The sequence below is a fragment of the Neoarius graeffei genome, chromosome 1 (genome assembly GCF_027579695.1).
Source record: "Neoarius graeffei isolate fNeoGra1 chromosome 1, fNeoGra1.pri, whole genome shotgun sequence".
Lineage (NCBI taxonomy): Eukaryota > Metazoa > Chordata > Actinopteri > Siluriformes > Ariidae > Neoarius > Neoarius graeffei.
The window spans coordinates 20,851,741-20,907,894 of record NC_083569.1 but is presented as its reverse complement, the minus strand read 5'-3'; the positions used below and the strand labels follow the sequence as shown (position 1 = coordinate 20,907,894).

The 56,154-nt window shown below is 42.9% G+C and overlaps 12 non-coding genes across 12 annotated transcripts; 7 read left to right on the top strand and 5 right to left on the bottom strand.

Annotated features, from left to right (window-relative positions):
• Positions 1–7,450: 7,450 nt before the first annotated feature.
• On the top strand, positions 7,451–7,523 carry trnat-agu (transfer RNA threonine (anticodon AGU)). The gene has a single exon. It is a non-coding gene; the product is annotated as a tRNA-Thr (tRNA).
• A 6,192-nt stretch (positions 7,524–13,715) lies between these two features.
• On the bottom strand, positions 13,716–13,879 carry LOC132896651 (U1 spliceosomal RNA). Its single transcript, XR_009656122.1, has one exon. It is a non-coding gene; the product is annotated as a U1 spliceosomal RNA (small nuclear RNA).
• A 1,536-nt stretch (positions 13,880–15,415) lies between these two features.
• Positions 15,416–15,487, bottom strand: trnad-guc (transfer RNA aspartic acid (anticodon GUC)). Its single transcript has one exon. It is a non-coding gene; the product is annotated as a tRNA-Asp (tRNA).
• Positions 15,488–15,869: 382 nt separating this feature from the next.
• LOC132895647 (U5 spliceosomal RNA) lies at positions 15,870–15,984 on the top strand. Its single transcript, XR_009655797.1, has one exon. It is a non-coding gene; the product is annotated as a U5 spliceosomal RNA (small nuclear RNA).
• A 188-nt stretch (positions 15,985–16,172) lies between these two features.
• Positions 16,173–16,360, top strand: LOC132898677 (U2 spliceosomal RNA). Its single transcript, XR_009656572.1, has one exon. It is a non-coding gene; the product is annotated as a U2 spliceosomal RNA (small nuclear RNA).
• Positions 16,361–26,335: 9,975 nt separating this feature from the next.
• Positions 26,336–26,408, bottom strand: trnar-ccu (transfer RNA arginine (anticodon CCU)). The gene has a single exon. It is a non-coding gene; the product is annotated as a tRNA-Arg (tRNA).
• Positions 26,409–27,727: 1,319 nt separating this feature from the next.
• trnar-ucu (transfer RNA arginine (anticodon UCU)) lies at positions 27,728–27,800 on the bottom strand. The gene has a single exon. It is a non-coding gene; the product is annotated as a tRNA-Arg (tRNA).
• A 2,004-nt stretch (positions 27,801–29,804) lies between these two features.
• trnaq-uug (transfer RNA glutamine (anticodon UUG)) lies at positions 29,805–29,876 on the top strand. The gene has a single exon. It is a non-coding gene; the product is annotated as a tRNA-Gln (tRNA).
• Positions 29,877–32,013: 2,137 nt separating this feature from the next.
• trnat-ugu (transfer RNA threonine (anticodon UGU)) lies at positions 32,014–32,086 on the top strand. Its single transcript has one exon. It is a non-coding gene; the product is annotated as a tRNA-Thr (tRNA).
• Positions 32,087–35,581: 3,495 nt separating this feature from the next.
• Positions 35,582–35,745, bottom strand: LOC132896863 (U1 spliceosomal RNA). The gene has a single exon (XR_009656189.1). It is a non-coding gene; the product is annotated as a U1 spliceosomal RNA (small nuclear RNA).
• A 1,998-nt stretch (positions 35,746–37,743) lies between these two features.
• LOC132895783 (U5 spliceosomal RNA) lies at positions 37,744–37,858 on the top strand. The gene has a single exon (XR_009655833.1). It is a non-coding gene; the product is annotated as a U5 spliceosomal RNA (small nuclear RNA).
• A 188-nt stretch (positions 37,859–38,046) lies between these two features.
• Positions 38,047–38,231, top strand: LOC132898400 (U2 spliceosomal RNA). The gene has a single exon (XR_009656508.1). It is a non-coding gene; the product is annotated as a U2 spliceosomal RNA (small nuclear RNA).
• Positions 38,232–56,154: the final 17,923 nt, after the last annotated feature.

The following is a 56,154-nucleotide window of genomic DNA, read 5'->3' as shown; positions in this document are numbered from 1 at the left end:
CCTAAAAAGTTTACATAATGGGCTTAAGTGGGTTCTTTGATCTGTGTGTCAGACAAGGACTGTCAGGTGTCAGAAATCTGAATTGTACCTCTGAGTGTGTCATGTCTACATCCATTGACAGAGTTCTTTTGCCGAGACCTGCCTGCATATGCTGTAGATCTTGTGCTGCTGAGGGGGTCATATCAGAGTTTTTGCTCAAAAGAAAAACTGAGAAAGTGAAAGGCTTCCAGACTTTGGCCACCTTTGGTGACTTGAAACCTATGGCAGCTCGGTTAGGCCTCTGTTTATAATATCCTGGGAAAGACCTGCAACATATAATCAAAAAAATGTCAGTTCAATGTCAGAATAAATGAATAACATTGTTTTTTATTACCTCTGCCAATAATAATAACAATTCATTACATTTATATAGCTATTTACAAGGCACCAAAAGCACTTTACAGTGGAAGGGGACCTGACTAACTAACACCAATGCCTAGCACCCGTCTGAGTGATGCACCGCAAATATTATGCAGTATTTTGCTCACCACACACCAGCTTGGGGTGGAGAATGGTGAATGAGCCAATGGCAGCAGCCATTTTTCCAAGAAGTCGCAGGGTAAGCACAGGTGTTATTAATGACAGCCAATAAGATTCCAATTCAGTGTAGCAGAATCAGATCCTTATTGGATGTCATAAATAACACCTGTGCTTACCCTGTGACTTCTTGAAAAATGTCTGCTGTGAAATAGGCCTATTTCAGTCAAGTTTTCAAGTGTCACACCTCCTCATCTCATGATCCATGCTTGGCCCCGGTCCCTGGCCTGACCTCTGACTATCTGTGGGTTGTTTTCCCAGATTTTTCTGCAAAATTGAGAGAATATTCTGCACCGCTGCTGTGGCAGCCTTGTCAGCAGGGGTAGACTCCTGCAAGAGTGTGAAATTAGCCATGCTGGTATTACAGCTGTGACAAGTTTTTTTATAGTATTTAATTACAAAGCGACTTCACTGTAAAAAATATAAATGACAGTTGTTGTTCAAGCTCACAATTTTATTGTAAACTGACTCAGAAAAACAATTTTGACATCTAACAAACAAACTCACGTTTGTACAACTCATTTTTCTTAGAAAATAACTAACAAAGATACTTGATTAAGCAAAACAAGTTTTTCTTAGTTTCCCTCAAATTTCTAAAGACTGTCCTACTCTCTAACAAGAAGTTTTAAGTTTTCTTACTTTATGTTCATTGACACGCCTACTACGGGGTTTCCTTTCTCCACAAGCCCAACGTTTTCTCCTTTCACTTCGAGGTCGCAAAGGAGGTTGACACGATTGGCTGTCTCCAGAGTTTCATAGGTAATTATCGTAATTTCTTGACCGTAAAACTTTATAGAAGACATATGTGCCCTGTTCATAGGGCACGAGTCTGTGAATTCACAATTGTAATGTGAAATTTTCAAAATGGTGAATAAAAGGTTTTTTTTTAACTACACTTTGTGTTGTGTTGAATGATGGGGTGTGGTGAAAATTGTTAGAACTCAAAAAACAAAATTGGTAGAAGTTAGATTTTACATATGAAACTGAAAGTCTTTGTTGATCAAACTTAGTATAATGAGTTTGTATTATTAAAAACAAAAGGTTGGCAGAATTCACAAATCTGTGTTGTGTCAACCTTTGACTTATTTAAGTGAAGAGGTTGGCAGAATTCGCAAATTTGTGTTGTGTCAACCTTTGGCTTATTTAGGTAAAGAGAACTCAAAAAAACAAATGCATCACGTTGCCTAGATAATTTCAGTTCTGTCAACCATTTTTTTTTTTACAGTGTTGTTTGCAAAACATTGTAAAACATTACAGTAAGGCCTGCAGTTTCACTGGGACATCAATACATTTCCTTCCATTTTGATTAAATTAACAGAGTCATAAGCAGTCCATGCCCTGCCTTAACGTTACCTCGGATTGCATCCTGAGGGGTACTGGCTTGTGAGGTCCTCTCTGAAAAATACGTCATATCACGTTAGAATAACTATCGATAGATGATTGAAATGTCTCTATCAGAACTTGAACTATGGGTACCATGTATATGTATGTTCGTTAACTTCTAGGGCAAACTATCTTTTAAAAGAAAACGGAACATGTACAAGTTAAGGAGAAGTGTGCTGCGTTCACGTTCATGCACAAGTACTTGGGCTACTAGCATAGCCTAGCAATGAGATACCCGCTAATGAAATGCTAACGAAAAAAAAGTCCATGCTCACTGACAAACACTGCAATCTATCATATTGACAAACAACTCTCTCACTCTTACACACAAATACACACCCACAAATAAAACCATCCACAGCTCTGCCAGTTAGACCACCAAAATAAGATTTATGTCAAAGACCCTCTGCTTCAACCCTCTCTCGGTCAACGTGTTTAACGTTAGCAAGACAGCTATTATATTGGGTAGCGGAGCTAAGTCTAACATTTGACTTGCCATGAAACACCTGCATAATGTGTACTACTGCAACACATACAACACATTTGTCCCGTACTTACACTTTGTTGAATTAATTCAATATCATAGTAGCCACTGAAGTCCACGCGATCCTTGTTTACCATCAATGGATTGGTCACTCGTCAAACAGTCCGCCAGAATCCGAGTAGGAAATGGCCGCAACAGCTTCCGGGGGAATGGCTGAGTGTAGCTGTCAGTCAAACACAAGTTAGCTAATGGGAATGCATTCCTGGACAGCCCACCCACACGTGAAGTTTGTGCCAAAACTGCAAGCAAAAAGTCAGGGAGCGCAAACGAGAAAGCTGGAATCGCAACCAAAATAAATTACGTCAAACAAAACTGAGAAAGACGTGGAACAAAAATAAAAGGTTTCTGAAGAGTAATAGACTGATATTTTGCACGATTACACGAATAATTTGTTTGCCAGTCAATTTACTTTTTTTTTTTACTTTTTTTTTTTTTTTGAATTTTGATTTATCATTTTTGTTGATATTTCAAAAGTATTGTATGAACATTTTGGCACAAAATCGATTCCATACGAGCCAAAGATGCATGTGCCACTGGAGGTACAGTCCCTCAGGCCCTCAGCCTGCACCTCTGGTTCTCGGGCCCTAATAGTAGTCCTTACGGTTGCAATGTGAATTCAATCGGGTCCTTGCACCGCAACAATGAACTGCTATAATTCCTAAATGGTTAAAAGAATATTTTTGTTAAATGCCTTGAATTAAAGCCAAACAAAACCCAAAAAGTAAACTCCTTTATACTGACAGATAATATCCATACAAGACATGTTTGAGTGTTCACTTGTTCATATTTGTACCTGTATACTGTGTACAGATTTTATTTTAAAAGGAAAACAGTGTTCCTGTGCACCGCCATCTTCCTCTCTCCAAGGTTCAAATGTCACATTCTGAGGACAAATCGTGACGTCACCAACTCCAAACCACTGAGCTCTCCGTAAAAATCTGGAGCGTTCATAGCCTATTGAGGTATTTCACCTGATGTCACAGGGTCACGTGACGCCCCGGTGTCTGCCATTTTGAACGTCAAGCTACATACTAACGCTGCAGACAGAGAGGGAGAACCGGCTTGAAAAAAAACGTGTTACAGACACCTAGAATAGATTAATTTGTCAGTAAGCACTCTATAAATAACCATGGTGTTTGCTTGTTGTGCTGTGGGCTGCCACAACAGACAGGGACAGCGTGCAGGATGCTCCTTTTACCGGTTTCTAGTGATGGGAATTTCGGCTCTTTTTCGGGAGCCGGCTCTTTTGGCTCTTCTTACTATAAGGAGCCGGCTCTTTCGGCTCCCAAATGGCTCCTGAGATTTTATTTTTGATTTAATTGCTGCAATTAACTAGTTCATTAATTACATTATTATTTATATTTTATCAATAGGATGTTTTCCATTTTATTTTTTAGTTTTTGTAGCCATTGTAAGGCTTTGTAAAGTATAGCAGTGTAACAATGTTCTAGCTATAGAAATAAAACTTACTTGCCAATTAATAAATTATTTTCTCACAAACATAATGCAAAACTGTGTTATATTACCAATATAAAATACACAGCTGATTTTCCCCTCCTCAGGTGCCTCGCAGACTCCTCTCCCCTGCGCTCCACAGCTTTAAGCATTACACCAATTTTCGTATTTTCGCAGCTGTGAATGACATCAACCCCCCCCACCAAAAAAAGTAGGCGTACACCATGCTACATTTTTTCCTTTGAATGGTAATAGACAACACAAAGACGCAATCGGACAGCAACTTTTTTTGTGAAAGTCTCTCTCTCTGAGGCACCTAAGGACAAAAAACTAATTCGGCTCCCGTCGTTCACTTCAAAGAGCCAGCTCTTTGAACCGGATCGTTCGCGACCGACACATCACTACTGGTTTCCTACTGACCCAGACAAGAGGGCCAAATGGATTGCAGCTGCGAAGAGACAGGATTGGGAGCCAACAGAGTACTCCAGACTTTGCAGTGATCATTTCATTTCAGGTTAGTTTATCAGTTAACGCAATTTTGATAAAATATATAGCAAAAAGTAAATGGGTCATTGTTAACCCATCTGAGCAGTGAAACAAGGCAGTGTTAATTTGTCTAGGGTTGCATGTAGCAGACATCAGACATAAAACGCAATAACAGAGGCTAGAAAGAAACGGGACACAGAAATAAATAAACAGGGCTCCATACCAAGGCTGGGTACAGTGTTTGTGATAAAAGACAGATCCAATTTAACACGAATCACAGCTTACTTTCTTGTTAAAATGTGCAAAGGTCTCCACCATCTCATACCGCCTTGCACTGAAGGACTTAAGCATGTCGTCCAAAATGGCTGCGTCACATGACTTGGTCACGTGGGTGAAATACCTCAATTCCCTGCTGTTGAGACGAGTGAAGCCATCTGACTGCCATCTTACCACTCACATCGATAGTGTGTGATCATTTGGCTTCTGTGTTAAACTGTCATGTCTGATCAAATTTGCCCCAAGTAAAGTATCTCCTGACTTTTTTCCTTTCATTACCTCTTCTTATTTTCTCAGCTTTACCCACATTCCTTACATATCTTTATAGCACTCCCCTTCACTGTTATTGTTCGGAGTTTTTTTTTCCTTTTCCAGTTCAGTCTCTGATCATTATTTTGAGCAGCTCTTTTACTACTATAATTATTTTTACAGAGATTATTTCAGTTTTTCTTTGTACAGGAAATCATATATTGGACGCCATCCGGGAAATAAGCCATTGGCCGGGAAATATGACCAACCCTGATTTAAGAGTACTTATCAATATACTTGGACTCAATTTAAACTAAAATCATGTTAAAACAGACAATCATGCCCATTTTGTCAATTTGTGCAAGTGGGTGTGACGTGTGTAGATGATCGACATTGTCATTTGTGCTTCGCCTGAGGTAAATGAAAATAACTGCTGACCAAACTAGAACAACAACATCTCTTTTTATTTGCATCCCTCACTGCCATTTCTGCCAAAGGCTATGGTCCTTCTTTCATTTAGGCTACTGAGGCTAATTTACTCAGTTCATTTTTCTTTTTGAGTTTGAGCCGTTGAGCTTGAGTTCTCACATTCAATATCAAACATGTCTAGACTTTGGCTTTGATCTAGTCTGGGACATTTCCATCAAAAATCTGACACAGTCACAGTGTTCATCCCAGATATCACTGTCAGATTTTCAACAAAACCAGACAAAACAATAAGACAGATTTTCTGTTTTTTTGCTCTTGCAAACCATCATAAAATGCTGTAGGTGGGTCCACGCAAATGGCACTGCACACGCACGTGTAAAAATGATCACACACTATCAATACTCACAGGTGAAATGTCCATCCACCACCTTTGACTTGACAGTTTGTACAGTTCACTGCTGCACATGCAGGCATTTTTCTTGTAATTTTTCTCACCAACTACATCAATAACTTGACCAGTTTTGTTTAGCTTCCAGTAGCCTAAATGACCATTCTCCTCAACGATGTGAGTGGTAAGATGGCGGTCAGATGGTTTCACTCTGACGAGCCTCTGAGCTTTCCAGATTTTTACATAGAGATCAGTGCTCCAGACATGATTTACCGAGGCCAGTGGAGCTCTTGGACACATTGCTTCTAAATTGTTGTTAACAACCCTAAAGATGCCAAGTGTCAAGCATTTGGGTGTAAAATAAACCTGATCACTGATAATTTTATGTGACATGCTTTTGTTTTTATTCATGGAGAAAAGAGATCTTTTTAGATGGCAAGAATCACACTGCTATGGCAACAGGATTGTTTACTAGTATCTGTGTCAGTACTGAACATGCGTTATCTAGCCAAGTAGATTTAAGAAGAAGAAGCCTTTATTTGTTTCACATACACTCAAGCACCGACTGAATCACACAGTGAAATTTCTCCTCTGCATTTAACCCAACTGAAGCAGTGAACACACACATACCCACAGCAGGGGTCAGCTATGCTACAGCGCCCAGGGGCTAAGGTGCCTTGCTGAGGGGCACCTCAGCCCAACCTCAGGCCATGGCTCCTATATACCTAACCACGTCTTTGAACTGTGGGGGAAACTAGAGCACCCGGAGGAAACCCACACAGACACAGGGAGATCATGCAAACTCCACATAGAAAGGCCCCTGTCAGCCGCTGGGCTCTAACCCAGGACCTTCTTGCTGTGAGGAGACAGTGATAACCATTGTGCCACCCTAAACGTTGAAATGTCAAAAAAAAAAAATAGGAACCCGTAACATCATCTTGTTAACATGCATACCAAGTTTCAAATCTGGATCATGAATAGTTTTGGATATATGGTCCGGAAACGAGCATTGCTCTGAGAAACTAAGTCAAAATATATTTATGTAAAATTTTGAAAAATACTTTTTTCAAAAATCCAAAATAGCAAAAGGCACCAGTTCACATGTTGCTTGATATGTATACAAAGTTTCATGAAGATATCTTCAGTAGTTTTAAAGATATGGCCCAGAAACAAAAATGTGACCGGACGGACAGCCGGCTGGACAGAACCCATTTCTATATCCCCCGCCAAAATTCATTTGGGCAGGCGATCAAAAAAGAATCAAAAATACTGGTTGAATTTTTTTGGGTTGCAGTTCTCATCACCTGAAAACCACTGGTTGCTGCTGAGGATGGCCCCACATGAAGAGCCTGGAGGTCAGTGAGGTCACTCATGGTGCTTATGGTTTGTCTCTTGAGGTCTTGGCCTGTCCAGTGTTTTTGTTAACTCAGATGAGAAAGTAGCCAGAATGCACAGCCCACAGCCCACTCTACGACTGACACACTGCATTATTTAAAATGCGTGTCCATTGTTTGCGAGGCAAATAGTAAACAGAAGCTAACTGCAGCTAGGAACTAAAGCTGTAAGTGACTTGACAGCAGTTTCTGGGGGCTGTTTTGGGGATCAGCGCAGGGGCTTCAAGGTTCTGCTGTGGCCCCAATCTTCAGCAATTGTAAAAGAGTTAAGGCTCCATAGCTCAGTGGTGAGAGCACTGGTTTAGTAAACCAGGGGTCATGAGTTCAATTCTCACTGGAGCCTATAAAGAGTTAGTGCAACTGTCTCTGAGTCTTACTTTTGCTGGACGCTACCAGTTTTAGTATCGGGTGTAAACAAACCACAGCTAATGGATTCTCAATCCTCCCTGCCCTTCTCTTTCAGTAAACAATGTTTTTTCTCATCTCATTATCTCCGCTTTATCCTTCTGGGTCGCAGGCAAGCTGGAGCCTATCCCAGCTGACTATGGGCGAAAGGCGGGGTACACCCTGGACAAGTCGCCACGTCATCACAGGGCTGACACATAGACACAGACAACCATTCACACCTATGGTCAATTTAGAGTCACCAGTTAACCTAACCTGCATGTCTTTGGACTGTGGGGGAAACCGGAGCACCCGGAGGAAACCCACGCGGACACGGGGAGAACATGCAAACTCCACACAGAAAGGCCCTCGCCGGCCCCGAACCCAGGACCTTCTTGCTGTGAGGCGACAGCGCTAACCACTACACCACCGTGCCACCCCACAATGTTTTTTTTTAAAAATGATTAAAACAGAGAAAATGCAGTGAGAAGGTACATTCCAATATCCATGTACGTAAACCTAGGCCAAAAATGGACATCATCACTCCAATCATTTCGAGCAATTTTGCACACATCATAAATAAGCTAACTTCTGTCTGTATCTATCCTTTGCTTCTCTCTGACTTAGATTATCCAAGCAATCTGGTAGTAAAGCTTTTCTAGTGGTAGCTTTCTTCGAACTGCAGACATCTGACATCTTCAATATTGCTTGCCTTCAGTATGTAAACAAAGTTCGCTTGTCCCTCAGGATAATGGCAGTAACGGTTGCTAATGTAAGTGTGAGATCAGTGCAAGGGGTCTGTTGCAAATTTTGACAATGTGGCACAAAGTTATAGAAGGGAACTTCTTTATAATCTCACTATCTGGTGTGACCCAGATGAGGATGGGTTCTCTTTTGAGTCTGCTTGCTCGGCTATCGTCTCCAAATCATCCTCAAACAAAAAAACAAAGATTGAGGACGAATTTGAAGCGCTTTCGTGTCTTTTTCAAAAGAATCGGTATCAAGAATTCATGTCACTGAGGAGAATATTATAGAGTCCGTGTGGAAACAAAAGAAGGTACTGGTGCAAATAACATCAAGCGTGTAGCGCCGCCAAGCTGTAAATCGCTGCGATCTAATAATGGCGGGCAAGCTTTTAGTGATTTTTGGAACAGGATTCAGATGCAAAAAAGCATTTTTTGAACCAATTTTTTCTTTATTCGCAAACTTTACAGTGTATTTGAGCACATCACACACAGAAAACCAGGTACAGTATTTTCTGATGTACCTTTCATGAAACAAGCACTTTCAGAACGATGCAGCCAAGAGAAATCCATGTTGCCAGCAGTTCAGGTCGACCATTGAAGGTATCCATTAAATTAGCTAACTCAATTTTCTGATATTTACCTAAAAGCTAAAAACACAGAAAACAGCTACAACTTAGTATGAAGATAAAATATGACAGAACTACAGACAAAAAGATCTGAACTTCAGCAAATGGATGCATGAATTTTTCGACTAGCATCCTGTCTGTCAGTGTTAGCTAACGCTACTTATGTCATCTGCTGCACTAGTATATTTTGCCTGAGAAAGTTTCTCAACTAAAGACAAAATAAACAAAAGAACCACGACTTACCTCTGTCTACTTTGCTAAGGCATCGTGTTTAGCACATAGTTACAACTTCATACGACACAAATCCTCATAAAATATAAAGTATGACGGACTGATAGAAAACAGTGGCGCCAATTTCTCGAGCTGAAGTCCATTAACATTAACATTAAACGTATGATGATGCTGTGTGACGTCACGCATTCTCGCAGCGCATGCGCATTCAATGATAATTCCAATGAAAATGTTTTTTTTTTTTTTAATTGATGGGTGTAATTCACTTTAGCTTATTTTTTGTTGTCTAAATCATTATTGATGAACTCTCATATTGATGGTGTTTTTAGAATAGATGAAAGTGAATAAAAGTATTATATTATAATAAACACTGAAGCAGAGGGAGCTCAGCTCCTGCTGGCTGTACTGCCGAGGCGAGGAGGCAGAACTGAGCTCCGGAGGGCTCCGCCCAATTTAATCTCTGGGTTCAGAACCTGAAAAGTCGGTCCCCTTCCGGATAGAAGTTTTGTTTTTTGTTTTTTTCCTGGTGCGAACCGTGACGACATCAGAGGGCGTGTTTTTAGTTTAGGATAAGTTTCTACATCTTCTTATGATTACTAGTTGGTCTGTGCTCGTATTTTGGAAGTAAGCAAATATCTGCTATGTCTGCAAGTCTTATGAAGACAAGGAGGCTCAGGCACCAAAGCGCAGCGTGTGGAGAAAATGTACCTGGCTCCGCATGTTGCTGGTGTTTTCGTTCTGCTCGCACGGCTTTCTGACCACCAGGGAAGAAATAACAGAACAAAGCTTGCGGGCAAGCAATGCGATCCACCATCTCCGGACTACTGTTTACTTCTGCTGTGCACTGTGCAATGCCTTCTGTCGATGACGCATTCTTGATGACAAATTTCTGTTGAAAACTCATGGAGACCAGGGGTGTCACTAGGCCTTTTTTTTTTTTACTGGGGCACGTGCCCCAGTCACGGTGGTGTAGTGGTTAGCGCTGTCGCCTCACAGCAAGAAGGTCCTGGGTTCGAGCCCCGGGGCCGGCAAGGGCCTTTCTGTGCGGAGTTTGCATGTTCTCCCCGTGTCCGTGTGGGGGTGCTCCGGTTTCCCCCACAGTCCAAAGACATGCAGGTTAGGTTAAATGGTGACTCTAAATTGACCGTAGGTGTGAATGGTTGTCTGTGTCTATGTATCAGCCCTGTGATGACCTGGCGACTTGTCCAGGGTGTACCCCACCTTTCGCCCATAGTCAGCTGGGATAGGCTCCAGCTTGCCTGTGACCCTGTAGAGGGATAAAGCGGCTAGAGATAATGAGATGAGATGAGATGTGCCCCAGTAAGAAAATGTTGAAAGATTTTTGTAACAAACTAGTTTCTTTGGCGGATCATTTATCTACTGTAAGTTGTAGGACAGAGTGTGTTTCAAACTTCTATCGCCTCTTCTTTCTAACTAATTTTCTGATTGGTCTGGGAGATTCTCACTGTAAACATAGCGTGCGTCTGGCGTGCCATGAGTCCATTTAGCCTACTGGAGAGATGAGTCTACTCTTTGGATGAGTCAGAGAACGGGCTCTGGATGAGTTAAGGTAGCGCGAAGTTTTTGCAACAAAACTAAGCAAACCATATTCTAACAAACCCATTAAACTACATCGAATTAAACGATATTAAATTACTTTTCCAGATGGATATCAGACAATTCTTCTCACGAAGCAGAGACGGGGCAGGGAAACAGTGACAGATGAGGAGGAGGGTGAGAGAGGTAAGATTAAGGTTGTAGGCTATGTGCTCCCCGATAGCAGAGGGTCGTTGAAATGACGTAGAGTTTTGGTCAGAATGGTCGGTTTCCGTCGTACGTCAGAAAATCAACGTTGAAACGGCGCCGTGAAACGTCGATTTCTCCGCCGTCTGAGAGGGTCAATTTATCACCGTTGAATCAACGTGGGTAAAGGTTGATCTGTCGACCGTCAGAGAAGGTTGAATATACGACGTTGAACCATCGTCACTTTTGCCGGCCAGTTTTCAACATTGGTAGGATGAGCAACTAATTCTGGCCCGTAGCCAGGGGGGATCGGAGGGTTCGTTCGATCCCCCCCCGCGACACCGCGCCCCAGACACACACGCCCCTCAAGATTACTCCAGATTTATTCATTTGTTCATGTCAGATGAATATACATTGATTCACATTTAAATTTACAATATCAAATCCAGACTAATCAAAAAAGAAAAGTAGACTAAGTGAGGACGAGTTAGAAAAACGGGTTCATTTCTCCTATGTTTATGTTTACACGTTTTGTTCAGACTGCTTTACACCCCAATCCAGTGGGTGGCGGTAATGCCCCCATTAGACCCCTTTCACTGACGTCACCCGAAACCGGAAGTAAACAAACCCTGCGCCACATTGGAAGACCAACAAACTCGTGATTTGGGGGAAATAACGGCAGCGCGCGGTATGTGAACCCACGAGGCACTTGGTTCATAAACCTACAATGGTAAACTTTTGTGCTGTGTTAGGGTTCCAACAAAGCTGATGGGAAAGGTGAAAAGAAGTCTTTCTACAGAATACCAGCTGTGATTGAGACACAAGGGGAGCAAACCAAGGAGCTTTCTGCCAGGAGACAGAGAGAGGATTTAGCTGCTTTATGCAGAGCGGATCTGAATACTTCAAGTCTATTTTGTTACTGGTAAGTCACTAGGCTAGAGTGTTGTAGAACATTTTTTTAAATGTTTACTGAATAAAAACATCCTTAATTTTATCAAATATTCTCTACTCTATATTTCATTTCTTTCTTTTGTTTTAATTTTCCTCCCTCCATCCCTCTTTGGATTTTAAATATAGTTTTTCCCCATGTCCAAATAATGAGGTAGGGTGGCATTTAGAAACCCATAGCCTACTGCTGACTTTCTTTATCAATGCTGCATCAGATTAATTTTGGTTATGTTTTTCTGTTTCCATGTACAGGTCTGCGCCGCAGGAGGAATAGCCCACAATTATAAATAAATCATAAAATGTTTCTAAGAACTTGTTCAAGTGTGTTCTGTTCCTTATAAATGTTAAAAGTTATGCCTCATTAGATAGCTCGACAAACATTAGGAGAGGTGCATTGTTGCATGCATTTTTATATCCTGTTGTACATTAAACAGGACGTAGCCTACGCACATTGATATAAATTTTCACTTTCATGGTTGAAGTATGCATGTGTGTGTTCATCCTAGGCAAGAGCCCCGATGCTTTATTGTTAGCTAGTTTAATTTAGCCTGTTTTGCTTAATTTGTAGCCTTCCTGTTGTACATAAAACAGGAAGTAAAGTTGGATGAATCATCGCCGAAAATTCAACTATAAATCGACCGAAATACGTAGTTGAATAAAGGGTGAAAGGGGGTCTATTCTCTGTCGACCACCAGCCACTTTTCAACGTCGTTTCAACGGAAACTCGTATGAGCAAAGTGGTGTTGAATCAACGTCGGTGATCGATGGTGATTCGACGGCGTATAGGTCGAAGAACATGCCGATGATTCCACGTCGAATCAACGACCCTCTGCTATCTGGGGCTAGTCAGTCATAACTAACCAGCTAAGTTCGTGAATCGTAAGAGTTGAGGTGACACGTTTAGCATCAGCATGCATTAAAAGCCCAAATGCCAACAATAATTTTTTTGGGGACTGGAATGTGTTTTCCGTCGAGTTGACCTATTCCTCGCATAACTTCATCCACGAGAGCATGAGAATTATCCACTTTGCATAGGTTGGGGACAGGAACGTTAAGGTGCATTGTGCGGGGGGGGCATTTTGTGTGTGTGTTGGGGAGGGGGGGGTGCAGTGCCCCAGTAAAGCTTAATTCCTAGTGACGCCCCTGATCGAGACCCTTGCTCGTGCCAAGGTTCCCAGAAGCCTGACCTAAACCCGTTCAAGAACACGTTCCCTGGTGGTCAGAAAGCCGTGCGAGCAGAGCGAAAATAACAGCAACATGCGGAGCCAGCTACATTTTCTCCACATGTTGCACTTTGGTCCCTGAGCCCACTTGTCTTCATAAGACTTCAAACACATCGTGCAACTTGCACTCCAGCGCACAACGTCAGGGGAGGGCAAAGAAGGAAGGAAGGAAGGAAATAGATAGATAGATAGATAGAAAAGCCACCAGCTCTATTTTTGACTCTGTCAGGGTTATGGGAAAGAGGAGAGAGCAGGAACGCATTCCCCCACTTTCAGAAATTATGCAGTCGATATTCCCGCATTTGAGGAATTCGCAAAGGTCTGCACGACCCTGGTGAAATTCCCTCCGTCAACGGTGCATCCTCAACAACCATTTTCTGCTCAAAACTCATGGAAACCCTAGCTGGGTGCTAAGGATAAAAGAAGCCTGAACAAAACCTGTTTTCTCGCACTCAGAAACACAGCAATACACAGAACCAGAGAGATTTTTTCCATATTACCCTTAAGAGCATCACCCTTCTACCTCCGCAAAGATTTAAAGCAGCTAGTAGCTCTTGATATAAAACATCTGAATACAAAGAAAAACTTCAGAAAGGCAAACAGCTCTATCTTTGACTCCTACAGAATTAGCCAAAAGGAGAGAGCGCGAACGCAGTCCCCCACTACCAGAAATTATGCAGTTGAGATTCCTGTATTTGAGGAATTCACAAAAGTCAGCACAACCTGAGTGCAATGGCTAGGTCTCACTTTGGACAAACCACCTTCTTGATCATGGTATTGCCCCTGCCAAGTAAGTATGAGCTTCTTTACCTGGCTGAGATGTAACCCTGCAAGGGTGTAGGCCGCTCCATGAGGGCAGGCAAAGCGTCCGAGCAGGGTTTTGCTTAATTTTTGGCCCCTCCTCTTCCAAGTCAGCACAAGACACTGGTGGTGATTTCATGTGCGCTCCCTCTACTGGTCAGACAAGATATGGACCCGACAAGACTTTGCACCGACCGACACGTAGCCCTTTTCCACCAACAGGGAACGGGTTCCGTTCTGGTTCGCGCACCAAAGTTTGATCCGTTCAGAGCATTTTGGTCAAAAATCCATTGGGTCGGACAGTGGTTAAATTGGCTTTTGTAAGGAGGGGGAGCTCTTCTTCACTCACAGTGGTCAATATCTCTCAAAACATTTTTATTTATCGCACCATCAGTTTAATACATATTTTATCAGCTTATGGTGTAGTTATTTATATCTCACATCAATGCACATATTGGTAACTTATTACGCCTACGTTTCACCATCAATCTACACTGTAATTTGTAAAACCTATTCACAATATACACCACCAATTCACATATTAGCAATAGTATTTACATCTCATCAATCTACACTATTATTTGCATTACTTGCTTACATCTCACACCATCAATTCACATATTAACAATAGTTTTTTACATTTCACACCATAAATCTACATCAATCAAATCAATTGTTTGCTAAACTTACTTACATGTCACAACATCAAACCACATATCAGCAATAGCCAGTCATTACAATTTAATTTACAACTTTCCAAATAAGACTTAGATCAAGTTTCTCCTGCCTTTCCTGTCTCTGTCTACATGCTCCTGGGGAGACTCCCAGAGCGTCCGGGAGACTAGGGATGTCTGAATCATTTAATTTTGTTATTTAGTCTAGTCTTAGTACCCCACAGCAACCTCATAACTTTGACCGACCAAAGCAGCATTGGATTGGGGGTCGAGCGCGCGAGCCAATGGAAAAATCCAGGCTGCCAGTTCTCACTATCACGAGGGAGGTTTGCTAAGGCTCCATGCGCAAAGATATGTTAGCGGGCATCCATTAAATTAGCTAACTCAATTTTCTGATATTTACCTAAAAGCTAAAAACACAGAGAACTTTTTTTGTCTGACTTTTACTCAACTTAGAAATAGAATATTAGAAGAACATCATCAGAGGGTCTACCATTGCCAATTCATAATAGTCATAATTGACATTGACTTTAGGCATATTAAAGTATGGTCTATAGTTACTGGATTTATCTAGATCTGTTACTATTAATAAGATTTAATTGACACAAAATGTGGTCATTCATATATATACACAAACATTTTATATATGCATACACTCAAGGGCACTTCAGCCCAACACCACCCCATGTTAACCGAACTACATGTCTTTGAACTGTGGGGTTAACCAGAGCTGACACAGGGAGAACACGCAAACTCACCACAGAAAGCCCCCCCCCCAGCCGCTGGGCTCAAACCCAGAACCTTCTTGCAGTGCGAACCACTCCATCCCCCTGCTGCGCAAGTTAATAAATTTTAAAGCCTCCCTGTCGGGGAATCGAACCCCGGTCTTCCGCGTGACAGGCGGAAATACTGTCCACTATACTAACGAGGATGACACAATCACTCTCATTTATCAATAAAAAATGTGGTATGGAAAGCACTTACTGCTGGGGTCAACAGCGCTCCTGTCAATAATCAAACTCCAGCTGATGTTTTCATATTTAATTTATAGGCCTACACCCGTGATATTGGACAGATCACACAACACTCAACTGTTCCTTTTCAAAATTCAACACCCCCCACCCCGCTTGCTTATCGATCTATCGATCGATCGATCGATCTTTCAAAAAAGCTCGTTGGTCAGACATTTCTCTGCCTGTGTGCAATGGCTAATAAAGCTGTAAAGGTGTAAGAGATTGGCCCAGGCCACCTTACCCTATACCAGCTTTCTGCACCTCCAATCCAGTGTCACTAACCTGATCCAGTGTTAAGTGCAGCTCAGGTTTCTCTTCATTGATGTATAAATCTTTCACCTTTTACTAAAGATTTCTGTGGAGAGAAATGTTAATGAGCTCAGTATATTTTTGTAGGCTTTGCTCTGGCAGAGCTGAACATTTTTAGTCAACGAATGTTAGAACTATTGATCTTTTTGCATGAAAGCATCTCTCACACACCCTAAAAGGCGATGTCTCTCTTCAAAAGGATCCAGCTGTTGGGGGCGGAGTCTAGCTGTGTTTACCTTCCTGGAATTTAATATGTGGAAGTGGTATATTTAAAGCTATTAGCTGCAGTAAGTTATCGTTTCACCGCATTTCAGTCAGGGTCAAGTGTAGTATTTATTTTAATCAATTTGATTTGTTCTCTAAACGGGAGCGTTATATCAAGCAGATTTTTTTTAAGTAAGGAGTGGGGATAAGAGTTTGCTTTTTCGGCTCCGTATACCAATCTGATATTGTAGCATGTTTTATGGTCTGGGAAATAAGTTTTTTTTCTTATTTAACGCGCTTTTTAAATGAAATTGAAAAAAGGGTTTTTTTTTAGAGAATAAAAAATAGGAATTTGGTCCTTTTATTTTGTACTCTCATATGGTATTATAATAGATTTAGGAATGGTTACTTTATTTTAAAAAAGAAAGAATAAGACTTAAAAGACTCGTATGTCAGAATGCTATTCATAGATTTTAGGTCAGCATTCAACACAATCATTCCTCAGCAGCTCATTCACAAACTGGACCAGCTGGGACTCAACACCTCCCTGTGCAACTGGCTGCTGGACTTCCTGACGGGGAGACCACATACGGTACATGTTCGCCTTATGTGGTAACCTCGCATGATTTATTGTACACAGCTACCGTAAAATACCAAATAATAGCCGAGTTCCAATTAACCGCCGAGTTCCCTTTAACGGCCGGGTGTACGCGTGTGTTGTGACAAATAAAGGCCGGTTCCGAATACTCGCCGGGGTCTAAAAAAAAAAAAAAAAAAAAAAGCGTCCGAACGTTCTATCTAGAATCTTGAGGCCCAGCACTTTTCTGGTTTTCTGGTGTTTAAACGATTTTGCATTGCATAGTTTTCTACCGAAACAATATGAATGAATGAATGAATGAATGAATGAATGAATGAAATTATTTCTATAATACTGTTTACAACATTTTGTTACGTGATAATAAACATGTCATTTCAATGTTATAATCTTGGTCTACCGTAATATTTCTTGAGGAATGCAACTCCGTAACTTTTGACAGATGTCTTAGCCACCCCTTTGGGTATAAATACCCAACGAAAGCCAGCGTGTGTGGTGACATTGAGGACTGCGGGTTTCCAAGGTTGGACTGCTGCTTCTGTTAAACGACCTAAATTGCCGAATGCATGCGTCAAAGCACACACTGAGTTTTATTAAAGACCTTATACCATTTCACTTGCCCTTACCCATTCGGATCTGGAAGACGCTTTACAAAAAAGGTGAGAGCGTTCTAACATGCATTTCAGTCTGCTCGCGGCCAATCTAATCCAAGGGGCCTTTTCAACAAGTAATCTGTCGTGCAAGTTGGGCAGAAGCACGCGTCAGGCAGGCAACATGTAGGCCTACAAGTCAGTAACCTATTCAACTAACTTTCATCCGAACTTTAAGTTTTCTACGGGGTCGAGCCACCGTACCAACTCACTCGGGGAATAGGCTCATATCCGCCAAATAGGGAGACGTCTTGGAGAGAAACGTGATGCAAGATGACAGTATGTAGCCACTGCAGGTCACTCATTTTTCAGCATAAGAAAAAACCCTTTGGTTTGACACTTCGCACCCTAATTATGTTGCTTCAACGTCGCGCCCTCCATGCAATTTCAGATTGACAGACATCGCGAAGCGCAAAGGGTGGAGGCTGCATGGGTGAGGGTGATAGCAAGTGACCATAACTTTGCAGAGTAATTAAATCACAGTGCTGCGCACAGACAATGGTGTGGTTTCTTGATTATTTTGTAAAGCATGCGCTTAACTAGTCATTAACAGGAAAAGGTGTGTGATTTATCTTTTATCCACCCCGACTGTGCCATGCGAAGATGCATTCTGCGCGTCTTCAAAATTCCCCGAAGTCGGCACCGTGCTATCTGTAATCTAACTCGAAACAAACTGTAAGTTATACTGGTTAAAAGTAGGCCTATCTGAGAATGATTTTTTTCCCCGTTTTGAGGTAGATTTTGGGGAAGGTATTTGTGAAGAAGGAATTAATCGCCTGTTCCAAATAGCCGCCTAGTCTCTAATATGCGCCGGGTCTCTTACGTGATTGAGACAAATAATCGCCCGGGCTATTATTTGGTATTTTACGGTAATTACATTTTATACATGCATACGCTGTCTTTTGTTGGCAACGGTCGGGCAGAATAGCAGCGTGAATCCCTTAGTCAGGGGCGGTCCTGGGGGCGGGCCGACCGGACAGCCGCCCGGGGCGGCATCGCGGGGGGGCGAAAAAAAAAACGGTCCCCCCCCCCCCCAAAAAAAAAAAAAGGTCCCCCCCAAAAAAACCCCGAAAAAAAAAAAAAAACAAGATGGGCGTGTGTGTGTGTGTGAACATTTTGGATGGGGAAGCCCAATATACCCTTTTCACTGACGTCACCAGAAACCGGAAGTAAACAAACCCTGCGCCATATTGGAAGACCAACAAACTCGTGATTAGGGGGAAATAACGGCAGCGCGCGGAATTTAAACCCACGAGGCACTTGATTCATCATAAACCTACAATGGTAAACTTTTGTGCTGTGTTAGGGTTCCAACAAAGCTGATGGGAAAGGTGAAAAGAAGTCTTTCTACAGAATACCAGCTGTGATTGAGACACAAGCAAACCAAGGAGCTTTCTGCCAGGAGACAGAGAATAAGTGCATTACTGAGTGTCTCTGAGCAAAGGAGAGCCTGAACGTTGCAACCTCCCTATTGGCTGTTTATTGGTTGTTTGTAAAAATGTATCAGTTGTTGCCCTTCCCACGGGAATCATCGCGGGCTCGAGAGACGAGACCTGACGAGTTAGTTCGTTGGTAGCAGAACAAAATGTCTGGACACAAATCGGGTTTTCAGAAAAGGAAAGAAAATAAACGGAGGGTTGAAAATACAAAAAAGGAGGCAGAAAATGCAAAACGAGTTTTAAGGTAGGACAAATGGTTACTTTTCTGAGGCAGCCCGCCGTGGCTGCCTGTAGGCTTATTTATTATAGCCCATTTAGTTAAAATAGTTGATATAAAATGTTTATAGTTATAGTTATGTGATGGTTGTCCTGATTTAGACTGGTGTTTTTTTTTTTTTTTGGGGGGGGGGGGGGGGGGGGGGTTGCGCGATGTTGCACCCGGGTCCAGATTAGGGCAGAACCGGCCCTGGCTACATTTCAGGTGTAGTTTGTTTTATGAATGTATGTACTTGCATAGATGTGTACTTGGTCTTCCAATATGGCGCTTAACAAAATCTCGCGGCGCGGTGACGTCATGCGGTAGCCCTCTATACCAAAGTTGCGCAGGTGACGTCATCAGTGTGTGTGTGTGTGCCTAACTTGTCGTAGCCCCATAATATGCACAATCCCGCCAGCGGAACGTTGTACTAGTCATCAAAAAGACTTTACTACCATAGTACTACACTACTATGACATTACACAGAGTCTTAAGTAATACATTACGACTTGATCATTGCCATTCTGGTAACAGCAAATTTATAACGGGCCGTGTCCGCGACGTACAACACACGACGAGAAATGTTTAAACGACTATGTAAAGCTGTTAACATTCTGTTGGCTAATACAGAGCCCAATGCGGGGGGGGGGGGCACGAGCGCGGGCGCAAAAAAAAAAAACGGTCCCCCAAAAAAAAGTCCCCCCCCAAAAAAAACCCCGAAAAAAAAAGACGGGCGGGGGGGGGCGCCAGCAGGGGGTTTCGCCCGGGGAGTAAATCACTCTAGGATCGCCACTGCCCTTAGTATAAGCTCTAGGTTTTGCCTTTGGTCTGCATGTTAGCGAGTTAGGGACCCATCTGCATGACACGTGACTTCAGTCCGCTAGTTCCCCCTCCCCCCCCACACACACACGGACATCACTCCGCTCAGAGACGGACTCTGCTCTCGGGTTTGCAGATGGTGCGCCACTGGTCAGTTTTATAGAGATCTTGCAGTCACGTGACCGGAAAGTACACAACCGCCATCGTGTCGGTCAAAAACACAGCTGAATACTGCTGCACTCGTGTACAGAATGGATCAATTTCAACCGACGGACTACACGGCTCATTTTTCTAATGAACAGATAACTAGATATATGTCTAAAATAAACGATCTACAGATTTGTGACCCTTATGGCTTTCCGGACGGAGTTTTCACGACCGGATTTTGAACTGCCAGCGGGACGTGTATAATTACCTCATCAACTTTCCCTCGCTGTTCAGTGGTGAAGCACTGCGTGCTTATAAATCTCTGGACAGTTATCTTTACAGAAATTCAGGATTTGTGAGCGACTCAGATGTGGCATCTTGTAAACAAGAAAATGATCCTCACTGGATGGGTAAGTCCAGCCGATTATAGAATAGAATAAGGTAATTCCAAATCGTCCGTGTTGTTTACATGGATCTGGCGTTGGAGAGGTAGAGGCTTGGCAGTGGAGATTTGAGTGGCTGTTTTCTGAGCTTAGTCAACAGGCCGGCTCTGCCTGCAGCCTCGCTTTTGCTTCGGCTCCCGGCGCTGCCTCCTTCGCTTTGCTTCCGATAACAATCCACGGAGACCCCGCTGGTCTCGCAATCTGGTCTCGTCCGGAATGTTTGTTTTTTTTCTCGTCCGGAATGTTGCGCATGCGATGGAAATCGCTACAAACCGTCATTTTCTGCTGGAAACCAATGTCCAGTAAGTCCATACGGTTGTAGTGGATATTGAAGTCCGGTACAGACGAACAACATGCAAAAATACACACAAAAAACATAAAAACCGTGCACAGGTAGGGAGAGCTTGTAGCTACAGCCGTTGTAGTAGAATTGTATATAGTAGGGTTTTCCAGAAGAAAAGGTAGAAGTAAAAGCAGAAGTAGAAGTAGAAGGCGGAATATGGCGTTTGACCGAAACGATGGCGTCCGTCACAATCTGGATCGGCTGTGACATCACATGCAAGATCTCTATAGTAGGCCTATATATAGTGAGTGTTGTGTTCGTGCCTTATTACAAGTAATTGTTCTTAAGCTAAATGGTAAATTCCTAGACTAATTTTTGTGCTTACAGCATGCTAAGCGGAGATTTAGCAATCAGCATTGGGCGGTGTAATGTTATATCTGGTGCATTTCTTTCCTCGGTTTGGCGAAATCCAATTGGAATGTTAATATCTTCGAATGTCCCATGTTGACAAACCAGAGCCATTCTGTGATTACCTAAATCAAACATGTCAATATCACGTTGAGAGCGAATGAAGCCAGTTCATGGCGAAACTTCTTCAGCGTCCTTGACCACGCTTTGGTCGTTTTCGGTCTGAACATACAATTGATTGTTTTGAGTAACTGTACGTGTACACCAGAAACGACCAAAGCGACCAAGTAGCTGAGGTCGTTGAAGAAGTTTCGCCATGAATTCGCTCTGGACGTGATATTGACATGTTTGATTTAGCTAATCACAGAACGGCTCTGGCTTGTCAGCCTGGGACATTCGAAGATATGAACATTCCAATTGGTTTTCGCTGAACCGTGTCATAGTTCATTACATAATATTAACTGACTTTTAACTTCTGAAATTCGCTCTGGTCGCCCATTTCGCTTCGCCCCCGGCGAATTCGCTTTGGTCGCTGAGTTCGCCGGCCCTCCAGAGAGAAATAATAACTTCCGTCGCTTTGGTCGTTTCTGGTGTACAGTAATGCGGCTATATTCCGACTTACAGACATGCTGTATGTGTCAAGTGTTAATTGGATACTTTCCCCAAACAATAATTCTGCCTGGTTAAAAATCCGATAGGGTGACTTTGCACTATTCTCCGCCCAATATATGGCTTGCATGTTTTGAAAAAGATGGTAAATTAGTGTCTAAAATGAGTTGTTGAAAATAAACTGCTTTGCTCACAACAGGAATATGGATGTCATGGAAAAATTAGACAGTGTGGCCATCAACATCTTAAAAGGTAAGAATGATAATGCTTGAATGTAAATTAAGTTAATGTGGTGTAGCTTTACTCATCTGTGTACCTGCTAATTTCATTTAAAATTAATGTTCATTACAATTATAGCTCTGTATGTTAAAACATGAGTTGTGTTTACCCACTTTTTTTGCAATAAAATGCCTAGGTTCTTGATGAGCTGCGACGAATAGTTGCGAAGGACAACATGCACTATGTGAAAGAGCTGAGGGAGCGTTGGGCAGACTTCAGAACCAAACTCACCTTTTATGGTGTCTACAAGAAGGCACTGAAGCCCCCGCTGGGACTTCCTGCTGGTAAGGGTTTGGAATCCTTCTGAAATGGCCAATTTGACGATGATGGCTTGTCACTGTTTATTGTTGAGTAATTGCGAGTAATTCAAATTACTTCCCCCCCCCCCGTAGATGAGCAAGCCATCTAATCATCTCACTGCCAGCTATGTTCCCTTCCGGTTACCCTGTACCAAAGAAGATGGCATCTCTATCAGAGGCACTCATTCATGTTCTACCGGTAAATAAAATTTATTCCATAACCTTCTGCAACTTTCTATTTGTTATTTCTATTTGCAGTTTTGAGTTAATCCAGTATGTATCTGGAGGAGGTTGGATTTAAGTAATACTGTGTGTTAATGTTCAGCCCACAGAGGACCCAGGCGTATACCTAAGAAGACGGCCACTCGCCACACCGTTTGTCCTAGTGGGAGAGGGAGACTGCTTTTTCTGCGCTGGAAATGCTCCTGTCGCATCATTCCCTAGGAGCAGTCTTGGGGAATCCGTCCTATACATCATGGCGTACTACTACGCTTTTCATATGACGTACCCGAAATGTGTGGCATCTGTTCTTTCGATCCTTCAGACCGAGGTCTTGGGTGATAAGATTCATGAGAAAGACCAAACCACGGCCTTTAAATGTGCCAAAGCTGACTGGTAGGCCTTTCTTAGCTACTGCATGTGAGTGAGGTGTGCGTGCCTGAGACATTCATTGTGTGAAACAGAACAAAGTTTTATTTTTGTGTTCATTGAAGGCCCTCTTCTAATTCCTTGCTGCCCCATAGCCTGCTATGCCTCTCATGCCAACTTGTGTTTTGCAGCATTTTGTTGATATAATAAAAATAAAAATGCAGATCTGAAGTTCTTGTCCAGTCTATTTTTCCCCTACATTCATCAGACCTAAACAGGAAATTTATTCTAGATAAGAAAATAAGTATTCTAGCTAAGAAAAACAAACTTGTTTTGAGCCTTTAAATAAGCTGGAATCAAGCACATTTGCCTTGTTTTTAAGCCTATTAAATTCTAATTTTGAGCAATATTTGCTCAGATGAAATTGGTTTCTAAGCAATAATTACTGAAAATCAGAAGAAATGGCTTAGAATAAGAGAGAAAATCTTAACAAGTAAAATAAAAACTAGCTTTTTATGCTTAATTTAAGATTTTTGGTATGCTTACTACTTGCATATTTTTTTCTTGTTTTAAGAAATCTTACCAAGTCCCATTATCTTGCTGCACTGGCAGATTATTTTGCTTAAAATAAGTGATTTTCCCCCTAAAACACTATATATTTTTCTTATTTTTTAAAGGGCATTTTTTGCAGTGCTGGGCCTCAAATACAGAAGCAATGGCACTTAGGCATGTGTCCCCAGGGTAGGCCTGCAGCGTTGGTGGTATAGTGGCTGGCATAGCTGTCTTCCAAGCAGTTGACCTGGGTTTGATTCCCGGCCAATGCACACCCTTTCACGCTTCGTTGCTCTGATGAAAAGCAGAGAGCATGGCGAGGCACTTGGGAGGAAACAGCAGGAACGGATCGGTTGCTTGTCACTGCCTTGCCAAGGAGGTGACCGAGGGCTTCTGCTTTCCGCTCGCATTGCATGTAGTCGAATAGCATCAGTTTGCGCAAACCTGGGTGTGTTTGAAGGACATGGGCACCTGCGTGTTTGTCTTTTGTTGGCGACAAGCTACTTTGCCTGTTTTCCACAAACGGAGAACTGCACAGTCACGGCTTTAGAGTTAATAAGCAAATGTGTCTGAATGTTGGCTAGCAAATACTCGTTGATACATGATGAAGCATTCCAGAGTCAATGCCACTTTGCAGCGTTCTGATGCCGTGTGCAGCCCTGTTGACCTGACCTCACTCCGTAAATGAGCAACCAAGTGGTATTTGAGAACACCACCTCCTTGTGACCAATTGCAATGTCCATGCTTCCACAGTCAACAGAAATGTAGATTTAATGCTCGATTTTGTTTTTAAAGCAGCCGTCACGGACTTTGACGGAAAACCAGAGAGGCAGGGAAACCGTTCAAACGAGGTTTTGTCCCAACGGTCGTCTGCACGTAGGAGAACATGACAACCACTAATCCACAGAAAGCAATCCGGTCACGTTAAGGGTCTGTCTTTCTGGCTGTTTCGAGAGTACCTGATTTTAGCAAGGCAATAACTGGACGTTAACGAAAGCAGAGCTCAAAAGGCAAAGCATGGCTCTCCCAGGTTTCTCAGGAGTGTCTATTCGCTTGTCAGGTGAAAGGGGAAACCACTGCACAGCAGAAAACACGCGAAGCTTTTTCAGCGTCTCGGTCTGGGATTGTTCCAAAAGGCACGGACAGAGCAGAGATGGCAGCTCGACATTTGTTCGCTGCCAAGTTCAAGAAAACCAGCACCGTTTCCGCCCGGTTGCAAATCGCGGACTGTTCTCATGTTAAGCGAACGTGGTAACCAATACAATATGGAAACCACGCGTGTTAGCTCTTGCCTGGGCCTCAAGAAGAACGCGGGTCACACTTAAACAATTGTCACGAGAATAAGGGCATGGCCTTGGCATCGTAGAGATGAGCTGGTGGTCGAGTGTGACGAGGTTCAGCATCAAAAAGCACTGCAACAACATCATGGGAAGAAATCAAATGCCTTGTTTGGATGGGCCAAGGAGGTGACTGAGGACTGTTCCTTCCGCTTTCCATGAGTAACGTACCATAAGTAGTTGTTTGCAGGTTTGAATGACATCAGTTTGCCCCTGCGCACGTTCGACCCATGAAGCCGTGAACAACACAGGGTCCTGCGTGTTTTCCTTTCGTTGGCAACAAGCGACAGGTGTATGTTTGTCCACAAACAGAGAACTGGAGAGTCACTGTGTAAGATTTGTTCAGCAAATGTGTCCATACCTTGGCTGGTGAAAAGCAAACACTTGCTTCCGTAGTTGGCACGGTCAGAGCAGAGATCACAGCTCAGCAGTCACTCAAAAAATGAATAAATAAATAAACCAACCCAGTGCTGTTTCTGCCCGGTTTCGGACCAGGGACCTTTCATGTGTGAGACAAACGTGATAACCACTACACTATAGAAACCACAACTCTTGGCCCAATCAGCTGTTGCCTGGACCTCAAATACAGAAGCAATGGCACTTCGGCATGTGTCCCCAGGGTAGGCCTGCAGCGTTGGTGGTATAGTGGCTGGCATAGCTGCCTTCCTGGCCAGGCGAGGGGCATAATGGACTGTAAGAAGGGGGGAAGAAAAGAAAAAAGAAAGAGAAGAAAAGGGGGGAAAGAAGGGGGAAAAGAAGAGAAAAAGAGGAAAAAATAGTGTCAAGTGTCTTGTCCCCTTTCTCCACCCCTGACCCAATGTTGGTGTACAGTTGCACTCCTGGTGGATCCTGGATGCAGGCAAGGTGTTTCTGCTGTATCTCCCACACTCAAGGCATGCTCTCGTGATTGATGAGGTGCAGTCCAGTGCTGTCCACAAGCTGCCACATGGAGTCAAACAGACTTTTGATGAGTGCACGGGTCTCTTCTACCCCCTGGGTTCTCCTGCGGCAGTGCCTCACTAGCTCACTTGTGCTGATGGTTGCCAACACCTGAGCATCTGTTGGCTCATAGCCAGGATGTTTTTTCTTCAGCTCTGCCTGCTTGGCCTCCTTCAGATGACAGATATCCTGCTTGTCCCACTCAAAAATTGTGCTTGACAATATAGAACAGAACGTACCATAGAGTGGATGGTGTTCTGTGGTGAGACCGTCAGTGAACCGCCTCATGAAGTGGAACACATCCAAACGCACAGTGGAGGTCCACGGCCGAAACCATCCTTGGCATGCACTTCCTCAAACCACTGGGCCAGGGGCAGGGGATGGAAGGCTGGTGGCGGCACACAAGCATCCTGGGGCTGACTGAGGCAGGATTTCTTGTGTAGCTGACAATCTGTTAAATAATCACAACATCTCCTTGCCTACTCCTCGCCTGCAATAGCTGTCTTCTGGAAAATGTTGGAGTAAAAAAGACCACTGGCTAGCAGAGGACAGTTTCAGCCTCTGGGTTATGGGCCCAGAACACTCCCACTGTGCCACTCTGCTGACCTCACACCCCAGATGGGACTCGAACCCACAGTCCCTGGCTTAGGAGGCCAGTGCCTTATCCATTAGGCCACTGGGGCTCTGCCATGACAGGACGAAAAAGGGCAGAAACTCAAAAATAGCTAGGCTCGTTCCTCGGCCGTCTCTCATCTCCGCGACAGAAACTTCTTTTGTGTTTGCTCAGTTTGAAATAATTTGCTGGGTCTGCACCAAAGTCAAAAGCTTGCCACGTCTGGCTTTAATGTCAGCACGTCCTCATTCCAGTCACAAATTGCTTACAAGGCATTTTACCCCGACTTAAGTAAGTAGACTTTTCTTTGGAAGCACATACACTGCCAGTCGTAGCCAAGCGATTTTACACTGCAAAGCACAGCTTTGTACTGAATTTACATAGGCCGCATAATGTTGCGGTGGTTAGCAGTGTCAACTCACACCGAGCAGGGTCTGGGCTTGAGCCTATTGGCTGACTGGCAGCCTTTATGTCTGGAGCTTGCAGGTTCTCTTCGTGCTTGTGAGGCTTTGCACCGGGTGCTCCGGGTTCCTGCCCCAGTCCCTAGACCTAGAGAAGGTCAAGCGAAAACTCTGAATAGCCCAGAGGTGTGAATGTGTCTGGGTAACCCCTGAGATAGCTCATGGGTACAGAAAATGAACGACTGTATGTGTACAATTCAGGGCACTTGATTAATTACATTTTATGTCTTGTGCTTAAGAAGAACATGTGGAAAAAAGTTAGAAAACCATGAAATCACTCTGATTTTTCCTGATTCACTGACCAGGATCTTTGCTGCCCAAAGAGCTCTGATCTGTGAGTCGTACACATGGGTAACATACTGTGACAACAATTGGTAGATGCGGTGGGCCTTATTTCACTCCCATAATGCCTATGTGTCTGTCTGCGTGATACAAAGCACTGACCAATGGAAAACTAGTGACAGAGCACTGAAAATCAGGCCTCCTGATGGACAATTTTCGAGGCCAGCCACCAAATCTATCTGTCTAGTAAGACAGATAGATGACGTTTATTGCCTCTGCTGGGAATTTTGGGAAGAAAAGTGGCTAGAAAGAGCAGCGGACTGTGTCGGCGTCTGGGCTCTGGGCCCAGTGCGCTTCCGGTGTGCCACTCTGCACACCTCACACGGGTCTCGAACCCACAATCACTGGGCCATGGAAAACTTTGGAGTAAAATTTGGCAGACTCGGCAGAAGATGGTTTCGATCCATCAACCTCCGGGCCTGGCACGCTCCTGCTGCTGACCTCTCACTTTCTGTGGGTCTGGAGCCTGCAATAGCTGTCTTCTGGAAAATGTTGGAGTAAAAAGGCTAGCAGAGGATGTTTTCAGTCCATCGGCCTGTGGGTTATGGGCCCAGCACACTCCCGCTGCACAACTCTGCTGACCTCACACCCCAGATGGGACTCGAACCCACAGTCCCTGGCTTAGAAGGCCAGTGCCTTATCCATTAGGCCACTGGGGCTCTTTTATGACAGGTTGAAAAAGGGCAGCCACTCAAAAATAGCTAGGCTCGTTCCTCGGCTGTCTCTCATCTCCGCGACAGAAACTTCTTTTGTGTTTGCTCAGCTTGAAATAATTTGCTGGGTCTGCACCAAAGTCAAACGCTTGCAACGTAATGACATTTCAGTATTATGGGTAGACCATAATATTGGTCTCACGGTAAAATAGCTCATGCTATTTTACCGTTAGACCATTCACTATACACTATGTGGTCTAACGGTAAAATAGCACGAGCGCTCAAGAACTTTTTTGATACATTGTAAGGTTATAATTTTACTTGGCAACAGAATGTATCTGAATTCTGATTGGTTGTTGTTATATTTTTGCCCTTCTGTTGTATCCTTGAGCCCAGAGCGGAGGGGGGAGGGAGGGACAGGGTTCTGCTGAAGCGCACATAGTGTTCTGGTCGAGGGAAATTGTGTAAAATGTGTTTCTTCAATTCAGAGCACACTTAAAAAAGTTTTCAAAAGAGAGGCGGAGGAACCAAACATTTCTGATCAAGAAGGCGGAGGGTGTTTTGCTGATTCCGTGAACATGTTTGATTTGATTAAAAGGTGTCTGGGCCACGAACAATGTCCACATCACCATCGGGTTGTTGTTGTTGTTGTTTACATGTGTCATGTTACAGGAACTTGGTGAGGGCTCTGCAGGTCTTAACTGAAGCGCTTCAAATTCAGGGTTAGCGAGCTGCTAAAGTTTGCAGGCACTTCACAAACAAGACTCAATGCGATATTAGCCAACATTAGCACAATCTGATATGATTTAATAATGTCTTTGTGACCTTAATGAACTCCAGTTGTTGTCGGTATCAAGTTGGATTGTTATTTACGTGCCACACAAACTTAGAAAACAGTCATGTTCATCTGTTGTTGTTTTTACACACTGAATCCGAACTGTTGTTAACTGATTCATTTTACAAGCTAATCTAACGCTACATTCCTCAAAGACAGTTTGCTCGCGAGCAGCCGCTCACTGCACTGCAACCTCACTTGCTAATTGACATGGGCTTGCTGTTTTCGTGACCACCTGTTTTCTGCTCCACCCATCAACCTGGTATTATAGTATCTCCAGGAGTAGTGCCTTATTTTAAATGCAAAGAAACAGTTTAATTATTCGATGTCTTTTTTAAGTAGAGGTGACAAATTAGTTTTCTAAAGTAATGAGTGGGAATAGAGCTTTTTTTTATTCTATCTGTTCACATGGCATTGTAGTAGATCTAGGAATTGTATTGTTAAAAAAATAAGTAAAGGAAAAAGTTCTTTTTTTCTTTGCTGGGTCGACCTTTTCCCCATTGAATTCCCCATGAATCCCACTTCTGAAACTTGTTATTTTGGGTTATTAACGGGCCATGGGTTCTCTGCTCATGGTCTGTGTTTAGTGAATGCTTGTTGGGAGTTTTGCCAGCACATGACTGAAAATGGAAGCTTCAGCTAGCATGCCTTTGCAAAAATAAGCTTGAAAAACTTTTGGAATAGAATGCTTAGAGAGTATTTGGAGTCCTACTGCAATAAATAAAATTAGATTAGAATTAAATTCTTAGCCTGTAAAAAATTGCATGCTTGAAATATTCAGATTTTTAAATTCTATTCAGATACATTTTATTTATTTTTTTACAGTTTGTTGTGAATATCTGCCACATATTACAATATCAGTAGGTATTTTATATTTTTAGATGTAAAAATATAAAGTTTTAGTTCGTGGAACGACATGCAACCTTTGACCTGGATTATCATGTGGTTACAATGTCAATTGCCTGTTGACATTGATTGATAAACTACAAAACTAGAAATTAATACAAACAACAATGAATGATTAACCATGTAGCCAGCAGTCCAGGGTTCCTTTAATTTTTTTTCCAACAGGTTGACGATTTCAGGTAAAACCTTCAATCGTGTTCATGTGCTGCTGGAATTTCATTATATCATTCAAAGGTTTGACAGTGAAAACAACCCTTTAGCTGTGTCTTGGTTCCATGGTGTAATGGTTAGCACCCTGGACTTTGACTCCAGTGATCTGAGTTCAAATCTCAGTGGAACCTCTGAAGCCTTTGTTTGTGGTTTCTGAATGCACAGACTGCTTCAACTGTATGCTCCTTTTGGTCAAGCAAGCTGTCACATCCCAAACCCTTTGTTTCCATTAAAGTGCCAGTCTTCTGAAAATTATATTACCCCTGGGAATTATACCTGATAAAACTAGGCATGTTTAATAGTTTACTGTCTAAATTGTATTTTAATATGAGACCAGGAACATGTTCTGTTTATTTGGTAAAGTTTGGCTCTTTGAGTCCACCATTACACGAACGCATTCCTGGTAAGTTACTGTTTGTTCAAAGAAGTGACATCATATGCGAAATGCTTAAAAGTTCGTTGGCATTTCTGGCTTTGTCTGTTTTGCAAATTGTAGCACGTTTTTAATGATTTTTTTTTATTTATTCTGCAACAAAACTAAAACCAAAGCATGCCTCCTAAGGGGTGTGTCCTTCAAGGCTGTTCAAGTGTAGCCATTAAAAAAAGCAGAATTTTGATCCATTGTAGCCCAAAAGTTGGCAGGACACTTGCGGAATGAATGGGTTTGATTTGTACCAACAAAGAGAGGTAACCTCAAGCCAACAGGACGGTTTGGTGTCTGCTCCATACATTTTGAAAAAGATACATTTGTGAGGCAGATTCACATAGAAGGATTTGAGCGATGTCTGGTACATGGAGCAGTTCCTATGATCTGGAAACAAAAGTCAGACGTGCCATCCCAAAGAGCTCACCGCGCAGTAAGTGTCAAGCTTGCGTTTAGCCTGTTGCTCTTGGCGAGGATAAGCAGGGTGGCGGTCTTCTTTTGGTCACTGAACATAGGTATTTGAACAGTGACCCAAGTGCATTGCCAACTCATGTGGTCAGCATAAGACCTGCGTATGGTCAATGATGCATCTCGCTTTGGTGCCTGGCTGTCGGTCTGGCCGAGCGGACTACAGTATATCCCTCACCCTATATACCAACTATATACCAAGTTTCAAGATATTATTTGTCACAATTTTCAAATTCTGCTGCAGGAAACCAACCCTACCTCTTTATACTGACCTCAGAAGCCCATGGCATAAGCCCACCAGACCTTTGGTCCAGGTCAGCTAAAAATTAAAATTTCTCACATTTCTTAGTATCAAAAGGCACATATACATTACTTAATCAACACATAAAGAAAAGAAAGAAAGCACAACTTTATTCATCACACACTTGTGAAATTTCCTCCCTGCATTTAACCCATCTGAAGCAGTGAACCCACACACGCACATACCTAGAGCAGTGGGCAGCCATGCTAACAGCACCCGGGGAGCAGTTGGGAGTTAGGTGCCTCACTCAAGGCCATTCTATATTAACCTAATCGCATGTCTTTGAACTGTGGGGGAAACCAGAGCACCCAGACACAGGGAGAGCATGCAAACTCCATACAGAAAGGCCCCCACTGGCTGCAAACCCAGAACCTTTTTGCTGTGAGGCAACCATGCTAACCACTTACACCACCATGCCACCCAAAATTACACCTACTCAGGTAGCTCTTTTTTTCTTTTTTGCCATGACCCAGATTCGAACTGGGGTTTCTGCGAGCACAACACAGAGTACTAACCACTATACGATCATAGCAAACTACTCAGAGATAGGTACATGCAAACTTTCAAGACCATACCACTCATAGTTTTCAAGTTCTGCTCTGGAAACAAAGCCTCAGACTAACCTGAGAGACGAAGTCTGAAATTGTTTCCATGGAAACATGAAAAATTTAAATTTCTCAAATGTCTTAGTATGAAAAGACACATCTACATCACCTTGTTAATATGTATGCCAAGTTTCAAATCCATATCATGAATAGTTTTGGATATATGCTCCAGAAACAAACATTGCTCTTAGAAACTAAGTCAAAATCTATTTTTTATGTAAAAATTTGAAAAATACTTGAGAAAGTAGCCAGAATGTACAGTCCACAGCCCACTCTACGATTGACACACTGCATTATTTAAAATGTGTGTCCTTTTTTTGTGAGGCAAATAGTAAACAGAAGCTAACTGCAGCTAGGAACTAAAGTTGTGAGTGACATTACAGCAGTTTCTGTGGGCTGTTTTAAGGATCAGCGCAGGGGCTTCAAGGTTCTGCTGTGGCCCCAAGCTTCAGCAGCTGTGAAAGAGTTAAGGCTCCATAGCTCAGTGGTGAGAGCACTAGTCCTGTAAACCAGGGATCATGAGTTCAATCCTCACTGGGGCCTGTAAAGAATGCTTTTAAGGTAAAAAGATGATCCAGACAAAAGAGGGAATATTGAGAACACTGACACCAGAAAGTGCTGCTCATGATTTCTCACCACCTGAAGACCACTTTCTGCTGGTGAGAATGGCCCCATATGGACAGTTAAAAGATCAGTGAGATTACTCTGAATGAGACTGAGGACCTGAGGGTGTCTTTGGTGTGCAATTTCTGCAAAATACTTTGCACTCAAGTCACCATCAATGCACAGATGATAACATCAACAAAAAAAAAAGACTTCAAATTAAGACTAATATATAGATTGAGGCACTGCCTAAAAGTGGAGAGCCCATCTGTTTCTGGTTTGTAGAATTTTCTTAGATCATAGCCAGCCTTTCTTTTACTTTGTTACTGGCAACAGTCCTGCCATTGTATATTGTACATAATACACCTTTTTTTTGCTCTTGTAATGTACCGCTCTTCGCCCTTCTAATTGCCCTTCGGGGATAAATAAAGTTTTGTCTAAGTGTGCGTGTGTGTGTGTCTGTGTGTGGCAGAGGTCAGACATGGTTGCTGCATTTCCCTCATTCTCAACCAATTGTGTGAGCATCTGTCTGTGTGTGTGTAATACTGCATGCTGTGTGTGTGTGTGTGTGTGTAATACTGCATGCTGTGTGTGTCTGTGTGTGTGTGTAGCAGAGGTCAGACAGGAAATGTTGAGAACCTGGGAAAGCAGCATGGTTGCTGCATTTCCCTCATTCTCAACCAATTGTGTGAGCATCTGGCTGTGTGTGTGTGTGTGTGTGTGTGTAATACTGCATGCTGTGTGTGTGTGTGTGTGTGTGTGTGTGTAATACTGCATGGTGTGTGTGTGTGTGTGTGTATGTGTGTGTGTGTGTGTGTGTAATACTGCAGTGTGTGTGTGTGTGTGTGTGTGTGTAATACTGCATGGTGTGTGTGTGTGTGTGTGTAATACTGCAGTGTGTGTGTGTGTGTGTGTGTGTGTGTGTGTGTGTGTAATACTGCATGGTGTGTGTGTGTGTGTGTGTGTGTGTGTGTGTGTGTGTGTGTGTGTGTGAGTATGTGTGTGTGTGTGTGTGTGTGTAATACTGCAGTGTGTGTGTGTGTGTGTGTGTGTGTGTGTGTGTGTGTGTGTGTGTGTGTGTGTGTGTGTGTGTGTGTAAAATACTGCATGCTGTGTGTGTGTGTGTGTGTGTGTGTGTGTGTGTAATACTGCATGCTGTGTGTGTCTGTGTGTGTGTGTGGCAGAGGTCAGACAGGAAAAGTTGAGAACCTGGGAAAGCAGCATGGTTGCTGCATTTCCCTCATTCTCAACCAATTGTGTGAGCATCTGGCTGTGTGTGTGTGTGTGTGTAATACTGCATGGTGTGTGTGTGTGTGTGTGTGTGTGTGTGTGTGTGTGTGTGTGTGTGTGTGTGTGTGTGTGTGTGTGAGTATGTGTGTGTGTGTAATACTGCATGCTGTGTGTGTGTGTGTGTGTGTGTGTGTGTAATACTGCATGCTGTGTGTGTGTGTAATACTGCAGTGTGTGTGTGTGTGTGTGTGTGTGTAATACTGCATGCTGTGTGTGTGTGTGTGTGTGTGTGTGTGTGTGTGTGTGTGTAATACTGCAGTGTGTGTGTGTGTGTGTGTGTGGCAGAGGTCAGACAGGAAAAGTTGAGAACCTGGGAAATGCAGCAACCATGCTGCTTTCCCAGGTTCTCAACTTTGTGTGTGTGTGTGTGTGTGTGTGTGTAATACTGCATGCTGTGTGTGTGTGTGTGTGTGTGTGGCAGAGGTCAGACAGGAAAAACAACAAAAGTCAGTGTCAGTAAATTGCGATGGCGGAAATATGGCGTTTGACCGACAAGATGGCGTCTGTTTACAATCTGGATCGGCAGTGACGTCACATGCAAGTGGACTATAGATAGTTTTCACTGACGTCACGGCATTCCAGGGAACGCCCTCCAGCCACCATCTTGGGGGGCAAACAAAACGGACCATCGCCACTACTGGCTATGTTATCTCGGACGAATTTATGAAGTTATATAGTCAGTTTTCTAAAATAAAGATCAATGTCAGCAAACTCAAGCAAACAGTAGTATATAGATACACATCTCATGGTATGCAGCCAAACTGGCCTTGATTGGGGGAATTGACCCCTGCGAAGTGGACAAAGATGCATTTTCAAGTGACTATGCAGGGCTGCCAAAGCCTGAAACTGCCAAAGCCTGCTCCAAAGCCTGAAACTGACTTCATCAAACTTTAAAGGCTGTCTGATATATACAACTTTATATATTCACAGCACGCCTTTTGGCGGATGCCGCCTTTTTCACGGCTGAATCGCGCAGATCCGATTTTTTTTTGGGGGGGGGGGGGGGGTTTGGAGTGTCTAATTATAATTTCAAAGTAAATTCTGTATTAAAATTACTAAATAAGCAAATCCGTTACAGTCCATGAAACAGGAAATATAAGGATGAGAAAAAAACAGTTTAAATCGGAAAGCTGCGCACATATGCGCAGTCCTGCACACCGCTCGGGCTGCGCAAATGTGCGCAGCTTTCCAATTTAAACTGTTTTTTTTTCTCATCCTTATACTTCCTGTTTCATGGACTGTAACAGATTTGCTTATTTAGTACTTTTAATACAGAATTTACTTTGAAATTATAATCAGACACTCCAACCCCCCCCCCCAAAAAAAAATCGGATCTGCGCGATTCAGGCGGCATCCACCAAAAGGCGCGCTGTTTGCATCCCAAACACAAATCAAATCATACAGAATAGACCTAAAATGTTTTTCAAAAATGACCCTTGCGTGAGTGAAGTGACAAGTTTCAAATAGAAACGTGACAAACGAGCGATATTAAGTGTACATTACAATGTAAACGTACACTCAGCAGTTCCAGTTAGGCATTCTCCAGAGATTGTTCACATGATGTTTTGGTTTCCAAAAACAAACTTAAATGTTTATTTAAACAACTTACCACTTATAAAATGATCGGAGCAGACTTTGCTGTGTTTGGAAGGCTGATAATCCTTGCGGTTGATTCTCGCAAGCCATAGATTTCTCCTTTGTATGCTGAGTTTGTTCGCTCGCCTTTGTGCTCCCGTACAGTGGGAATTCCCTAAAAGCTCCACTTGATGTCATCATCTGACCTATTACGACAGCCGTGAATACAACAGGTGTGCACCATTACTAGCTTTAAATAGGCTGCTTGGGTTCTTTTGAAGACTTTGTACTCGCGCATTACAATGTGTGTTCAGTGACCCGTACAGTAAGCTGGACCCCCAAAATGGCCACCACTAGGGAATCCCCGACTCTGTAACGTCATGTGAAAACTATCTATACACAGAACCAGAGAGATTTTTTCCACATTATATTCTTAAGAGCATAGTCCTCCTAGTTTCTCAAAGACTCCAAACAGCCAGCAGCTTTTGGTATAAAACATCTGAATGCTAAGAAAAGAAAAACTTTAGAAAGACAAACAGCTCCATCTTTGACTGCAATAGAATTATGTGAAAGGGGAGAGCGCAAACGCAGTGCCCCACAACTAAAAATTATGCAGTTGAGATTCCTGCATTCAAGGAATTCACAAAGGTCAGCACAGCCTGAGTGCAATAGCTAAGCCTCAATTTGGGCAACCCACCTTCTTGATCATGGTGTGGCTCCTGCCAGGTAAGTATGAGCTTCTCTGCCTGGCTGAGATGTAACCCTGCAAGGGTGTAGACTGCTCCGTGAGGGCAGGCAAAGCGTCCAAGCAGGGTTTTGCATAATTTTTGGCCCCTCCTCTTCCAAGTCAGCACAAGACACTGGTGGTGAGTTCATGTGCGCTCCCTCTACTGGTCAGACAAGATATGGACCCAACAAGACTTTGCACCGACCAACACGTAGCCCTTTTCCACCAACAGGGAACGGGTTCCGTTCTGGTTCGCGCACCAAAGTTTGATCCGTTCAGAGCATTTTGGTCAAAAATCCATTGGGTCAGACAGTGGTTAAATTGGCTTTTGTAAGGAGGGGGAGCTCTTCTTCACTCACAGTGTTCAATATCTCTCAAAACATTTTTATTTATCGCACCATCAGTTTAATACATATTTTATCAGCTTATGGCCTAGTTATTTATATCTCACATCAATGCACATATTGGTAACTTATTACGCCTACGTTTCACCATCAATCTACACTGTAATTTGTAAAACCTATTCACAATATACACCACCAATTCACATATTAGCAATAGTATTTACATCTCATCAATCTACCGTATTATTTGCATTACTTGTTTACATCTCACACCATCAATTCACATATTAACAATAGTTCTTTACATTTCACATCATAAATCTACATCAATCAAATCAATTGTTTGCTACACTTACTGACATGTCACAACATCAAACCACATATCAGCAATAGCCAGTCATTCCAATTTAATTTACAACTTTCCAAATAAGACTTAGATCAAGTTTCTCCTGCCTTTCCTGTCTCTGTCTACATGCTCCTGGGGAGACTCTCAGAGCGTCCGGGAGACTAGGGATGTCTGAATCATTTAATTTTGTTATTTAGTCTAGTCTTAGTACCCCACAGCAACCTCATAACTTTGACCGACCAAAGCAACATTGGATTGGGGGTCGAGCGCGCGAGCCAATGGAAAAATCCAGGCTGCCAGTTCTCACTATCACGAGGGAGGTTTGCTAACGCTCCATGCGCAAAGATATGTTAGCGGGCATCCATTAAATTAGCTAACTCAATTTTCTGATATTTACCTAAAAGCTAAAAACACAGAAAACTTTTTTTTGTCTGACTTTTACTCGACTTAGAAATAGAATATTAGAAGAACATCATCAGAGGGTCTACCATTGGCAATTCATAATAGTCATAATTGACATTGACTTTAGGCATATTAAAGTATGGTCTATAGTCACTGGATTTATCTAGATCTGTTACTATTAATAAGATTTAATTGACACAAAATGTGGTCATTCATATAGATACACAAACATTTTATATATGCATACACTCAAGGGCACTTCAGCCCAACACCACCCCCCCATGTTAACCGAACTACATGTCTTTGAACTGTGGGGTTAACCAGAGCTGACACAGGGAGAACACGCAAACTCCACACAGAAAGGCCCCCACCAGCCGCTGGGCTCAAACCCAGAACCTTCTTGCAGTGCGAACCACTCCATCCCCCTGCTGCGCAAGTTAATAAATTTTAAAGCCTCCCCGTCGGGGAATCGAACCACAGTCTTCCGCGTGACAGGCGGAGATACTGTCCACTATACTAATGAGGATGACGCAATAGCCCTCATTTATCAATAAAAAATGTGGTATGGAAAGCACTTACTGCTGGGGTCAACAGCGTTCCTGTCAATAATCAAACTCCAGCTGATGTTTTCATATTTAATTTATAGGCCTACATCCGTGATATTGGACAGATCACACAGCACTCAACTGTTCCTTTTCAAAATTCAACACCCCCACACCCCGCTTGCTTATTGATCTATCGATCGATCGATCGATCTTTCTTTCAAAAAAGCTCGTTGGTCAGACATTTCTCTGCCTGTGTGCAATGGCTAATAAAGCTGTAAAGGTGTGAGAGATTGGTCCAGGCCACCTTACCCTCTACCAGCTTTCTGCACCTCCAATCCAGTGTCACTAACCTGATCCAGTGTTAAGTGCAGCTCAGGTTTTTCTTCATTGACGCATAAGTCTTTCGTCTTTTACTAAAGATTTCTGTGGAGAGAAATGTTAATGAGCTCAGTATATTTTTGCAGGCTTTGCTCTGGCAGAGCTGAACATTTTTAGTCAACGAATATTAGAACTATTGATCTTTTTGCATAAAAGCATCTCCCACACGCCCCAAAAGCCGATGTCTCTCTTCAAAAGGATCCAGCTGTTGGGGGCGGAGTCTAGCTATGTTTACCTTTCTGGAGTTTAATATGTGGAAGTGGTATATTTAAAGCCATTAGCTACAGTAAGTTATCATTTTTCCGCATTTCGATCAGGATCAAGTGTAGTATCTATTCTAATCAATTTGATTTGTTCTCTAAACGGGAGCGTTATATCGAGCAGATTTTTTTTTAAAGTAAGGAGTTGGGATAGGAGTTTGCTCTTTCGGCTCCATATACCAATCTGATATTGTAGCATGTCTTATGGTCTAGGAAATAAGTTTTTTATTCTTATTTAACGCGCTTTTTAAATGAAATTGAAAAAAGGGGTTTTTTTTAGAGAATAAAAAATAGGAATTTGGTCCTTTTATTTTGTACTCTCATATGGTATTATAATAGATTTAGGAATGGTTACTTTATTTTAAAAAAGAAAGAATAAGACTCAAAAGACTTGTATGCCAGAATGCTGTTCATAGATTTTAGCTCAGCATTCAACACAATCCTTCCTCAGCAGCTCATTCACAAACTGGACCAGCTGGGACTCAACACCTCCCTGTGCAACTGGCTGCTGGACTTCCTGACGGGGAGACCACATACGGTACATGTTCGCCTTATGTGGTAACCTCGCATGATTTATTGTACACAGCTAATTACATTTTATACATGCATACGCTGTCTTTTGTTGGCAACGGTCGGGCAGAATAGCAGCGTGAATCCCTTAGTCAGGGGCGGTCCTGGGGGCGGGCCAACCGGGCAGCCGCCCGGGGCGGCATCGCGGGGGGGGCGAAAAAAAAAAACGGTCCCACCCCCCAAAAAAAAGGTCCCCCCCAAAAAAACCCCGAAAAAAAAAAACAAGACGTGTGTGTGTGTGTGTGTGTGTGAACATTTTGGATGGGGAAGCCCAATTTCCCCTTTTCACTGACGTCACCGGAAACCGGAAGTAAACAAACCCTGCGCCATATTGGAAGACCAACAAACTCGTGATTAGGGGGAAATAATGGCAGCGCGCGGAATTTAAACCCACGAGGCACTTGATTCATCATAAACCTACAATGGTAAACTTTTGTGCTGTGTTAGGGTTCCAACAAAGCTGATGGGAAAGGTGAAAAGAAGTCTTTCTACAGAATACCAGCTGTGATTGAGACACAAGCAAACCAAGGAGCTTTCTGCCAGGAGACAGAATAAGTGCATTACTGAGTGTCTCTGAGCAAAGGAGAGCCTGAACGTTGCAACCTCCCTATTGGCTGTTTATTGGTTGTTTGTAAAAATGTATCAGTTGTTGCCCCTCCCACGGGAATCATCGCGGGCTCGAGAGACGAGACCTGACGAGTTAGTTCGTTGGTAGCAGAACAAAATGTCTGGACACAAATCGGGTTTTCAGAAAAGGAAAGAAAATAAACGGAGGGTCGAAAATACAAAAAAGGAGGCAGAAAATGCAAAACGAGTTTTAAGGTAGGACAAATGGTTAGTTTTCTGAGGCAGCCCGCCGTGGCTGCCTGCAGGCTTATTTATTATAGCCCATTTAGTTAAAATAGTTGATATAAAATGTCTATAGTTATAGTTATGTGATGGTTGTCCTGATTTAGACTGGTGTTTTTTTTTTTGGGGGGGGGGTGCGCGATGTTGCACCCGGGTCCAGATTAGGGCAGAACCGGCCCTGGCTACATTTCAGGTGTAGTTTGTTTTATGAATGTATGTACTTGCATAGATGTGTACTTGGTCTTCCAATATGGCGCTTAACAAAATCTCGTGGCGCGGTGACGTCATGCGGTAGCCCTCTATACCAAAGTTGCGCAGGTGACGTCATCAGTGTGTGTGTGTGCCTAACTTGTCGTAGCCCCATAATATGCACAATCCCGCCAGCGGAACGTTGTACTAGTCATCAAAAAGACTTTACTACCATAGTACTACCAGCAGGGGGTTTCGCCCAGGGAGTAAATCACTCGAGGATCGCCACTGCCCTTAGTATATGCTCTAGGTTTTGCCTTTGGTCTGCATGTTAGCGAGTTAGGGACCCATCTGCATAACACGTGACTTCAAGCCGCTAGTTCCCCCCCCCCCGGACATCACTCCGCTCAGAGACGGACTCTGCTCTCGGGTTTGCAGATGGTGCTCCACTGGTCAGTTTTATAGTAGGCCTATATATAGTGAGTGTTGTGTTCGTGCCTTATTACAAGTAATTGTTCTTAAGCTAAATGGTAAATTCCTAGACTAATTTTTGTGCTTACATCAGCTACAGCATGCTAAGCGGAGATTTAGCAATCAGCATTGGGCGGTGTAATGTTATATCTGGTGCATTTCTTTCCTCGGTTTGGCGAAATCCAATTGGAATGTTAATATCTTCGAATGTCCCATGTTGACAAACCAGAGCCATTCTGTGATTACCTAAATCAAACATGTCAATATCACGTTGAGAGCGAATGAAGCCAGTTCATGGCGAAACTTCTTCAGCGTCCTTGACCACGCTTTGGTCGTTTTCGGTCTGAACATACAATTGATTGTTTTGAGTAACTGTACGTGTACACCAGAAACGACCAAAGCGACCAAGTAGCTGAGGTCGTTGAAGAAGTTTCGCCATGAATTCGCTCTGGACGTGATATTGACATGTTTGATTTAGCTAATCACAGAACGGCTCTGGCTTGTCAGCCTGGGACATTCGAAGATATGAACATTCCAATTGGTTTTCGCTGAACCGTGTCATAGTTCATTACATAATATTAACTGACTTTTAACTTCTGAAATTCGCTCTGGTCGCCCATTTCGCTTCGCCCCCGGCGAATTCGCTTTGGTCGCTGAGTTCGCCGGCCCTCCATAGAGAAATAATAACTTCCGTCGCTTTGGTCGTTTCTGGTGTGCAGTAATGCGGCTATTCTCCGACTTACAGACATGCTGTATGTGTCAAGTGTTAATTGGATACTTTCCCCAAACAATAATTCTGCCTGGTTAAAAATCCAATAGGGTGACTTTGCACTATTCTCCGCCCAATATATGGCTTGCATGTTTTGAAAAAGATGGTAAATTAGTGTCTAAAATGAGTTGTCGAAAATAAACTGCTTTGCTCACAACAGGAATATGGATGTCATGGAAAAATTAGACAGTGTGGCCATCAACATCTTAAAAGGTAAGAATGATAATGCTTGAATGTAAATTAAGTTAATGTGGTGTAGCTTTACTCATCTGTGTACCTGCTAATTTCATTTAAAATTAATGTTCATTACAATTATAGCTCTGTATGTTAAAACATGAGTTGTGTTTACCCACTTTTTTTGCAATAAAATGCCTAGGTTCTTGATGAGCTGCGACGAATAGTTGCGAAGGACAACATGCACTACATGAAAGAGCTGAGGGAGCGTTGGGCAGACTTCAGAACCAAACTCACCTTTTATGGCGTCTACAAGAAGGCACTGAAGCCCCCGCTGGGACTTCCTGCTGGTAAGGGTTTGGAATCCTTCTGAAATGGCCAATTTCATGATGATGGCTTGTCACTGTTTATTGTTGAGTAATTGTGAATAATTCAAATTACTTCCACCCCCCGGTAGATGAGCAAGCCATCTAATCATCTCAGTGCCAGCTATGTTCCCTTCCGGTTACCCTGCACCAAAGAAGATGGCATCTCTATCAGAGGCACTCATTCATGTTCTACCGGTAAATAAAATTTATTCCATAACCTTCTGCAACTTTCTATTTGTTATTTCTATTTGCAGGTTTGAGTTAATCCAGTATGTGTCTGGAGGAGGCTGGATTTAAGTAATACTGTGTGTTAATGTTCAGCCCACAGAGGACCCAGGCGTATACCTAAGAAGACGGCCACTCGCCACACTGTTTGTCCTAGTGGGAGAGGGAGACTGCTTTTTCTGCGTTGGAAATGCTCCTGTCGCATCATTCCCTAGGAGCGGTCTTGGGGAATCTGTCCTATACATCATGGCGTACTACTACGCTTTTCATATGACGTACCCGAAATGTGTGGCATCTGTTCTTTCGATCCTTCAGACTGAGGTCTTGGGTGATAAGATTCATGAGAAAGACCAAACCACGGCCTTTAAATGTGCCAAAGCTGACTGGTAGGCCTTTCTTAGCTAGTGCATGTGAGTGAGGTGTGTGTGCCTGAGACATTCATTGTGTGAAACAGACCAAAGTTTTATTTTTGTGTTCATTGAAGGCCCTCTTCTAATTCCTTGCTGCCCAATAGCCTGCTATGCCTCTCATGCCAACTTGTGTTTTGCAGCATTTTGTTGATATAATAAAAATAAAAATGCAGATCTGAAGTTCTTGTCCAATCTATTTTTCCCCTACATTCATCACACCTAAACAGGAAATTTATTCTAGCTAAGAAAAAACAACTTGTTTTGAGCCTTTAAATAAGCTAGAATCAAGCACATTTGCCTTGTTTTTAAGCCTATTAAATTCTAATTTTGAGCAATATTTGCTCAGATGAAATTGGTTTCTAAGCAATAATTACTGAAAATCAGAAGAAATGGCTTAGAATAAGAGAGAAAACCTTAACAAGTAAAATAAAAACTAGCTTTTTATGCTTAATTTAAGATTTTTGGTACACTTACTACTTGCATATTTTTTTCTTGTTTTAAGAAATCTTACCAAGTCCCATTATCTTGCTGCACTGGCAGATTATTTTGCTTAAAATAAGTGATTTTCCCCCTAAAACACTATATATTTCTTATTTTTTTAGAGGGCATTTTTTGCAGTGCTGGGCCTCAAATACAGAAGCAATGGCACTTAGGCATGTGTCCCCAGGGTAGGCCTGCAGCGTTGGTGGTATAGTGGCTGGCATAGCTGCCTTCCAAGCAGTTGACTCGGGTTCGATTCCGGGCCGACGCACACCCTTTCACACTTCGTTGCTCTGATGAAAGGCAGATAGTGTGGCGAGGCACTTGGGAGGAAACAGCAGGAACAGATCGGGAGGTGACTGAGGGCTGCTCCTTCTGCTTTCCGCTTGCATTGCATGTAGTCGAATAGCATCAGTTTGCGCAAACCTGGGCGTGTTTGAAGGACACGGGCACCTGCGTGTTTGTCTTTCGTTGGCGACAAGCTACTTTGCCTGTTTTCCACAAACGGAGAACTGCACAGTCACGGCTTTAGAGTTAATAAGCATGTGTCTGAATGTTGGCTGGCAAATACTCGTTGATACATGATGAAGCATTCCAGAGTCAGTGCCACTTTGCAGCATTCTGATGCCGTGTGCAGCCCTGTTGACCTGACCTCACTCCGTAAACGAGCAACCAAGTGGTATTTGAGAACACCACCTCCTTGTGACCAATTGCAATGTCCATGCTTCCACAGTCAACAGAAATGTAGATTTAATGCTCGATTTTGTTTTTAAAGCAGCCGTCACGGAACTTGATGGAAAACCAGAGAGGCAGGGAAACCGTTCAAATGAGGTTTTGTCCCGACGGTCGTCTGCACGTAGGAGAACATGACAACCACTAATCCACAGAAAGCAATCCGGTCACATTAAGGGTCTGTCTTTCTGGCTGTTTCGAGAGTACCTGATTTTAGCAAGGCGATAACTGGACGTTAACGAAAGCAGAGCTCAAAAGGCAAAGCATGGCTCTGCCAGGTTTCTCAGGAGTGTCCATTCGCTTGTCAGGTGAAAGGGGAAACCACTGCACAGCAGAAAACACGCAAAGCTTTTTCAGCGTCTCGGTCTGGGATTGTTCCAAAAGACATGGACGGAGCAGAGATGGCAGCTCGACATTTGTTCGCTGCCAAGTTCAAGAAAACCAGCACCGTTTCTGCCCGGTTTCGAATCGCGGACTGCTCTCGTGTTAAGCGAACGTGGTAACCAATACAATACGGAAACCACGCGTGTGTTAGCTCTTGCCTGGGCCTCAAGAAGAACGTGGGTCACACTTAAACAATTGTCACGAGAATAGGGGCACGGCCTTGCCATCGTAGAGATGAGCTGGTGGTCGACTGTGACGAGGTTCAGCAGCGAAAAGCGCTGCAACATCACGGTAAGAAATCAAATGCCTTGTTTGGACGGGCCAAGGAGGTGACTGAGGACTGTTCCTTCCGCTTTCCACGAGCAACGTACCATAAGTAGTTGTTTGCAGGTTTGAATGACATCAGTTTGCTCCTGCGCACGGTCGACCCATGAAGCCGTGAACAACACAGGCTCCTGTGTGTTTTCCTTTCGTTGGCAACAAGCGACAGGTGTATGTTTGTCCACAAACAGAGAACTGGAGAGTCACTGTGTAAGATTTGTTCAGTAAATGTGTCCATACCTTGGCTGGTGAAAAGCAAACACTTGCTTCTGTAGTTGGCACAGTCAGAGCAGAGATCACAGCTCAGCAGTCGCTCAAAAAATGAATAAATAAATAAACCAACCCACCGCTGTTTCTGCCCGGTTTCAAACCAGGGACTTTTCACGGGTGAGACGAATGTGATAACCACTACACTACAGAAACCTCAGCTCTTGGGCCAATCAGCTGTTGCCTGGGCCTCAAATACAGAAGCAATGGCACTTAGGCATGTGTCCCCAGGGTAGGTCTGCAGCATTGGTGGTATAGTGGCTGGCATAGCTGCCTTCCCGGCCAGGCGAGGGGCATAATGGACTGTAAGAAGGGGGGAAGAAAAGAAAAAAGAAAAATAAGAAAATGGGGGAAAGAAGGGGGAAAAGAAGAGAAAAAGAGGAAAAAATAGTGTCAAGTGTCTTGTCCCCTTTCTCCACCCCTGACCCAATGTTGGTGTACAGTTGCACTCCTGGTGGATCCTGGATGCAGGCAAGGTGTTTCTGCTGTATCTCCCACACTCGAGGCATGCTCTTGTGATTGATGAGGTGCAGTCCAGTGCTGTCCACCAGCTGCCACATGGAGTCAAGCAGACTTTTGATGAGTGCACGGGTCTCTTCTACCCCTTGGGTTCTCCTGCGGCAGTGCCTCGCTAGCTCACTTGTGCTGATGGTTGCCAACACCTGAGCATCTGTTGGCTCATAGCCAGGATGTTTCTTCTTCAGCTCTGCCTGCTTGGCCTCCTTCAGATGACAGATATCCTGCTTGTCCCACTCAAAAATTGTGCTTGACAATTTAGAACAGAACGTACCATACAGTGGATGGTGTTCTGTGGTGAGACCGTCAGCGAACCGCCTCATGAAGTGGAACACATCCAAACGCACAGTGGAGGTCCACAGCCGAAACCATCCTTGGCATACACTTCCTCAAACCACTGGGCCAGGGGCAGGGGATGGAAGGCTGGTGGCGGCGCACAAACATCCTGGGGCTGGCTGAGGCAGGATTTCTTGTGTAGCTGACAATCTGTTAAATAATCAGAACATCTCCTTGCCCACTCCTCACCTGCAATAGCTGTCTTCTGGAAAACATTGGAGTAAAAAGACCACCAGCTAGCAGAGGATGGTTTCGATCCATCTGCCTCTGGGTTATGGGCCCAGCACGCTCCCGCTGCGCCACTCTGCTGACCTCATACGCCAGATGGGACTCAAACCCACAGTCCCTGGCTTAGGAGACCAGTGCCTTATCCATTAGGCTACTGGGGCTCTGCCACAACCCGACGAAAAAGGGCAGCCACTCAAAAATAGCTAGGCTCGTTCCTCAGCCGTCTCTCATCTCCGTGACAGAAACTTCTTTTGTGTTTGCTCAGTTTGAAATAATTTGCTGGGTCTGCACCAAAGTCAAACGCTTGCAACGTCCGGCTTTAATATCAGCACGTCCTCATTCCAGTCACAAATTGCTCACAAGGCATTTTACCCCGACTTAAGTAAGTAGACTTTTCTTTGGAAGCATGTACACTGCCAGTCGTAGCCAAGCAATTTTACACTGGAAAGCACAGCTTTGTACTGAATTTACATAGGCCGCATAATGTTGCGGTGGTTAGCAGTGTCAACTCACACCGAGCAGGGTCTGGGCTTGAGCCTAGTGGGTGACCGGCAGCCTTTATGCCTGGAGCATGCATGCTCTCTTCGTGCCTGTGAGGATTGGCACCGGGTGCTCCGGGTTCCTGCCCCAGTTCCTAGACCTAGAGTAGGTCAAGCGAAAACTCTGAATAGCCCAGAGGTGTTAATGTGTCTGGGTTACCCCTGAGATAGCTCATGGGTACAGAAAATGAACGACTGTATGTGTACAATTCAGGGCACTTGATTAATTACGTTTTATGTCTTGTGCTTAAGAAGAACATGTGGAAAAAAGTTAGAAAACCATGAAATCACTCTGATTTTTCCTGATTCACTGACCAGGATCTTTGCTACCCAAAGAGCTCTGATCTGTGAGTCGTACACATGGGTAACATACTGTGACAACAATTGGTAGATGCGGTGGGCCTTATTTCACTCCCATAATGCCTATGTGCCTGTCTGCGTGATACAAAGCACTGACCAATGGCAAACTAGTGACAGAGCACTGAAAATCAGGCCTCCTGATGGACAATTTTTGAGGCCAGCCACCAAATTTCTAGTAAGACAGATAGATGACGTTTATTGCCTCTGCTGGGAATTTTGGGAAGAAAAGTGGCTAGAAAGAGCAGCGGACTGTGTCGGCGTCTGGGCTCTGGGCCCAGCGCGCTTCCGGTGCGCCACTCTGCACACCCCACACGGGTCTCGAACCCACAATCACTGGGTCATGGAAAACGTTGGAGTAAAATTTGGCAGACTCGACAGAAGATGGTTTCGATCCATCGACCTCCGGGCCCGGCACGCTCCCGCTGCTGACCTCTCACTTTCTGTGGGTCTGGAGCCTGCAATAGCTGCCTTCTGGAAAACGTTGGAGTAAAAAGACCACCAGCTAGCAGAGGATGGTTTTGATCCATCAGCCTCTGGGTTATGGGCCCAGCACGCTCCCGCTGCACCACTCTGCTGACCTCACACCCCAGATGGGACTCGAACCCATAGTCCCTGGCTTAGGAGACCAGTGCCATTATCATTGTTAATTATCATTCAAATTTTAGGTAAATTATTTTAATTTGCATCTTATACGGATTTTATAAGGGAAATACGGATTTTGGAGGTTGGTTATACAGGTTTGATTGACCAAAGGTTGACATGTATGTTAATGGGTAATTAACATCCAAACATGAATAGGAAAGGAGAATCTTTACCAGTTTCTTCTCTCAGTTAGTGTTGCTGTTGCTCTGCCCCTCCTCTCTCAGCTCTCTTTTTCTTGCATCCACCAACAAAAAAGAATGAAGACATTTCTGCAGAATCAGTTAATAAATAAAATGTGATTATTTTTTTTTAAATCAGAAAAAAATTATCCTTGGGGCATCATCAGTATATCTGGAGCATGCAAGTCTCACCTGTGTGTGAGAAACACTGCGAGGCTTTCAGTGGATCATTACTGTGCTACAACTTCAAGAATAATTTTACAGGCTATATGGTGGCCACGAATATATTTTGCACATAATTATTGTTAATGAAGTAAATAATAAAAAAAAGCAAAGTTTTAACTAATCATTAGTATTTTTAAGAAGTTAGAGGTGAGGATTAGTATTTAGGTCTAAATCCAAATTAAACATTAACAGTTTATAATCAGGACAAAAATGATGGTTGATCATCCGAAAGCAAATTGACATACAGGCAGTTAGAATGTGCATGTGAACATATAAATAGCTCCATCTTATGAGAAAAGCACGGTTCTGGTCCAGTCATGTGTAGTGCTTTTTGTACAGTGTAGTTGGGTTTCCTGTCACTGTGGGCCCCAGAGCACAGTAGTACAGTGCAGAGTCTGTCACTGCAGCAGGGGAGATGAGCAGATCCACTTTCTTACTCGTTTTATCAAGTTTTATGGAAAATTGTGAACGAGGCAGTTGATCCTTGGTGACACTTTCAGTGACTTCATCAAACAGCATCAGAAAATCTGGTCTTGATCCAGGCTTTTGTCGACACCAGTGGACACACCAAACTGATCCAGTATACGTGCAGGACAGTGTGGTGAGGTCACTCATGGTGCTTATGGTTTGTCTCTTGAGGTCTTGGCCTGTCCAGTGTTTTTGTTAGCTCAGATGAGAAAGTAGCCAGAATCCACAGCCCACTCTACAATTGACACACTGCATTATTTAAAATGCGTGTCCAATTTTTGCGAGACAAATAGTAAACAGAAGCTAACTGCAGCTAGGAACTAAAGTTGTGAGTGACGTTACAGCAGTTTCTGGGGGCTGTTTTGGGGCTCAGTGCAGAAGCTTCAAGGTTCTGCTGTGGCCCCAAGCTTCAGCAGCTGAGAAAGCGTTAAGGCTCCAGCGATAGTCTGTTTCTATGAGTCCAGTCTCTCCAATGTCACAGCCAATCGCTACGCTTCTCTCCAATGTCACAGCCAATCACTACGCTTCTCTCCAATCTCACATTGGATTCTCCAATCTCACAAGCCAATCGCTGCGCCTCTCTCCAATCTCACATTGGATTGTGCGTACCTTGCAACGGAGAATCTTCGCTCAGTTCACTTTTTTCAGCGGCTGTCGTCATCAGTCCAGCAATACTAAAAGTAAGACCATATTATGAATAAAAGTTTTCTGTAAAAACTTTGTGTAAATTCAGCAACGAACAAACGATTGTCAGATAAGTTTACTGTCTTGCTAACGTTTAATACCTGTGGAAAATGATCATATATCAATTCAATGGCATGTCAGCGTTTTTGCGAAATTACTGTTATTGACGTAAAGAAAGCAAATATGATGATCAAAAGGCATAGATTTACATATGAATGATGTTAGCATAATATTAACGTAAGGATGGACATTATATTTAACCTATGCTACGATGGTAATTTTGTGGTTGGACATTAACTTCTGCCACGATGGTAATATGATGGTTGATTATAAACGTGCGTTAGGCTATTTATCTTGACTCAGTGTTGATATTCAATGATAAACCAACAATAGTTTGAATTTGTTTAGCATTTTATTTGTTAGCATTCTCTTGTAATGTTACCTCAATATGGCTTGTTTACAGTAAGTGTGCACCAGTCCCAGCATTAGTGTAAGAATATGGCTTGTTTACAGTAAGTGTGCACTAGTCCCAGCATTAGTGTAAGAATATGGCTTGTTTACAGTAAGTGTGCACCAGTCCCAGCATTAGTGTAAGAATGTGGCTTGTTTACAGTAAGTGTGCACCAGTCCCAGCATTAGTGTAAGAATATGGCTTGTTTACAGTAAGTGTGCACCAGTCCCAGCATTAGTGTAAGAATGTGGCTTGTTTACAGTAAGTGTGCACCAGTCCCAGCATTAGTGTAAGAATATGGCTTGTTTACAGTAAGTGTGCACCAGTCCCAGCATTAGTGTAAGAATATGGCTTGTTTACAGTAAATGTGCACCAGTCCCAGCATTAGTGTAAGCATATGGCTTGTTTACAGTAAATGTGCACCAGTCCCAGCATTAGTGTAAGAATAAAGGGTGTTAATGTGTGTATCCAAGCTATTTCTCTATCGTTATATAAATGGAAATTGTGATCACTGTCTTTATTTTTACGTTTTCTTCATTCAGATGAGTAAGAGCCATAAAGGCATGGGGGAGGGGGAGTGGATGGCGAGATTGAGAACTTTTGCCTCCAGTGGAGTTTGGCGCTCTGGTAACAGACCAGCGCCAAGGCAAAAAAATGGCACGACCTCTATCAAAAGGTAAAGTAGGAAGACAGTACTGACTGCTTAACAGAGGTTAGTATGTTGAACACTGAGTAACTCATTCTTGACTGAGCGATAATGATGTCATTGTAGATAGAGAAATGCCCCCTCCAGACACGTGGGCAGGCAACACTTTTTGGTGGGCCCACAGGCTGCACTTGTGGTTTCCATACCACAAAGGTGAGCTATGTGATGTGCTGACTGATTCTTCAAGCTTTTGTGGTACTAAAACATGCTCATCTGCTGTTAACTATCTCTTCCCATTCTGTAATTCCATTTTAGCAGCCTGCCACACAGTCACCAGCGGCAGGAGAGCCAGCGCCAGCCAGTCAGGGATCTGTGGCCCCTGCAGCTGCTCAGAAGACTTTCTTGCGGCCTCCTCCAAGCCTGTCAGCGGTGAATATGATTTATACTGATTGCTTTGAATGATGCCATCCCACTTGAGCTTTAAGTGTTCTGTGTCTGTTTTCATTGAAGTCTTACTGAATGTTAACTGCTTTCAGTTCACCAAGCAACATTTTGGCGGGGTGCAGTCAGCCTCTTTGAAGCCACATCTAGTGGCCAGAAGGACCCCAAGCCCCACTCCTCTTCCTCCCTCTGCTACATCCTCCGTGAGGACCCCAAGCCCTGCTCCCTCTGCTGCATCCTCCGTGAGGACCCCAAGCCCTGCTCCCTCTGCTGCATCCTCCGTGAGGACCCCAAGCCCTGCTCCCTCTGCTGCATCCTCCGTGAGGACCCCAAGCCCTGCTCCTCTTCCTCCTCCTGCATGTCCACATGGCGATACCCACACCAGCAGCCTGGGAGGAATAACACACTACAGAAGTCACACAGATTACTTGAGTGTGTCTGTGTGTGTGTGTGTTTATGTGTGCGTGCATATGTGTGTGTCTGCATTTTATTTGCTGAGTTTTAACTTGTATTCATGCATAAAACTAATTCTTATTTTATCTTCAACCTATCAGGATGAAGCAGGAGATGGAGCTTCATTTTGGTTGCCAGGGGAGTTGAGGAAGACGATCCCCACACAGGACCAGCACTGGATTGCCAACACCATATTCCAGTCTGGCAGACTACGAGCGGATCTGAAGTTGTGGTATGAGCCCCCAGTCCCAGCACTCATTTACCACCAGACCCCGACTCCAGACCGCTTTTTCACACACAGGCTGATGGTGTGGATGCTCTACCACCTGTGGAAAGTGAGAGTTTTCTTCCCCTCCTGTGGAAAGCAGCTGACTGGATATGGTGTCCATAAAAGGGCCCATAAAGTCCTGGACATTGACAGGTATTACCTGATGCTGACCGAAACCCTCAGGTGCACGGTCTGTTCCCTGAATTACTTGTCGACCAGTCAAGCTGTCCGGGAGCAGCTGGACCTGCCGCACGCCCAGATGTTCAGGCTTATCCTGACCCGCAAGTGAGTAAAGCTGAAGCAAGCTGGTGAATGCTGTTCATTAATTATGAATATTACAGTGCCATTAATTCACTGTTTAATTATATGAATTAAAAAAAGTGTAGGACTCCTCCTTAAAGGTACAGTCTGTGATTTGTTGTTCTTGTTTGAGGGCAGGCTGCAGACTGTTTGTTTGCACTAGAGAGGAGCTGTTGTTGTTTTGAATGTGTAAATATGTTGTTATTTTTTTGGGGGACACGCTGCCCCAACTCTTTGTGTGATCTTGAATAAATGTGAAATATGTTTCTATGAATAAATGTGAAATAATTTTTTTTAAATATATCAAAATGGGTCTTTTTGTGACTTAAGCACTTTCATATATATATATTTTTTTAATTAAGGTTTTTATAATAAGGATTCTACAAAAGCTAATATAATACAATCTTTGAAGAATATACCTTTAACACCACATGGATAGCAAAAACACTTTGGATGAAAATATGAGGCAAATATCTATTTTAATCAGTGTTAACATGGTATATAACGTAATCTGATGTGATTCAAAAGACACTTGTCAGTCTTTACACTAGCTGTCACTCAATCAAAAACCTTTAACAACCAAAACCCTTTAAAAAAAGCCAACAGTACTTGATGGAACATGTTTAATATCAATATTAATAAAAGTTGATGAAATATTACAATTGTACTGAATGTCAAATTGTTTCGCCGAAGGTGGGATTCGAACCGGCGATACCAAAGTCAAATATATTTATGGGAAAATAGAAAAATTATTTTTTAAAAATTATTCACAACTAATGTTTACCATGGTTCAATACTTAAAAATCATAAGCTAAGCCCTTAATAATCTTTTCTCTTCCCCTCTTTTTTCCTTTTTTTTCCTCTTTTTCCCTTCTTCCCCCTTCCCTCCTTTCTTCCCCCCCCTTAACAGACTATTGTTCCCCAGCTTTCTCATCACCTGAAGACCACTTTCTGCTGGTGAGAGTGGCTCCCTTTGGACAGTTTGAAGATCAGTGAGCTTACTGAAGAGCTGAAGGTGTGCAATTTCTGCAAAACACTTTGCATTCAAGTCTCCATCAATGTACAGTTGATAACATCAACAAAAAAAAGACTTCAAGGTGGACCACGTGATGATGGCTGGCGAGAAGATGTGTTTGGGCAGCATGCAGTCATCTTATCAGAGAAGTTTGCTTTTTATCCAGTTGTCTTTAGGTTTAAACTTTTTTTTAATTATTATTATTTTTTAGTTCTAAAAAAAATACTGAGGTCCAGACCTCAGTGACCTCATAGCTGCCAACGGACATGATTTTAGTACAGCCTAATTCCCAATAAAGCTGTTCTCGTTTCCATTTTTTTCCGTTTCTGTTATCAGGCAATGGAACGAGTATGAAATAGTGACTAAAACGTGGCCCATTAAAACAACATGTTCACCAGCAGTCACATCCAAGCCATTTTCATGCTGCTGCTCTGCACTGAGAAAATTCCTATTTTATAACCTCAGTGTCATCTGACAAAATCAGCATGCACATAATTTTAAAGAAAACAACCGTGCAGTGATAGTTACTATATTTACATATAAAATGATTAGTAAGACAGAAAGTTTGAAGAAACAAGGTGTTTTCCTTATTTTTTCTCTCCCACAGTGCACAGCCTCTGTCTGCCTGGGAAACCAACCACAAGAAGGATGTTTCGTTTTCAGTCAGGGATGATTCGGCCTCATCTGCCCTGTAGCGAATAAACCTTTTAATCCTCTGGAGACAAAGATATCGTCTTTCGAAAGTAGCTAAGATTTGTCCAAAAACTGACAAGATTTGTCATTAGTCGCTTTTTTTATTTAAAAAAGTCACTAAGTTGGCAACAATGCTTCGAGAACTGACTGTTCACTTGTTGCCTAATATTTCCCACTTCTTGACAGGTGCCACTGTAACGAGATAATCAATGTAATTCACTTCACCTGCCAGTGGTGTTAATGTTATGGCTGATCGGTGAGTATAAATGTACTATGTATGTATGACTGAAGAACAGATTGAGCCTGTATAATTGTGTAAAGTGTTATTTATATAATGACAGAAGTCTATTTCTCTGGGGTGTGTGTGCAGGATCCTAGTACTTGGCCCACAGTAAGATAACGGACTATGCCATCTTGTGTAGAAAGGAGAAAGACTTTAACACACCAAGGTTATCTATCTATCTATCTATCTATCTATCTATCTATCTATCTATCTATTTTCTTTCACTCATCCCTACCACTTTGTCCCATTTTGCACAGATAAAAATGGTTGCTGGGAATAAGAAGTCTTTTTTGTGGACCTTTCTGGAAAGCTTTCTAGCTCATGTAGATGAGCAGATTATTAAATATTCTGTTAGCAGGATGGGAGGGAACATGCATAAAGTGGGTAGTTTTTTTTAAATTCATATTTTCTGGTAAAGATCCTCAACTGAGGGAAGAGAAACTCTGATGATGGTTCCAGTGGTTTTCATTATGTGTTCTAGCGGCTTGGGCTTTGACACAGAATGCAATTTATCAGAGAAGATACTCACAGAGCTGCACAGGATGCTGTCTATGGTTCCCCTAAATGTATTGAAGCTCGGAGGGGTGAGGTTTGCTCTCCTGTCTCTGCAGGAAAGTGAGACACGGTTGGGATTTTCTGGCACAGATAAGATCCTCTGTCATGTGCACCCCAAGACTGTCTCCATGATCACACTAGCAGAAGAGCACAGATTGATCAGCGTGGGACTGTGAGTCCTACTGGGGTCAAAAATCATCTCTTGTTTTCCTCCATGGATTGTTGCTTCTGCTGTAGTCCTCTGATCCACTTCAACTTCTCTCTGTATGTCGACTCATACAATTTAATGACAATAAAATACAGCACCCTCCACAATTATTGGCACCCCGGTTAAGATGTGTTAAAAGCCTTAAAATAAATTCAATTTTTATTGCAGAAGCATAATCTCACACTGAAAATTGTAGAAAAATGTAACACTTAAATCAAGTGAATTAAAAAAAAAAATCCCTGACTAAGAAATAATTATTTTTCATAAAATCACCTGTTCCACAATTATTGGCATCCATAACAATTCCTAGAAAATAAATGTAATTGAAGCATTTCTGTCATTTCTACTGTAGTTTATAAAGTTGATCAGAGTATCTAGGAACCTTTAATTAGTAATTCATCACATCCTGTTTCCCTGGGGTATAAATATGATGTGACACAGAGGCCTATTTCTCTTATCCACTCTTCAACATGGGAAAGACAAGAGAACACACCATTCAAGTAAGGCAGATGTGTGTCGACCTTCATAAGTCAGGCAATGGCTACAAGAAAATAGCCACTCGCCTACACCGGCCCATATCTACAGTCAGAGGAATCATCAAGAAGTTTAAAACAACTGGAACAGTGGCAAACAAGCCTGGCGAGGGTGCAAGTTTATCTTGCCACCGTGCACAGTGAGGAGGATGGTAAGAGAAGTAAGAAGTTCTCCAAAGCTCACTGTTAGAGGATTGCATCAAAGAGTAGCATCTTGGGGTCACAAAGTCTCCATAACAACCATCAGGTGCTATCTACATGCCAACAAGCTGTTTGGGAGGCATGCACAGAAAAAGCCTTTTCTCACTTACAAGCATAAACGTAAACATCTGGAGTTCGCTAAGTGGTACTGGGACTTCAAATGGAACCGTGTGCTTTGGTCAGATGAGACCAAGATTGAGCTTTTTGGCAACAAATACTCTAATACATCACAAAAGATGAGTATGTGGAAAAGCACCTCATGCCCACTGTGAAGTATGGGGGAGGATCGGTGATGCTGTGGGCCTGTTTCTCTTCCAAAGGCCTTGTTAGGGTGCATGGCATCACAAACTCTTTGAAATACCAGGACATTTTAAATCAAAATCTGGTGGCCTCTGCCCGAAAGCTGAAGACGGGTCGTCACTGGGTCTTTCAGCAAGATAATGACCCTAAACATGTGGCCAAATCTACACAAAAATAGTTCACCAGACACAAAATCAAGCTCCTCCCATGGCCATCTCAGTCCCCAGACCTCAACCCAATTGAAAATCTGTGGGGTGAGCTGAAGAGGAGAGTGCATAGGAAAGGACCCAGGACTCTGGATGATTTAGAGAGATTGTGCAAAGAGGAATGGTCGAATATCCCTCTCTCTGTATTCTCCCATCTTGTGAAATGTTATAGGAGAATATTAAATGCTGTCTTGTTGGCAAAAGGGAGTTGTACAAAGTATTAACATCAGGGGTGCCAATAATTGTGGCACACATGAGTTCATGTAAAAGAATTATTTCTTAATGTGTGATTTTTTCCCACTGAATAAATGCACTTGAATTAAAGGTTGGAGTTTTCTCTTTTTTTGGCATTGTTGTCCTACATTATTTATAAAAAAAATGTATTTATTAGAAGCCTAAGAACATACCTTAATGAGGGGTGCCAATAATTGTGGAGGGCGCTGTACAATTAAATTCAATTTTACCTGTAAAATGCTTTTAACCATGTACATCATCACAAAGCAGCTTTACAGAAATATATACATTCTGGATATAAATTTTACATATATAGAATTTATCCTGAAGGATCGAGCCAGAAGGCGATGGTGGCAAGACGGGATCACTGGGATCTCAGGAGTCGCATGTGTCGTGAGAGAGGGAGGGGGTTGGGCAGATGGAAAGAGAAACCCTCCTCTAAATACACACAATTTCAAACTGAAAGTCTGCAATGTAATTGGACAGTCAATTCAAAATATTTTTGGTTGTTTATTTTATAACAGACATTTTCTGGAGTATTTCATTAAAGTGAGAGAAAAAAACAGCTGCTGGTCTTGGTAATACTAATATATAGATTCAGGCACTGCCTAAAAGCAGAGCTCCCAGCTGTTTCTGGATTGTAGAATTTTCTTATATCATAGCCAGCCGCTTTTGTTTTATATCGAAAATTGCCAAAAAAATAAAAAATAAAAATTCAGGCATGATGCGCGCACGTCATACATGGAGATTTTCCCACCATGATTGGGTTGCCTGTGATGGCAGGCACGCGAGTACACGACACACAGCGATGTCAGGAGCGACAAGTTACTCACTACTATACTGTCCCGACTACTACTCTACTTCACACTTCACTCCTCACTTCACTAGTTGTTGGGTTTCCTGTGGTGGCAGGCACACACAGGACCGAAACCATCAGAAAACAACTCAATGGGTTTCTTTATGTATCC